Below are 72,089 nucleotides of genomic sequence, written 5' to 3' on the forward strand. Positions count from 1 at the left end.
ACCTGCTACCCCTTAGGTTCCCTGTCTATGCCTTTCTTCATATACCCTCCAGCAAGGTTTGTTTACTGAAAGCTGTAAATAAGTAAGCTATAGATTGCCAGGGGGCCGTTACAAACCAGTGGCTAGCTCCTCATGGCAGGGACTTGCAGGGAGCATGATGCAATATAATTGCTGGCTGGGATCAAAGGGGAAGGGAAATCGTTTGAACAGAACTTTGGTTCCGGCTCCAGGAAGTGTAAGACTCCTTGCTTTTTTTCCCCCACTGTGTGCTTCCTTGTGCTAAAGGGGGAAAATCTGAGAAATGGAAATAGTTGCCTCTGTGGCAGTACACTAGGTCTCTAAGTTCAGGAAATACTTGCTAAAATATTGGGTTGGCCAAAAAGTTCATTTGGATTTTTCCATACGATGTTCTGGAAAAACCTCAAAAAACTTTTTGGTCAACCCAATAGCAATCCTCACCCTTCTGTCAATCAACAACCACTTAATGAGCACGTGTGTTTCATTCAATTCAGTTATTTGTGTAAAGCGATGACAGGGGCTATAGAGATATAAACTTGAAGCAAATAGAGTCCTGACCTCAGAACTTTCATAAAGAAAGAAGGAAAGATCAACATACAGGTAACTAATGCAAGACATATTGTGATGAGTATCTTAATCCAGTTCAATTTTATTAAAGAAATACTCATTAGATATTGGAAAGACAATGATAATGAAAAGACAGTAAAAATAAAAACAATAAAACTATGGCAAATTTATTTGCATGGGACTTTGGCTGAAGGATGGGTCTTTGGCTGATCCAGATGGGCATTCCAAGGTGGAAAGGGGGGATGAGGCTGCTAAGTTGAACACAGACTACTGAAGGAGTGATGAGATGAGGAGGGTGGAACCTAGGACACAGGTGGTAAGGAGGGTGGTGAGGAATGATACCATGTATGGGGCACATGTTGGAGGCGATTTCCAAGAGTGACAAACAGAGATCTCTGCTCTGAAACTATAGCCTTCAGCTTATAGGATTTGAGGTACTTTTTCTAAGAAAAAGATATAGAAAATTATGAATGCAAAATTCCATATGTAAAATGAAAGATTATTTTACAATAAGAAAAAACTCCATCAAATTATTGGAATCTTGACGATGAGGTCTCTACTCTCTGAGATCTTTTTAAGCATTTTATCAGAACTGCCTACATGGAAATGTTCATGACTGCAATCTGGCTTCACTCCCCCCTCACTTGGATGCTCCATGCCTCCTAGCATGTTCACCACTCCCAGGAGCCTGTTCTAATAAAGGGCCCTGGAGATTAAACCTCTTTAGTGTCACAGTAACTCTACCTATGCTGATCTCCAAATTTTGCTGATTCCTCAGTAAAAAGGTTGAGTGTGAACCCTGACCGTGGTATGGGAATTTGGTACCATGATTAGTCCCCTCTAAGTCAGGTGCTTCCTCTGAGTTGAGCATCTTTCCCTCATCCCGAAACACATGGTTAGAATAGGAAAGCAACAACTCCTTAAAAGAATGGAAATAAATAGAAGTTTGTGCTATGCAAAAAACAACTATGGTAAAGTTGTAAAAAAGATACTGGAGAAGGGAGAGGCTCTATGTGGGAGGCCCAGCTGGGAGACTGTAGGTCTGAAGAACTAAAGTCTTGGATAAAGCTGATGACTTTGGGAATATAAGTGAAGGACCAGCTGTGATTACTGTTACAAAGAAGGATTTAAGAAAACTTGGACCTTACAACATTCACCAGCATTATTATATCTATTATAACTTAGCACATTGCCAAATACCAGTCCCTATGCCGTTCACTATTTAAGTACAGATCCTGCAGTTTTGAGTTTTATTTCTTATCCATTTCGTGACCTCCAAGTGAGCCATGAATATATCTGTGACCTGTTCCAAGCGCATTCACATATGTCTGCCCACCAATTTTCAGGCTAAAGGTGTTTTCCTTTCTTTTTTTCAATGAGGTCACCACACATACCATCCTTGTACATCAAGGTGGCAGAAAACTGTGGCTTGATTACTCAAAATGATCTCCTAGTACAATCTTGGTCTCTCTTTGCAATGGCAATATTATTATTTCTTGAATACTAGTCTCTGGCCTCCTTATAAGTAACAGCCAGGTTAGCTTCTATATGTAATGGCTCCCTCTCAGGCTATAAAGCTTTGATATACCTAAACTAGTCTTTCACCAAAAGTTAGCAGTAAACAACTGGTCTATAAAGCTTTCCAAGAAGCAAGAGAACACCCACCTGGTTGCTATAATTATGACTTCTCTTCATGACGACCTTTGAGGAATATAGTTAAAAAGCAGAGATGCCACTTTTCTGTTTTTCTCCACTGTTTATTTTGCACAGTAAATTGCCAGCTCTGTGTTTGACACAAGAGTAAAACACTGCTGGACTTCTTGTCTCTAATTCTTGAGAGAGCAGCAAAGCATATACCCTTTAATTCCAACATAATCAAGAATTTATTTTCTACAAACTACATTTTACCTTTTTCCCTTTCACGTGGCTATTGGTGTTTGGAGTATTTTCAAGTTGTTTGAGAATGTGCTTACTTCAAAATGGGTAATATATTTCTGCACACAGTGTGAAGACAGAGAAATGGATACTCCAGGGAGGTTAAGGAAAAACCTACATGTGGCTGGCTTGTTCTCCTGGCCTGTGACACTATTAGTCAAAGAATGCTTAATTAGTCAATATATTTGTAAAAATAAATGCCACAATCCTAACTTTGGCAAGCCAAGTATCACTAATATAATTTTGTGCATCTCAAAAACTTCACGATCGAAGGGAATGAAACTTTTCTCACTACTTGAGGTCTGTTTTGGCAATACCAGTTTAGCAACTGTGACTCTGAAAGGCGTTGAGTGTGGAGGGCTTGTTCCTCAGGGGAATTTAAGAAACGGAATAATGGATTGTGCTCTGAGTAGTTATGCACTCAGAGATTGTTGAGATACTAATTAATTTATACATCTGCAAATCTCAGTTCAAATATTTCGTTTTTTTGTTAATTAAAAAAAATTTAAATCAGTTGATTTACAACGTTGTATTAGTTTCAGGTGTATAGCAAAGTGATTCACTTATATGTAAATATTTTTCTTTTTGCCCTCTATACTACTAATAGATACCATGTTATGGGCTGAGAAACTGAAGCTGAATAAAATATGGTCTTTTTAATTTATTTATGCTTATTTATGCTCTCTTTTGGTGCATGTTCTGATAGAGGAAGAAGCATTGTTCATGGATTATCACAAGTAGCCTGGAAAACTCAGTGGTAGCAATGTATATCATACAAGGTCACATGGGATAAGGGGTACTTGGCCCAGTCTTCAGGGAGTGGAGGAGGACAGGAAGGTTAAAGGAGGGGCAGCTGGAACTGAATATTTGAAATAGAGTAGGACCTAGGGGAACAATGAAGGCAAAGGCTGGGAGGCATGAAGCAGCATGGAGTGAGTGGGTAACACAAGCAGCTTGAATTTCTAGTGACTAAAGAAACAAGATAATGAGTAGAGGAGATAAGAGCAGAAAAGTAGAATGAGATAAATTCTGGAGATGCTTGAATATCATCCTGAATAGGTGAAACTTGATCCTATAGGTAGTGGTTGGGGAATGGAGTAGTAAAAGTCAAGAAGTGAGGGACCAGCATGCTTTAATTTGGGTTTAGCAGCCGGAGTGGAATTGATTTGAGAATGACCTCAAAATTCCCCAAGCCAGGCTTCAATAATACATGAACCGTGAACTTCCAGATGTTCAAGCTGGTCTTAGAAAAGGCAGAGGAACCAGAGGAACCAGAAATCAAATTGCCAACATCCGTTGAATCATCAAAAAAGCAAGAGAGTTCCAGAAAAACATCTATTTCTGCTTTATTGACTATGCCAAAGACTTTGACTGTGTGGATCACAACAAAATGTGGAAAATTCTGAAAGAGATGGGAATATCAGACCACCTGACCTGCCTCTTGAGAAATCTATATGCACGTCAGGAAGCAACAGTTAGAACTGGACATGGAACAACAGACTGGTTCCAAATAGGGAAAGGAGTACATCAAGTCTGTATATTGTCACTCTGCTTATTTAACTTATATGCAGAGTACATCATGAGAAACACTGGGCTGGGTGAAGCAGAAGCTGGAATCAAGATTGCCAGGATAAATATCAATAACCTCAGATATGCAGATGACACCACACATATGGCAGAAAGTGAAGAACAACTAAAGAGCCTCTTGATGAAAGTGAAAGAGGAGAGTGAAAAAGTTGGCTTAAAGCTCAACATTCAGAAAACCAAGATCATGGCATCTGGTCCCATCATTTCATGGCAAATAGATGAGGAAACAACAGTAACAGTGACAGACTTTATTTTCTTGGGCTCCAAAATCACTGCAGATGGTGACTGCATCCATGAAATTAAAAGATGCTTACTCCTTGGAAGAAAAGTTATGACCAACCTAGACAGGATATTAAAAAGCAGAGACATTGCTTTGTCAACAAAGGGCCATGTAGTGAAAGCTATGTTTTTTCCGGTAGTCATGTATGGATGTGAGAGTTGGACAACAAAGAAAGCTGAGCGCCAAAGAATCGATGCTTTCAAACTGTGGTGTTGGAGAAGATTCTTGAGTCCATTGGACTGCAAGGAGATCCAACCAATCCATTGTAGAGGAAATCAGTCTTGAACATTCATTGATGGACTGATGCTGAAGCTGAAACTCCAACACTTTGGCCAACTGACTCATTTGAAAAGACTTTAATGCTGGGAACGATGGAAGGCAGGAGGAGAAGGGGACGACAGAGGATGAGATGGTTGGATGGCATCACAAACAATGGACATGAGTTTGAGTAAACTCTCGGAGTTGGTGATGGACAGAGAGGCCTGGCATGCTGCAGTCTATGGGGTCACAAAGAGTTGGACACAACTGAGTGACTGAACTGAGGCTGGAGGTCAAGGGACATTGCATTAATCTTGGAGGGAATGGATGAGGATGTGGGAGAGGACAGTAGGAGAGAAGACAGAGGGAATGGGTGGGCATAGGAAATCTTCTGGTGTTGAAGCTCAGGGGAAGTTTGAGGTTGGGGATGGGATGTGGGAATCACCATGGTGTAGGCTGAGATTCAGGGCAGATTAATTGTGATTAGTATGTTCACATGGAGGGTGCTCAGTAAGAAGAACAAGAGGCTAAGCTCAGTCTTCTGAGGAATATGATCTCTTTGAGTGGACAGAGAAAGAGAATGTCAGTGAAGGAGACTGGTACAGAGGAAAAGTGACAATCAGCAGAGTGTGCTGTGACAAAAACCAGGTGAGCAGAGCTGGAGACATTTTAACAACGATGCTGAGTCCTCACATCTGGCACAGTGCTACTTAAGCTGGCATTAATTAATCCATCCAACAAATATTTACTGGGTTTCAACTATGGATCATGTATGTGAATGTTCCTAGTATTCTAACGTAATTTTCCGGAAGTAGCAGTAGTGTTAGTTGTTCAGTTGTGTCTGACTGTTTGCAACCCCATGGATTGTAGTCCAGCAGGCTCCTCTGTCCATGGGATTTCCCAGGCAAGAACATGAGTGGGTTGCCATTAACTACTCCGGGGGATCTTCCCAAGCCAGAAATCAAACTTGGGTCTCTTGCATTGCAGCCAGATTCTTCACCATCTGAGCCACCAGAGAAGCCCATAAATTTTTTTCTGAAATCGACTTGCAGATAACTAATCTAATGCAAGCTACGAGACAAGTTTATTTGATTTCACTCTGGCATGTGCTTCTCTAGTGTTTTGTTTTGGCCCCATCATTGTTTTCAGTTTATTTCTATTTCTAACTTTAAGATTTTTTAAATACAGTACAAGAAGGCAGAGACTTCCATCTGAGCCTGACATGCAGAAGGGCAATGGCAGAGATGATGACTTGGTGAAATAAATGCTGTAAAGTAAGGAAAGCATTTTTCTCTCCGTTCTTGGAGTCAGCAGGCTGGACTTTGTTGGGAGAGACTAGGGGTTCCTCAGTGTTGAATGAGAAAGATTGGTATTCATTACAAAGTTTTCCTCTCTCTCCCTATGCTTCTTGTTCCTATAATAGTCAGTGTAAACGTGTCATATTTTTTCCACACTGTTATGTGCAAACAAAGCTTAACACCTGCTTGGTTCCTGATGTGTGATGCTGAAACCCAACTGAGGTTATTATTCATGTCAGATTAGCAGTGGATTTGGCTTCTTTTTATCATTTTCCCATGTAACAGAAGAGAACTGGGTCCATTATAGGTAGTCAGGGGTGTATTATTATTCACTTAGTTGCTTTTTACTCGTTGGCATGTTGAAGTCCCAGGGTTTCCCAGGTGGCCCAGGTAAAGAATCACCTGCCAATGCAGGAGATGCAAGAGACATGGGGTTCAACCCCTGGGTCAGGAAGATCCCCTGGAGTAACCTGCTCCAGGATTTTTGCCTGGAGAATCCCATGGACAGAGGCGCCTGGTAGGTTACAGTCCACAGGATTGCAAAGAGTCTGATGTGACTGAGCGAGCACGCACTGGGAGAAGCAAGGGGGATGAAGCATGTTTCAATATAAACATAAACATCAGTAATCATACATCAAATCCCAATATAATTAGTGTATTTGAGCACTTGTAATTTCATGACCAATGTCTTATTAATTAGTGAAAAACATGGTCAATGTAATAGTCTCAGCAATATGCCCCATTCTCCTAGCTAAGAGTTTATGTACACAGATTTGTTCTTATGGTTAAAAATCTTATCATCACATTCTCTTCTTACTCTCAAAATACCATTAGGCTTAAAGAACTGATGTTTTTTTTTTTTGGTAACTTCCACATGGCATCTGCTTGAACTACCCTTCACACTACTGCATTAATTGGCTGAATGTTTATCTCTTTGCACTTGCCTTTTGGAAACTGATCTTTTATTGGTTCTCTTTCTCCTAAATCTACAACCACAGCCTGCTTCATCTGGCAATATCATTGTTTTTCACTTGTCAACATGGTGTAGTGGTAAGAGCATGGGACTTAGAGTCCATCAGGCCTGGGCTTGAGTTCCAGCTCTAGAACTTTCTAGACATGTGATCTTGAACAATTTACTTCAACTATGTGAGAGGCTTTCCAACTGTAAAATGGGTTAATTAATGTTAGCCATCTTATAGGGTTATAGCAAAGTGAGTAGCATTGTGGTACAAATGCTACCAAAGTCTTCTTTTTTATCATAATTTTCTTACTATAGTAGGAAGCACACAGCCATTAAAATCAGATGCATTTGTTTGAACTACATCACTGTAAGCCAGCTGCCTTTCTGAATCTCAGTTTCCTCATCTGTTAGATGGAAATATTAGTGTCTTAGAGTGCTGACATGCTACTTCAAAGATGGAGATAAAATATGTAAAAAATGTCATGATGATGCCTAATAAAGTGATAAAAACCTGCATATGTGCATGTATGCTCATTCGTGTCCTATTCTTTGCAACCCCATGGACTGTAGTCCATTAGTCTCTTTTGTCCATGAGCTTCCTATGTAAGAATACTGGAGTGGATTGCCATTTTCTCCTCTAGGGATTATTCCTGACCCATGGATTGAACTCGAATCTCCTGAGTCTCCTACATTACAGGCAGATTCTTCACCTGCTGAGCCATCAGGGAAGGCCAAAGTGATAAATATTGTTTATCAAATCTTGTCAAGGATTTCTACAGTGACTCAATCCCCACACCTAAAGCATCCCTCCTTAAAATCAATCTCTTGCCCAGTCTACAAGTATATTCAGTATCATGGAAGGCTTTAGCACATGTAAAACATCTGGTCTCCTGGACATGTGTTATACACAGTTTACTAATCATGGAATCCTTTCCTATTATTTCTTCTTAGGTACAGGTATAAATGTTTTAATAGAAAATATTTTATCTCTAAATGCACTTGAAATTGCCTGTAGTTCATGCCATATTGTTCGCCTATATTGAAGCACTGCTGGGAGAGAGCCATGCATGCCTACACTCATTCACTCATTCGACAATACTTGTTGTCCTTCAACTATGTCCTCGGCAATGCTATAGGTGTTTGAGATGATCAATAAACGAGACAGAGAAATGTGCATTTCTTTGTGAAACTTATATGCCAGTGGAGGTAGGGAGAGAAACAATGAAAGTGGTTACCAGTTTATTGATAAATTTTATGGAAAAAGGAAATACTAAGGAAGATTAAGGGGATCAGGAGTCTGTGGTGGAATCCCAATTTTCCATAGGGTGGTTAGAAGCAACCTATTGTGAAGCTGACATTTAGTCAAAAATTTTAGAAAAGTTACTCAGAAACAACTTGAAAGATATACTACCTTTTTTCTAACTTAATAAGATCCCAATATTTCTGACTTGATTACTACATCCTGCCTTGCCTTTGTCTTACATGGACGTCATGGTATTACCCTGTTCCTGTTATGTTCTCCTATTCCCAACCCTGGTTCTCTGTAGTTGACAATCCCACATTGCCATAAAATGATATTCCAAAACTATAGATTCAATTGTGTGACTCTCCTCTTCAAAGGATCCAGTGGTTCTCTAGTGCTTTCAGAATCAAGTTGATGCCCCTTGACAGGACCTAATGTCTCTGGAACGTTGCTCCAACTGCTCTTATGCCATCTCCATCATTAGGGCAATAATTCAACCACTCTGGATTTTCTATGTTTTGCGTTTGCCATCATTCCCATCAGAAATACTCTTTCCCACATTTTATGCCTATTAGAAGTTGTACTCATCTTTCAAGTCCCAGCTCTAATCACATCTGCTTTGTGGAGCCATTCTGTGCCTCCAAGTGAAGTTAATTGCTCCAGGCCTTTCTCTATTTCCTTGGCCCTGAACACTGTATTGTTAGTGGATTAAATAGTCATCGTCTCTTGAAGTTGTCAATTTTTTCTCTACAGACAATCGTTCTCACTTATTATGAAATTTTTTAGAGTTTAGCACACTTTCTGACCCACGGTAGGCAACCCTGCTTACATGAATTATTCGAAATGGACAAGCCACATCTCAAATTTAAGTTCCAGTTTCCTCATCGTAAAATCGGCCAATGACACAGGTTCATGTGAAATAGATAGGGGTTAAATGAAATTACACGAGACAATGTCTCATTAGTTGAATGCTTCTTGGGTGGCATCTAACTTGCCTTCAGTAAATATTCTACGCATCTAACTTTGTTTTCTAAATTGCCTTTTAATGGTGATGAAATTCCATCACCCATCTTTTTTAGTTCTTTTTATAGCATCATGGCTTCGTAATAGTCACTATTTTTTCTTTCTGGATTTCTGAAAGCACTTCTTCAGTTTTCTGTTTCTAAATGACTTTCATATAGTCTCTTTGGCTTAATTAATATTTTGTTTTTTTAGAGTAGGTTTTGGTTTACAGAAAAATTGACTGGAAAGTACAGAGAGCTCTCATATACCCCACACAGGGACCCACTCCCTCACTATCTACATCCCCCACTGCAGTGGGTAACTTGTCTCAAGTAATAGATGAACCTACATTGGCACATAACTTATCACCCAAAGTCCATAGTTTATATTAGGTCCACTCTTGGTGTGTATATTCTATGGGTTTGGACAAATGTATAATGATGTGTATACACCATCATAGTGTCATACAGAATAGTTTCCCTCCTGAAAAATTCCAAATCTTGTGTGTCATCCTTCTAATCTAAAAGACTTTTAGGGAAACTGAGGAAACTTGAATGTGATCTGTTGGTTAGATGGTAGCAAAGTATAAGTGTTAATTTTCTAACTTTGAGAAATAATTGTAGACAGACATTGCGGGTATTTAAAACAATATAGGAGAGTTACTTTTGCTTATAGGACATATAAATAAAGTATTTGCCTTTTCATACTGTTCATGGGGTTCTCAAGGCAAGAATACCGAAGTGACATTCAAAAAACTAAGCTCATGGCATCCAGTCCCATCACTTCATGGCAAATACATGGGGAACAATGGAAACAGTGACAGACTTTATTTTCTTGGGCTCCAAAATCACTGCAGATGGTGACTGCATCCATGAAATTAAAAGACACTTGCTCCTTGAAAGAAAAGCTATGACCAACCTAGTTCAGTTCAGTTCAGTTCAGTTGCTCAGTCGTGTCTGACTCTTTGCGACACCATGAACTGCTGCAGCATGCCAGGCCTCCCTGTCCATCACAAACTCCCAGAGTCCACCCAAACCCATGTCCATTGAGTCGGTGATGCCATCTAACCATCTTATCCTCTGTCATCCCCTTCTCCTCCTGCCTGCAATCTTTCCCAGCATCAGGGTCTTTTCCAATGAGTCAGCTCTTCACATGAGGTGGCCAAAGTATTGGAGTTTCAGCTTCAGCATCAGTCCTTCCAATGAGCACCCAGGACTGATCTCCTTTAGGATGGACTGGTTGGATCTCCTTGCAGTCAAGGGACTCTCAAGAGTCTTCTCCAACACCACAGTTCAAAAGCATCAATTCTTTGGCTCTCAGCTTTCTTTATAGTCCAACTTTCACATCCATACATGACTACCAGAAAAACCATAGCCTTGACTAGACAGACCTTTGTTGACAAAATAATGTCTTTGCTTTTTAATATGCTGTCTAGGTTGGCCATAGCTTTCCTTCCAAGGAGTAAGCGTCTTTTAATTTCATGACTGCAATCACCATCTGCAGTGATTTTGGAGCCCAAAAAAATAAAGTCAGTCACTGTTTCCACTGTTTCCCCATCTATTTGCCATGAATTGATGGGACTGGATGCCATGATCTTAGTTTTCTGAATGTTGAGCTTTAAGCCAACTTTTTCACTCTCCTCTTTTACTTTCATCAAGAGACTCTTTAGTTCTTCTTCACTTTCTGCCATATGTGTGGTGTCATCTGCATATCTGAGGTTATTGATATTTCTCCAGCTTGTGCTTCATCCAGCCCAGCGTTTCTCATGATGTACTCTGCATATAAGTTAAATAAGCAGGGTGACAATATACAGCCTTGATGTACTCCTTTTCCTATTTGGAACCAATCTGTTGTTCCATGTCCAGTTCTAATTGTTGCTTCCTGACCTGCATAGAGATTCTTCAAGAGGCAGGTCAGGTGGTCTGGTATTCCCATCTCTTTCAGAATTTTCCAAGTTTATTGTGATCCAGCCTAGACAGCATATTATAAAGCAGAGACATTACTTTGCCAACAAAGGTCCATCTAGTCAAAGCTATGGTTTTTCCAGTAGTCATATATGGATATGACAGTTGGACTATAAATAAAGTTGAGTGCTGAAGAATTGACGGTTTTGAACTATGGTGTTGGAGAAGACTCTTGAGAATCATTTGCACTGCAAGGAGATTAAGCCAGTCAATCCCAAAGGAAACCAATCCTGAATATTCATCGGAAGGACTGATGCTGAAGCTGAAACTCCAATACTTTGGCCACTTGATGGGAGGAACTGACTCACTAAAAAAGACCCTGATGTGGGAAAGACTGAAAGCAGGAGGAGAAGGGGATGGCAGAGGATGAGATGGTTGGATGGCATCACTGACTTGATGGACATGAGTTTGAGCAAGATCCGGGAGATGGTAAAGGACAGGGAAGCCTGGAGTGATGCAGTCCATGGGATCACAAAGAGTCAGACCCAACTGAGTGACTGAACTGAACTGAAATAAAGTATTTAGGATTCAGGATATCATGTTAGCAACTTACTCTCAAAAGGTTTAGGGAAAATAGTTCTTCATACTGTGTGCACAATTTTCTCCAAGTCTGAGATTATTTTTTAAAAGTTTGGAGAGGGGAAAAGAAGTTTATATGGAGAAGTCTGGACGTGTGAGCAGCAAACACATTAGTGGGGGCTTGTTTAATAGTTATGGGAAATGCAGCTCTAGAAACGTGACAGGGGAATTTGCCTATGATGGTGCCAATGCATAGCCAAAGCTGGGATTCTAGGAGTGGGGAGCTCAGACCTGACTTTGCATTTTCACAGTGGAATGTTTTCAGAGCGAGTACCTACTTTCCCTGGCTGGCTCCTTCCTCTTCTGTAAAATGAGGGGCTGGTGTAGCTCCCTTCCATTCTAAAATGCAATGCTGTGATTTCACCTCCTACTATATGGCAGCTCACCAGCAGCTAGCTCTGCGGCAGCCTTTGAGGCCAAGTTCTCAGTCCCCTGTGTCTTGCTGCCCCGAGGAAGTCTCTGACTGATGTGGTGCTGCTTCATTTGACAGTTTGGTCACCTTGGCTTGATTTAATTCTCCTCAGGCAGGAGAATTAGTGTCTCTGACATGCAGAACTCCAGGAAGGGAGTGCAACCGGGTCTAATAGTACAGTGACGGCTTCAAGAAAAATCCAGTCTCTCTTCTGGCCTGGATAATTCCAGCAGCGTGACTTGAGACTCAATTGCACACTGGCCACAGAGAACGTTTCCTTGGAGGGTCTCCAAACGTGAATTCTGGACATGATGGCAGAGCCAGAAGGTGACAAGCCAGATGGGCAGTGCTGGTGCATGATGAGAGCCCATCTCCCCACACCCCGGCCTGTCAGGGTTGGAGAACACACGAGGAAATGTTAGCAACCTCCACATGTATACATGCCAACCACACATAAAAATCAGTCATTCCAGTTGACATTTTGCCAATGGAAATTAATATGTCATAGTGTGTTGGGAATGCTCTCTACTTAATAATAACCAGACTTAAGAGAATGAGAACAATATGCAAGACTACTGAAAAATTAAGGGCAATAATCTGTATGTCATATTTTTCATATAGTGTAAATTTCCAAGTTCCAAAGGCTGCAGACTTTATATGTAATTTAACTGAGGATCTTTCCATCACGTGTTTGTTATTAAGAATCAGTGTTGTATCAGGAGGACTTAGACACTTGAGAAAGAACACCAGCAGGATTTAGGAATTTCTTTACCAAATTAACCGAGTGTCTGGCACATAATTGGTGCTCAATAAACACTCAGTGAATAGATATATAAAAGAATATATTTACCTGTAGTGGTGACATTCATGGAGGTGGACTCAAGTAGCTAACAATATATTTAAAACATTTCACAATTCAGGTTCTCACAAATTAGGTAGAATTCCAAACCAGACAGAGAGTTAATAAAAATTGATTGAAACTAATGATAATTATTTCCTGAATGAAATAGAGAGCTCAACCTGAGATCTTTTTCTGTTTTCTTGAACTCAGTTTCTCTCTTTGTCTTTTTAGCTCCAGGTAAGATAGTTTTGGGAACTTCCCTGGTAGCTCAGTGGTAAAGAATTGCCTGATAATGCAGGAGACCTGGGTTTGATCCCTGGGTCAGGAAGATCACTTGGAGAAGGGAATGGCAACCCACTCCTCTATTCTTGCCTGGGAAATCCCATGAACAGAGGAGCCTGGAGGGCTACAGTCCAGGGGGTCACACAAGAGTCAGAGGTGACTGAGAGATTAAACAACAAAAACAGGACAATTTTGGAGATATTGCCTCTTCTACACCCCCGCCCTCCAACCTGGCAGGTAGGGTCACCATAGTATAGACTGATTTTTCCCTATGTTTGCACTGAAATGTCTCTAATGCTGCTCAGCCTTGCTGCAGGGATGATGGCTTGCTTATAAAGCTTGGGTAATGAATAGCTCAAGATTTATTTTCACATTTATTCAGGACAATCTTCTCACTGTCACTGTGCCAACACCATCAGTACAACTGAATGTTGTATTGAAAAAAAAAAAAAAGCATAGCTTTGGAGAAAAAGAAAAAAGTTTGAGCATGAATGTCTGCTCTGTCATCATCAATTGCATGCATGACCTTGAACTGGTTACTGAACATATTTGAGCCGCATTTTCCTCTCAATTGTTGTTCCAGTTAAACAAGAACACATCTGTACAGAGCCTGGTACCTCCTAGGCCTGCAGTGTTAATTTCCTCCTAGTTAATTTCTAGGGGCCCACCTAGGCTTTCTTGTTTTGTGCCTGCCTTTCTCTGTTCTCCCTTCTCTTCTGTTTCTAACCTGAAGCAAATAAATAAATCACTAGTTCACCCTATCTTGGATTTGCCTGGTGGTTCAGTGGTAAAGAATCTGCCTGCCAGTGCAGGAGATTTGCATTCCATTCCTGAGTTGGGAAGATCCCCAGGGAAGGAAATGGCAACCCATTCCAGTATTCTTGCCTGGGAAATCCCATGGACAAAGGATCCTGGCAGACTATAGTTCATGGTGTCACAGAGTTGGACATAACTTAACAACTGAACAAAGCTTACCCTACAGTTGGACCATTCCTGTGATGTTGTAACTTGGTCAGCATCTCCTTGTTGATCTCATAGGGAAGGTGGGAGTTTGTGACTCTTGGAGGTGCCCCAGGTTCTCTTCAGCCAAAACAGAAGTCAGAAGTCTGTTATTTGAAACCCTGATGGTTTCAGTAGAAACTTGTATGATTTTTAAGTTCACGTTCATGCTTTAAATTCATACTCTTGCTCAATTTATATAGCTTCACATGAAAACTTTTCCCTCAGGGTAGACTCAAATTGCCTTGCCTCTTTCTGTGGGAAGTGAGACACCAGCCATTGCCACAGCTGATGCTCAGCATCATGGCTACCTCCAGACCCCTAGTACTGTTAGGTGTTATGGCCTATTTTCAAAATACGGGCTAGAGTGATTGTTTCAAACATGTCAGATAAAGAACACAGTGAGGGCTATATTATTTTAAAGAATAAATGTGTTCATCACCTCACTCCATGTGTAAATTTCTATTTAAATACATGTATATATTAAAAATGTTTCAGAGTACTACTTTCATGTGAATGTGAAAACAATATTTCAGTGAATGCTTATAGCCATCCACTTGTTTGCATTTAAATCACTATTATAGACATTATTGAAAATTAAAAAAAAAAGTAAAGAACACTCCACTCTCAGGGCTGTCCAGTGTCTTCACATCTTACCTAGAATAAGATCAGGGTCTTGATCCCCAGAGCCCAGGTGAGCCCAAGGGACCTGGCCTTGACTCCTCTGCAACCTCACTTTATTCTTGCCCTTGTTCACTGTGCTCCAGCCCCACGGGCCTCCTTTCTGTCTCCTCACACAGAGGTCAAGGTCCCACCCCAGGGTGTTCACGCCTGTGGTACCTATGCCTGGATGCTCCTCCCTCCATGGAGGTAGCTGTGTCATTCTACCTTCTACTCCAGTGTGACCGCTGCAGGGGAGTCTGACTACTCTGTCTAAATTAGTACTGGGGACCACCACTCTCTGCTCCTCAATCTGCTTTATTTTCTGGAACACATAAGCACACATTGGTCATTTGTTTATAGCCTGTCTCTCCCTCTAGAACATGGAATCTCTAGAATTCAGGGACATGGTTTTCTTCACCACGGTATCCCTTTTGCTGTGTTATCTCCAGAGCCTGGAAGAATGCCTGGCCTAGAGAAGGCACTTGGTAGATGTTTGGTGATTAAATGAAGAGAGAGTTTAGTTTAGAACAGTACTGAGGCTGTTCAGTGATTTGGTAAGAAAAGGGCAGTGAAACTACTTTTGTTCTAAAAAGACATCTAGATGCCACATCTCCATAATAAGGACAAGAACAACAGCAATGTAATAGCTTCAATTTATTGAACATTATGATGCCTTGCTCAGTGGGAATCTTCAAGTTGTTTGTGATCATTCATGAGCTTATAATTTTATCACTTTGGTCTATGTAAAAATGTGCAGTAGTTTATTAGAAGGTTATTACAAAGAAAATGTGCAGTTTTTATGCTACTAGACTAAGCGCATCATGAAAATTATACTCCCATCTATTGATGTACACAAAATGTTATGTCAGGTCCTCCTACAACTTCAGTCCTTTCCCCTGACACACCCCCAACACCCTACCACTTCCCCATCTCCTGGCAAACAAATCCAGACAAAGCATACTTGATCACAAGATTGGGATTCTGAAACCTGAGCACTAGAATGAGACAGATCTGATTCAAATGGATGTGCCCTTGGACAACTTATCTAAAGTCTCCATGCCTCAGTTTCCTCATTTTTTAAATGGGGAGAATTATAGTATCTAATCATGGGTACGTCTTATTTGATATATATAAACAAAATAATACATAATGTGATTAACATAAAGCTAACACTCAAAAATTGTTAACATTAGAAAAGAAGGGGTGGAAGGATTGGAGGTTTAAGAAAGGCAGTTCTTTTCTAACGTGAGATAAAGAAATATATTTAGAATATATTATCACAATTACACCAGAAATTCAGAGGAAGTTGACAATATGCTAATTTAAAATGGTGGCAGATCTCTGCTCTGCCGAATGCCTTATGAATCTCAAACGCAATCGTCCTGAGAGCCCTCGCTAGGGTCAGATACATGACTGGGGTTCTTTCAGGTCTCAGCCCCAGTGAGGGAGTCTTCAGAGTTTGTTTCAAGCCATTTTCTTTGATTTTTTTTCCTTTTTTTTCAGCACAATTTTCATCAATTGCTTTACAGGAAACCTTTTTGCTCCCCCCGGAACGGTGTGGGAGGAGTAGTTCCAGAATGACTAAGGCCTGACGGGCTTGCCTGTACATGGGTCAGATGTGAGAGAGCTGCCCCACGGGCGAGGGCAGACCAGGACCCTTTGTGTTCCTCAGAGGGAGACATTAAGGGTTCGTGGCCTTCTTTTAAAACACAGCCACTTCTCTTAAACTGCATGCAAAAGTAGGCATTACTGACCTCATGTGGGTATTAGGGCAATTTCTTTAGTATTCCTTTTATTTAGCATCAGCTTTTACTTGGAGGAAGAATATATATTATTTCAAATGGTTACATACACACACACACACACACACACACACACACACACACACACACACACACACCCCAGATACCTGTATATCTGAGGCTGAGGAAGATCCAGAGAGACCAAAATAAAGTAAAATAATCCAAGGACATATCCTTGAAATGATCTTGAGTCAACTCAATAACAAAACTTCATCTCTCTAAGGTAAATTTTATAGCCCGAGAGGAGGTGTTAGTGCAGACGTCTGCCATGTATATGTATGCGTGGTTGGAAGTGGGGGCAGGGCCACCACGATAAAGAAGGATAGAAACAGACACTAGTCCAACAGAAATAATTTTCTCTTTCTTGCATATCCTCCCACTCATAATAAAATATACTTTTCCAAATTACACATCAGCTGTTTGCAATGTCTGAGACCGAGTGCCTGGGCTGCGATTTTTTTTTTTCCCCCAGCAGGAAGCTAGGAAATGAGTCATAAAACATTAATACTGCCTTAAAATAACTTAGGGTAGGGTGATCCCAAGATGAACTCAAGTTGAGCACCAGAGGGAAGGAAGCTGCACCTCCAGAGGAGAAATTTCATTAAAGAGGACTTGGCCTTTCCCACGGAGAGCTCCGGGTCTGACTTCTTGAGGCTGGGAGGGTTGTATCATGCTGAGTGGGAACTCTGGCTGCTTCACACATGTGGGGAACACTCGACTTCTCAGAAACAGAAATAACTGAAGAAGTGAGGCAAACTTGATTCTAAACAAATGGATTCTAACCAATCTATTTTTAAGTTTCCACAATCTCAACTGAATTCAGGACTTCACTAATTTGGACATGTAATAAGTAGACTGGAATATTCAATAATGGTTAAGGGCATAAATTTAGGAGTCACACAGTCACACAGGTTAGAATCCTGACTTTGCCTTTAATTAGCTGTGACCTTGAATAATTTTTTTTTTTTACTCTCTCTCACTTCTGTTTTCTCTCCTGCAGATCTGGGACAATAGTAATTATAAAGTAATTTTGAGAATTAAATGAGATAATGAATGCAAAATCATCTGTGATTTAAAAGTAAAGCCATAATCCCTTTCATAAATTGCCATAATCTTTCACTCTACTTATTATAAAAAGTCCAATTTTCCATTGTATCTCCTTTCCCCGAGTTATTTCTGGGAATACTAAAGAAAACACTTCTAGTTCTACAAAACACCCTTGGAGATTATTCTTCCTATGAAAGAGCTCTGTTCCAGACTTCTCCTGTAACCTCATACCATTGTAGAACTCACCTCTCTGGGCTTGAATCAGTTAAAATGAAGTCAGCTAGGCCACATAGTGCCTTTGTGTGAATCAACAAAAATTGCCCTTTCCAGATAGGGTGAGGGTTTCAGGAGCAGACAGATAAGACCTTTGGATGAATTAGAAAATAGAGTCCTTTTTATCCAAATGGACTCAGCTCTACATCAGATTCATGGTTTGTTGAGGGGAGTACAGGGTGACTTCAGCCCCCATTCCTTTTACCAGTCAGATGCTTTTGTGCAATAAAAAATCAACAGAAGCATAAGTAACTCTGGGTAGTCCCTGGCTGCATGCAACAGAAAATCCCAAAGCAATACTGTCTTAAGCAAATTAACGGTTTATTTCCTGCTCATATAAAAGGAAGAAGAGCTTCTAGGGTGGATCTGACCACTTCATAGTGTCATTAGATTCCATAGTTCCTGTTTTTCTGTTCCACTATCCTAAATAAATAGCTTTCATTGTCAAGGTCATCTAATAATCTACAATAAACACAGAGCTTGAACTATCTTATCCAAGTTTGAAATAGAAGGATGGAGGAAGGGATGAAGATGAGCATCACAAAGATACTTTGGCATAAATCTTATTGATCAAAAATTGATCATATGAGAGATTTTAGGTAACTTATCCAGGGCCATATATGGTGATTCTGTTATTGAGTACAAGAAGAAAATGGAATGTTGCAGGTAGGCAATTGGAAATTTCTCAAAAGGCTTTTCTTGCTCCCAGTTCCACTTTGCTTGAAAACACTAACAGTCTGACTTGATCGATTTTAATTGAATGCAGAGAATAAGAAAACCATACTGCAGAAAGCTGAAGGCAGTTAAGCATGTGGGTTCTAGAGTCAGATTAGCTGGGTCCAAACATTGACAGTATGATAATTTCTTGGCTGTGAGACCTGGGCAGCTTTTGTCCTAACCTTTCAGGATATTTAGTTCCCAATCTTCAAAATAATAGGGTTGTTAGGAATATTGAGTGAGATAGTATACATGTAGCCCATTTAGTGCAGAATGGATGTATTCTCAGAAATTTGCACTCTCAAGGGTGTGAGAACAGATAGACTATGATAAACCTCTGGCCATGGTTTCTTGACGATACCATTTATAAGAATGTTGGTCTATCCTTCCATTCTGCAGCGATGTTTATGAAGTCCTTCTTATTATCAAAAGACTCACTAATCCCTACTTCCCTCTCTCTGTGTTGAAGGCCATGCTGTTTCCTTCCTGATAGTAGAAACTTTCACTTCCTTTGGGGATGCTCCTAATCCTACCCAGAGGCATAGTCTGAATTCCATTGTCCTGACAAGATGATCACAAAGATAGAAAGTATATCACTCCAAAAGTAATTTTTTTTCCAACTTGAGTAATACCATGAGTGAGTTCTAAAATCTAGTCTAAGTCCACATTTTGGAAACACATTTCTCTACATAGGCAAAGACAACATAGAGCTTGATTTCATTTGTAACACAGCAATAAACAAATACTTCATATCTTATTCTAAAAGCATCACAGGGTGACATCACAGTTTTTCTTTTCCTAAAAATCTATGAATGGAACTTGCTTTGTATCAGTAATATCAAGTTTTTTTTTTTTTTTTCTGATCATAATCCCAACCTTCCACTCCCTAAAGGTCCCAGAGGTCTCTATATGGAGAAACTGAAAACTGTCAACCACTTCCAAATTGAACTTCTGTTGCTTAAAGCAAAGAAGGGTCTCTTTCACTGGAGACCTCACTACAATATATATATAGTTCTTGCCAGTGATTAACATATGATAAGCACTAAAACGGTAGTTATTGTTCCTACCTGCATCTTTCCAACCACAAAAATTACTTTTCATAGCTTTGAATAAAGGGCTGATGTAAAATAAAGTTGCAGTATTGTAAAAATCATGATCATGTAAAAGTAAAGGTCCAGTGTTAATTGCAAAAGATAGTACATTCCTGTGAGTTTCCTTGTAGCCAGGACAAAGAAAGGAAACATGCCAAGCTTTATAACTAAGTATTCTCATTGTTCAAGTGAGCAATTTTTTTCACAGCAGTACACTCTAAAAGATATTTCCCCAATGGTCTGCTATAGAAAGCACTGAGAGACATACTAATACAGTGTCCTTGAAAACAGATTTACAAAATCTTTACTAATAGTTTTCATATGTGTATTTCTTATGAAAACTAAGAAAAGCTAAAGGTACAGGGTTATAGTGCAACTTAAGGCAATTCTAAAGGCAGCTAAGCTGAAGTGGAGGTCTGCCTGGACGGATGGGTAGATGTGAGAATGCAAGGGAGCAGGTGTAAGGCTAGTGTGTTAGGCCAGCTACCCCAAATATTCCTCCTTCTCCATCGTATGGCAAACATATGACAGTGAACTGTTCAGTGGCTATTTTCAGAGGATGTGGCAAAGACCAGAGGAGTTGTTGAGAGAGTTGAGGTATCTTTAAAACACCTCAACTTTATCTTTAAAATAAAAGGTGGGGGTATCTTTAAAAAAATAAACAAATAAAGTTTGCTGAGTGATTTAAATACACTTAACTACAATTTCCCTTTTAAAGTTTTTCTTATTGTAAAAATAAAATACATACAATATACAAATGAAATTGGTTAATAAAGAAACAAACGACTTACGCTCCTGCAATTATATGTTTGCATGCGAAATCACTTCAGTCGTGTCTGACTCCTTGTGACCCTATGGACTGTAGCCCACCAGGCTTCTTTGTCCATGGGATTGTCCAGGCAAGAATACTGGAGTGGGTTGCCATGCCCTTCTTCAGGGGATCTTCCCGACGGAGATCAAACCTGTATCTCTTGTGTCTCCTGCATTGGCAGGTGGGTTCCCTACTGCTAGGACCACCTGGGAAGCCTCATAATATGATTATGTGGTGATTTTAAAATATATCCATAAGTTCTTTGATAATCCTCTTCTCAAAAGGGGGAAGCTGATCCTCTCTCTTTAAATGAGGGTTGGATTTAGCAGCTTAATTCTAACAAGTAGAATGTAGTGACAGTGAAAACACATGAGACTTCCAAGCCTATGTCATGGAAAACCTGTGGTTTCCTCCTTGCTCTTGGATCCCTTGCTCTGGAGGAAGACACATGCCATTATTTAAGGATACTCGGAAATCTTAGAGAGGCCCACGTGGTGAGGAATTGATGCTTCCTACTAATAGACAACTAGAAACTGAGACCTCCTGCTCAGCCATATGAGTGAGCCCTCTTGGAAGCATAACTCTTAGCCTTAAACTTTCAGATGCCTGCGGCACTAGCCCTAGATGGCAGCTTGACAATGACTTAATGAGAGACCCTGAGTCAGAACTACACAGTGAAGTCATTCCCAAATTCCTAACCTGCAGAAGAATCTGAGATCATAAGTGCTTGTTGTTCCAAGCTGCTAAGTGTGAGGAGTAATTTCGTTATAAAGCAACAGGAATTTATATAATCACCATTAATACTCTCAGTATATTTTTTCAATTCTCTATTTCATTTGTCTCTGCTCTAATCTTTATTATTTCCTTACTTGCGCTATTTTTGGGTTTAGCTTGTTCTTCTTTTTCTAGTTTCTTAAGTTGTAACGGTAGGCTGTTGATTTCAGATCGTTCTGATCTGTTTCTGTGTCTCTTCTTGAATCTTTGAAGTAGCTGGTTGGCCTGTATTGTGAGTGCAGACTGCTCCAAGTGGGGTCTTGAAGAGCTCAGACACTAATTTCAGTTGAGTTCTGCTGCATCATTACTTACAAGTGCACCAAAATCCAGACAGCAGGGACCATGGTCCAAAACACTAGGAAGCAAGACGTGAGCTTACGAGCTGTATGATCATAAATAGGGTCAAGGCTCACTTTTGTCAGTTATAAATTTATGGGCTAATAATTCTTACCTTATAAGGAGGGTAGTGAGGATATAATCAAATAGCTTTAGTAAAAGTACAAAGTAAAAATATAAAGATAGTATCTCTTCCTAGAGCATGAGCATCATGGAGGCAGGGAACTATGCCTTTTTCTCCTTTCAGTGAATGAATTCTGTAGCAGCTTTGACTGGGCTTGAATTCTATATAGAAGCCATGGATCTCCAGCATCTAGCAAATGATGGGCACTTAGCAAATGTCAATTTCATGAAAGAACCAATTACTCTTACCTTGAGTGATGACATGTGTGACCTTTGATAAGAGTTCACCATCATATCCCTCTGCTATTCTTCCCACTAGTGCGGTTCCTTTATCAATAAGAACTCCTCCGGGTCAGTTCTTTCACAGACAGAGCCAGTACCAACACAGATGTTTGCCGTTATCTTGGGAGATGCTGTCCTACTGAGGTGACTGAGAAGATGCGGGAGAAAAATCAGGAAGAGGAGTAGCATTCACTTGTCAGTGTTTCTTCATCTGCTTCTTGTCATCTTTCTTGCCTCCCTAACTCTCTCTCTCTCTCTGTCTCACACACACACACATACTTGCGTGTCTGCTCTCTTTCACTCAGAAAGACACACACACACCTCCCGAGTATCACTTTTGGGCTGAAATCCAAAGTCTTCTCTTATCTGAAATTCACTGTGCATTTGCCTCTTGGCAGAGCCTACAAACAGCTCAGTGGGTGTTTTTATAGTCAGCACTAAAAAAAATTGCTACACTACTAATATAGTTTTCCTTATTGTTGTAACTGTTGGCAAGGGCAAATGTCTGGGGAGATTGACTGCATGAAAGGCTTCATTATGCTCCAAGAATATTTTTGATAGAATTGCAACAGCTCCTGAATGACTGTCAACTTCACCATGTGACTTACACCCCCTCTGCCCCTCCCTAATTGGTCCTCAAACTCACAAAAACATTCAGGTCAGTTGTTGAGCATCTGAATCTTTTCAAGTAATTAGTAGGTAGAATTACCAGATAGCAGGCAGTGTTTGCTTGTGATCTGTCAATCAGGGCTGCTTTAGGGGTAATTGTCACCTGGAATGGTCTTGTAACCACGTTCAGTTTAAAGTGTTGGGACTTCCCTGGCAGTCCAGAGGTTAAGATTCCACAGGTTTGATCCAAGGTCAGGGAGCTAAGATCCCATATGCTCTGCAGGAAGGCCAAAAAGTTAAAAAAAAAAAAAGTATCAGTAGAAAGTTTATTTCTGTCTTTTGTTTCCACTACCAGGTTGTGAGTTTTCCCTTTAAAATCCAGGCTCAAAGTAAGACAGATATTTGGAACATAAAAATTTCAAGGGAAAAATTTCCCCAGCAACCTCAAATATAAAAAAGCATTCAGGCATCCTTCCTCAAAGACTTGATAGGGTTATATCAACTCATATATTCAAGGGAGATACGTAGTATCTGATGAATGTAAGATGGACATTAAGCCTTTTACCAAGCAAAGTTTCACTTTGCCAGCTAGGTTGAGGACAGGCAGTGGTGCACATAAAGGTCTTCTAATGCTAACACTTGACTACTAATATTGGTGGCTGCTACCACCATTAGACTTCCTTCTTTTTGGCAACCCATGGACCTGTTTTTCTTAATTCTTCACTGAACTGATTTTTAGCTCAAGATAGATAGATGTGCCAAAACGACAAAGTGTATATTGAATAGACAACGTGCCTGGATTTACAGAGCACTAGCTCAGGAACACATTTTTCCATTAGCAGAGCCCGGGTCTTGGCTGCAAAGTTTTGTGACGGCTCTTGGGATCAGTCCTGGGTCAAGGTGCTGTGAGGTCCAGCTGACTGCTTCATTCTCAGAAATACCTTCACTTTTTGAAGTCCCCTTGTTGGAAAAAATCCCTCCTTGTTTTATATTTAAAGGCAGTGTCCCCTTTTCTTCCTTCTTATCTTTTCCTTTTTTTTTTTCTGACTCACATATAGAACCAAGATGTTGGGTTCCAGAAGCCCATATGCTAATTCACAGATGGTTTTTAGTGATAATTTTTTCCTTGCCATTTGAATCATTTAGGTAATGTGTTTTATTTTTCAATACAGAATAAAAAAAATTCTAAATAGACATCAGTGTCATATGGTACCTTACAATGTCTTCAGGTACTACAATCAATGTGGTTTGGATACAGATTTTACTATGAAGTTTTTCTTGGACTTGGTTTCTTGAAGAGTTCACTTAAGGATGAATTCTAAAATGCTGCTGATACAACAGCTCATATTTAACATTTTTTTCAAATTTATATCTAATCAAGATAAATATTGCAATAGATTCTCTTTATAGGTAAAAGAACAAGTGGTACTGGAAAAAAGAGTAACTTGCTTATAATCTTATAACCAATACATTCCATTAATATATTTTAAGAAAGCATAATCAATTTTTATTGGGGGAGAAACATAATAGCAAGGAGAGAAATGTGTTTTCACATGGACTTGTCATGGGCACTCAACATTTACTTGTCTTTAGTATAGTATCATAGAAATGAAGACTGAAACTTGAGAAAATAAACCCACTGGAAACTTACCTCCATAATGTGCAGATGATTAAAAGTCTCCCCCCGCCACCGCCCCCGCTCCCCGGCCGCATCTCTTTTATTAAATGGCCATCAGCCAATACACAAGTGATCTCTGTAACTTTGCATATAAAGAACAGCCAATTCATGGTATAACTAAGCTTCATTGCATAAGTCCTACTCTGTTGAGGATTTCTGATACATTCTAAGGCAACCTGACAGATGTGTCATAATGTCTAATCCCTTTAAACACCCAGAACACTCGGAAAGCGGATGTTTTAAAAGAGCAAATTGGAGAGCAAGCTGTTTTTGTATTGAGCTTTCTTCTCCACTGTCCACACTGCCCCTGAATCCATTCTTCTGCAAAGTATTTGGGGATAGGCAAACCCAGGCATTTACACAGTGATAGGGAAATGGGAGCTAGCTGGTGTGTCTTTGCAGCTGAAACCATAAAGATACAAAGACAGGAACCTAAATGAGCTTGCCTTTCCCCCAACAAACCCCTGCAGGCCTACAGTTTTATTAAGGAGGTCTCCTTTGGCCCAGCTACTCAGGCGCAGCATGCTTTCATAACTGAGTTAAAGAAATGCATCCTGGATAGGAGTCTGGGAGGGCCAGAGAAAAAAGTGGGGATATTCTCATAATGAAAGAAATAAGAGCTGCCCTCCAAAGATCCTTTCAAACCTGCTCCGTGTTTTGGAGCTCTGTACCAGATTTCTGGATTGCATAAATCCATGCTCAGCGATGGCACGCTGCCAGATTCCATGGAGGCCGGGAGTTGCTTTCACGGAGAGAAGTGACACCCTCGGAATTGCACACAGTTGTGAGGTCTGCTTCTCAGACATTTGGATTACTGCCACGAGGAAGGGAGGGAGGAAATTGGGCCAGTATGCATTCTGTTACAGACCAGCCTTTTGGATGACAGAATTCTTTCCAATCAAAATGCCATGGATTACTCCCTGCTGTGAGCTAATAGGGTGCTAATTAGCATATTTCATTTATTTACTTAACTGGGATAGAAACCATTGGGCACGTGGCCCACTTAGAATGGTTTCCTGGGGAAGACATGAACTGCTCTAAGCATTACCTCCATGCGTTAAGAAAACCAGTTCACAGAAGCAGAGCATGGGGCCCTCTCCTGCTGCCCTCCCCCTCTTCTTTCCTTCACCCCTCCCTTGACTCCAAACGTAAGCACAGAGCACAGACCAGGGCTTGAGTCTGACCTGGTCTCACTTCAGTGAGAACCTGAAATGAGGAATGAAATTTGCACAGCCATTTCCATCTCCATGGATGATTTTTGGCAACCTTGAGGACCACTCTTGACTTGCTGATTCACCTGTGATAATGACTCTTGGGCATCAGGGGATGCAAAGGCCTCTCCTGATCTCTTCATCACTCCCTCTTTCAGACAGTGAGCCAAACTCACACAGTGAGTGAAGATGGTTGCTGGGTTCCAGAACCCTCTCTGGACTGTTACTTGGGGAATCTTAAAACACCTGTTTGCCATGATTTCCTCCTTACTTAGGGAAGAACACATTTTACAATATGTTTCCTGAAAGTACTTTCAGATACTTAGGCATTCCATGTCTGCTCATCTTTCTAATGGCATATTTTCTTTGTTTGAGGGCAGACCATGAGCAACACACAATGAAAACAAAGCAGCCAAAACTCACTAAGCAAAGAGAGTTGGACGGGCATTTCAAACGGCTTTCCCTTGGCGTGGAGGCCCGTTGCACGGAGCAGTAATACTGAGAGGCGGGTGTGCAGGCGGCCAGGGCTCTACAGAGAATTCTTGACTGGGCCAAGGCTCAAAAAGCAGACTCACTCAGTTAAAATACTTCTTGATAACTTGGTAGAAATACATAGGTGTAAAGGGTCTTGTGGTGTTTCTGCAGAAGACTATTTTCCAAGGACTCAGTTAACAACACCAAAATCCACTCTGTTGTCCAAGCCTGACAATCTCGGGGTCACCCTGAATGTTCCTTCTTACCCTAATCAGTCACTGAGTCATGTCAATTTTACTTCCTGGCTGCTTCTCAGCCTTTCTAGTCTCTCCCCCCCCCCCGCCTTTTTTTGTCTTTGATCACTGCCTACGTCAGTGTTAGGTCACCTGTCACCTCAAAATATGTCCTATGGACTGGAGCATCAGCTTCATTGGGGAGTTTGTTAGAAATTCAGGATTCAGTGACTTTCACTCCCACCCAGGACAAATCAGAAAGTGCATTTTAACAAGTCCCCCAGGTGACCTGAAAAGTAAAAGTGTTAGTCACTCAGTCGTGTCATACTCTTTGTGACCCCATGGACTATAGCCTGCCAGGGACCGCTCTCCATGGAATTCTCCAGGCAAGAATACTGGAGTGGGTTGCCATTCTTTTCTCCAGGGGATCTTCCTGACCCAGGAATGAAACCTAGGTCTCCTGCATTGCAAGCAGGGTCTTTACCATCTGAGCCACCCACAGGTTAAATTTGAGGATTACCTGAGTCAGCCATCTAGTATCCTTCCACCATCCATTTCCTCTCTGTTACACCTTCCTCACACCTTTTTTATAGCCCAAAGATCTGATTGTGTTATATTCTGCTTGAAAGGTTCCATACTTCTCCATTAAACACAGAATGACATCTTGGAGCAGAAATGATATTGTAGCCCCTGATATAAGGTAGCCCCAAGATATAACTATAGTTTTTTGTACAGAACATAGTTTCTATGTCAGGGTTTTTTCATGTGGTCTGATGGCGGAAAATGTTTCTAGTCAATTCTAGGAGAACTTGATGATTTTCTCTGTCACTTCACATTTAAACTCAGTTAGTCACGATTTGCCACTTTTTACATTTCACCTCACCATGGCATCAAAATTTCAAAGGACTTAGAGTTTTGTCATATCATCTGGAATGAAATTAACCATTTGTGGTGCCTTTCCCTGGAGCCTGGCCATTGCTCCATGCTGGTGTCTGCTAAGCAGCCATACTCCCATGGTTCCATCCTCTCCCCGCTTTCATAGTCTCTGCTGCTTTCTCTTGTGGCACTTTGTGAAAACCAGGGAATCCCCTTTGGGCCAGCTGGCTTTCTCTCTTTTTCAGTTAATTTGTGAACTCGTCTTGGGGGGCAGAAAGACTTCTCTGTGTTTTGTAGCTGAGAGAGCTGTAGTGGGGCTGCCTGGATCCTCTGGAACCCAGACTCCCCGCAGCCATCTCTCTTCTCTAGCATTGGTGCCGGCATACCTGAGGTTTCTAAATCTACTTTTGAGCCCTTCTTCTCACTTTTGCCACTCAAAATTTTGCACTATGCCTACTGGAACCATTATCATCTGAAATGACACTTATCTCGGTATTTTCAGGCTCTTTTCAGAACACGCTCTTCACCTTTCACCTAAATAGTGTCTAGGTTCCCAAGAAATAAATGAATAATAATAAGATTCTAACATATACGTATAAAATGCTTTGTGCATTACACAGCTCTTTAAAATTCTCCTCCTCCCTCAACCCATTCAATTTACACAGGTAGGTAAGCTAGATGGCTCAGGCAATTATTCCCAGATGGAGAAACCTTATTTTAGAGATGTTAAGTAACTTTCCTAGCATTACCTGATGCCTAAAAACTGGAGGGAAAAATAACCTTGAGGCCTTCTGACTCTGGATCTACCAATATTCCTTGCAATATATCTTACAGAAAACTAATTTCTGGTTCTTCCCCTCAACTCACATGGTTTTTATGCAGATCACTTACACTCCCTGCACCCATGCCAATCACATTGTAAAATGCTTATGAGAATGATACTCTCTGCTAGGTAATTATGATATGCTTTGAGCCCCCTGGGAGACAGAAAAACTCTAGGTAGCATTTGCATTTCTCAATTTTGTCCAGAAATTTTCTCCCCCTTTATTTCTACATTTCTTATTTTCTTTCTTAGGTATTATGCAACCTGGCAGGCAAGGATTCTTTCCTCACCATCTTTTATTTCTTCATAATAATTAGTGCTATATGGGGTAGACAGTTGGTAACTAGTGATTGCATACCAGCTTAATAAATACATAGAATCTTATTTGTGTATTTGCTGAACCATGTGAAAGGCTCTATATCTCTGTGAAGTTTGCGATATGTCTTGTTGCTTTATTCCAAAATATCATAATTTTAATATAACAAGCTGTTTCTTAATTTAAACCACTGGTACTCAGCTTCAGAGCTGCAGCTGTATCTTGCCAGAGGTAACATCAAGTGTTCTTGTTGAGGGCAACATCCTTCCAAATACAGCTGAAAATTTCACATATTCAGCAGCAATTTATTATTCTCTCATTCATGAATATCTTACTTCAGTCGTTCATACATAAATAACTTTACTAATGAATGAATTTACTTATTCCCTCACTGATTTGTTTCAACTTTTCTCAGAATGCTCCTTTTGGAAATCCTACCTAATTTCTCAAGTCCTGATTTCATAAAGCCTAAAGCTTTTTCTCTTCATCTCAAATTGATGCAATCTTCTCTTTATAAAAATTCATCATATTCTAGCATTTATATGCCTTTACTGTTTTCCTGATCAGGATTGAAGTCCCTGTAAGAGTAGAAACAGTATGTTGCTCTCTCTTGACCCACAAAATGCCACACGTAACTGCCCAGTGACTCTCTGAGTTTGGTTAACTGAAATAACAAGACATTCTAATTTTATTTTTGAACATGAGAATGGGATTATTTCTTGCTGGAAATATTATGGCAGCTACTAATTAACATTTTAGTGTTACAGCTTACTTCTCCTCCTAAGATTTCAACCTAACAACTGAACCTTCCAGAAATGCCAGTGAGTATGCTATTTGCAAGAAAATTACAATAAGAAGGGAAAGAGAGAATCTCTGATCTCTTTTTTTTTTTTTTTTAGTGCCAGGTTGCTCTGGGCTTAAGTGATAGAGAGAATTTATGAGTCACTCTAAGTTGTTGGTCATATACTAATACAATTATTTATATGCTTTCATTGCTAAGGTTTTAAATTGTAAATGTATCCACGTCTGGTATCCGTTCTGCTCCCCTGAGCATCCACCTACTATCTACTGGAAAATAGCCATGAATCTTAAGAACTAGTAAAAGGCAGTCTCATTGAAGGCCCCAATCAAGAAAATATTATTTACTTATAGAAGGAAAGCTACCTTTTAAACTGGACACCATGAGTTATAAAATACATTACTCTAGTGAATACACTTCAAAATGAGATTGGGACTACATTTTATTTCCTTTTTTATTTAGATATGATTTACAGTACCCTGTTAGTTTCAGGTATATGGTGCAGTGATTTGGTTGCTTTTTTTTTTACAGATTATATTTCATTATGTATTGTTATAAGATATTGGGTGTAATTCCCCATGCTATAGAGTAAATCTTTGCTACTTATCTACTTTTTGCATAGTAGTTTGTATCTATTAATCCCATACCTTTCCCGCTCTCTTGCCCTTTTGTACTCACACATTTTTTTTTTTTTTTTAATCTCTGTTGGGACTACATCTGCAATGTTAGGAAACACACTGAAAAACAGTTGTGACTATCTTCCATATATTATATAAATGAGAGAGGGCATATTTCGGGCAACTAGTACACAAAATAGTATAGTTGTCAAGGCTGCTGACCTAGTGCAGAGGTATAAATTGGCTGCGGTATCCTTATTTACTCAGAGTAAGACCTGATAAGAAATTATGTGAAAGTAGGAGTCAAACTCTTAGGTTTATCTCTCTTTCCAAAGGACCAAGCTGGTCACAACATCTCTGAATCTCACTGTTATGGACTGAATGTTTATCTCCTAGAATTTGTATATTGAAACCCTATCCTCCAATGTGATAGTATTAGGGGGTGGGGCCTTTGGGAAGTATCAATATTAAGATTAGACAAAGTCATGATGGTGGAGCCCTCATGATTGTGATTATTGTTCTTGTAACAGTAATTGTCTGTAATTGTCTCTTGTTCATGAGACAACTTGCTTCCCCACTCTGCTCCCTGATGTATGAGGATACAATGAGAGGTTGATGGTCTACAGCCCAGAGGAAGGATGTAATCAGAACTTGTCTAGGCTGGCATCCTGCTTTCAGATATCTAGGCTCCAGGACTGTTAGAAATAAATTTCTATGGTTTATAAACCCCTCAGTCTATAGTACTTTATTAGAGCAACCTGAATAGACTAAGACTCTAGTGCTTCTTATTTGACAATATAAGGGAAAAAAAGAAACTGTATTTGGAAAACCAAAAGCATGCATCAAACCACATATATCTCCTCCCACCTTCTTTCTGGGGCTTAGTGGTATGTGTGGTTTTAGAAGAAAGCCAGATCATTTCTCATGAAACGTCCAGTGTGGGAACTTCTTTTAAATGATGCTCTCATTCCTCAGCTTATCCAAGGATTTCCTAAAGGTCATTCTGGGGATGTGTCATTTCCTACTGAATGTGATACAGGAGGAAAGGGAGGAGATGATAGGGCTATAAGCTACAGTTGCTGTTAAAGGGAGTATTGTATTTTGAGAAGTGCAGTGAGTTATATGAGCCAAGGATGTGGCCAGGTTTGCTGGCTGCAGGAGTTGGGCAGTGAAGTTATTCTTCAAGAATATAATTATAAAAATTGTTATTCTGAGGATGGTGAGCAGTACATGGAAAATAAAATCTTGGAAAATTTTAAACAGTTCCTTTATGAGCTTAAAAACCTTCTAGGAGCTGCAGTTTTATGTTCTATAGCACAACAATCCAAGGAAGCAGGAAACTTCGTTAATCAAGGATGGGAGTGGCAGATTGGTGGACGTAAATTCTCCCTCATATTCTGATTTCCAAAATGTGGCTCTTATCCAGTATTTTGAGGGTCTTTGAACTTATGAAATTAAAAAGGAAAAGTGCTCAGAGACTGACAATCCTCCTCGCCTCCTGCCCAGGATTCCAGGATGATCTTGCCTTCTACAGTCTAATAACCTTCAATGAGATGAGCTGAAAGGCAATATGATATTTTCAAGAATCAGAACCCAGAAGAACACCAACTCAATTGGAAATAGATGTTGTCAGAATTGAGCTTCTCTATGCCCACTTCAGCATATTGGAGAGGACATGACATTTGGAGTGAAAAAAATAAGATGCAGGATTGGCCTATGAGTTCAACCAGCTAACATAAAATTATTGGAGAAGAATGTGCAAAACAGCAGAGAGTAAGGGGATAGAGGACAGAGACCAATGAGCTGTGAAGTGAGTGGGTGGTTTGGGTTGCCTCAAAGTCACTTATTGTTGTTGTTTAATCAATATGTTGTGGCTGATTCTTTGAGACTCCGTGCACTACAGTCAGGCTCCTCTGTCCATGGAATTCTTCAGGCAAGAATCCTGGAGTGGGTTACCATTTCCTCCTCCAGGGGATCTTCCCTATCCAGGGATTGAACCCATGTCTCCTGTGTTGGCAGGCAGATTCTTTACCACTGAGCTACCAGTAAGCCCCAAAGTTACTTACTCCAGATCTTAAGACAATATAGGTCAAACTCCTTCCCCAGAACTTTCCGTGAAAAAATTATATGCCAGTGTTTTCAAATACACATGTCTTGGAGTTGACCTAAAGGTGATGGTATCAGGTAGTTGATAAAGGCTCTGTCTCATGGGATATCAGCTAGACATGACACATTCACATATCATCAAATAGGCCATGTCTTCTTGGTTTGAGTGACCATTTGGGATGTTCAGTGAGAACTGAATGACTGTAACTTGAATGGTCACCCTTTACTCATCATCAGATATAGGTGAGGCAGCAGGTGTCCTGACTGTCTTATTTTGTAAAGACTATATCCCTTTGAAGCTACCAGATCATTGGGAGCTGGTAATGTTCACATTGATAACTGTGATTTTCTTGGAAGAAGTAGAACTCTGAGTTTTTTTTTTAAAGATCTGGGATTCACGTAGTATGAATGAAAAGCATGATGGCCTCCTTCTCTGAGCTAATGTCCATATACTTATTGAGCATCTTGTTCCTGGCTTTGGAGAGACACAAAGCTTTGGAAAGACTCAAGTGCAACACAAATTTTGTATTATTTGTATAATTATATTGCCATATTGGGCCAAATCCTCAGGAGTTTTTGCTAAACAAACCTTCTCAAGAGGCTTCTGAGACTTGCCATTTAGAGCAGAGGAAATTCAGTTCTCAACAGATGCAAACAGTACCGTCATCAGGAAGCTGAGAATAAAAGAAAGCCTGGGTTTTCCAGAACCTCGGTCAGGACACCCTGATTAATAAAAGCCTAGAACAAAGGGACATGTGTGCAGCAAGTAATGGAAAGCCCTAGTTTCTTGCTATCTCAGCTGGAGGACGCTGGTTTCTTGGATTACTGATATCTCAGGAAAAGAGCAAGGGCCTTAGGACAGGGTAGGAATCTGGTAAAATAGCCTAGAATTTGGTCTTTATATGTGCCATTTGATGCTTTTAAACTGTGGTGTTGGAGAAGACTCTTGAGAGTCTCTTGGACTGCAAGGAGATCAAACCAGTCAATCCTAAAGGAAATCAGTACTGAATATTCATTGGAAGAACTGATGTTGAAGCTAAAGCTCATACTTTGGCCACCTGATGCAAAGAACAGACTCATTTGAAAAGACCCTGTTGCTAGGAAAGATTGTAGGCAGGAGGAGAAGGGGATGACAGAGGATGAGATGATTGGATGTCATCACCAACTCAATGGACATGAGTTTGAACAAGCTCCGGGAGTAGGTGATGGGCAGGAAAGCCTGGTGTGCTGCAGTCCATGGTGTTGCGAAGAGTCAGACACGACTGAGCAATTGAACTGACTTACCTGCCATTAGCTCTGAGACTGGCTATTCATCTGTGATGTAGGCCCAGGCAGCTGGTTAGTCTGAGCATTACCCTTCTACTTCTGGTAGATAGGGACTGGAAGTCATTTCCTCTTGTCTCATTGGCCAAACTGGGTTACGTGCTTATCTTTGAACTAATCATTGTAGTTTCACTAAGGAAGATGAGTTTCACTAATGGGATTAAGTTAATCAGAGCCCTTTACAGATATTTAAGCCACTAATTACTTTTGCTAATTTGAAATAAAATGTATATTGATACTTAAACATACTCATAATTTTTAGTATAGCTGAATTAAAATACAGAAGAAATCCTAGTTGCCTATTATTTCCATGAAGCACTGAGTAAAGCATAAAAGACTTGCCAACTTGGTTAAATTATTTTATATAAAATACATTGATGGCTGAAAAACACTTATTTTCAAATAGATGCCTGGTCATCAAGATGTGACCTATGTGAAACCCTGCTTTGAAACAAGAGGATAGAATAGATAAAGGTTAAAAGATCCTTTTGTCTCTACAATACTAGGGGAAAAAAATAAGAAATATTTTACATTCTTCCTAGCACAAAACAAATAGTAAAGCCACACAGTTGTAACATAATGTCTTAGTCCATACAAGCTGTTATAACAAAATTCTGTAGACCAGATAGTTTACAAATGACAGAAATTTTATCTCTCCCAGTTCTGGAAAGTTCTGAAGAGAGTCCTCTTCCTGGTTCACGGCCAGTGCCTTCTCACTGTGTCCTCACATGGTGGAAGGGGTGAGGGAGCTCTCTAGAGCCTCTTTTATAAGGGCACCAATCTCATTCATGATGGTGCCACTCTCATGGCCTAAGCACTTCCTGAAAGCTTCACTTCCTAATACCATCAACTCTGAGGGTTAGGATTTCAACATATGTATTTTGAGAGGACACATGCAGACCATAGCACATAGTTTTTCTCCTAGTAGATGATCTGATGCTATAATCTATTAATGCATGCATGCTCAGCTGATCACTTGTGTCCTACTCTGTGTGACCCCATGAACTACAGCCTGCAAGGTTCCTCTGTACCTGGAATTTTCTAGGCTAGAATACTTAAGTAGGTTGCCATTTCCTCCTCCAAGGGATCTTCCCAACCCAGAGACTGAACCCACGTCTCTTGCATCTCCTGCATTGGCAGGCAGATTCCTTACCACTGTGCCACCTGGGAAGCCTATTATCTTAGCAGGGAATGGGAATCCAGAGGGAACTGGGTTTTGGTATCTCCTTACAAACTGGGTTATTTTGGTTAAATCATTTCAGATCTTTGAACCTGTTTCCTTACCTATAATATGTAGATAAAATGGTTACCCTCCAGTTACCTCTGCCATGAAGATCAAATAGGGAGGTAATAAGTCTAAAAGTATAAGATAATATGTCTAAACTATAAAACTGTCTAAACTGTAAAAGACTTTCTGAATGTATTCTTATTACTAATACTATTACTTGACTACTAAATTTATTCAAAGTGAATTTGCAGCCTTGACTAAGTTATTTAACATATTTCACTCTTATTTTCTGTTCTTAGACTACGAGGGTTTAAATCATATGAGCTCTAATATGTCTTTCAGCTCAGCTTTGGGGTCTTTTAATTATATTTTTTCTGATAACTATTGAAAGCTGTTTCCTCGCTGGACAGAGAGGTAGGGAGGCATGGGTTTACAGTGGCCAGCTTGGACAGTGATGCTGAGGGTCAACTACACTATATTTCTGATACATTTCTTTGGAATTTTAATGACAGTAATTGCAATCAATGTAGAGTTTTCTTTGATGTCCTGAGTTGTTTTAATTTTTAAATGCAGCATTGGGTATATAAAAATTTGCAAGTTAGTTTCTGGGCATAATTTTTGAGAAAGAATGTACACAACTCAGAGAACAGATGAATTAGACAAAGACATTCAATTTAGAGGCAATTTCAGGAACAGAATTCACATATCTTGATCTCCATGAAGCAGGATTTGCAATTATTATGTTCTTAGATTTAAAGGAATAACTGAATTAGTGAGACCATCGAAACTAGTGAGAGAGGGTTGCCTTTGATAGGTTTTGAACTATCTAGACAGAAAAAAGAAAGAACAGCTCAGAGAATTAGGACTTTGAAACAGTGAACTATTAGGTTTATGAACTAATAAAGGAGTGCTATATGAGAATCTTGTCTATGTTTTCATTCTAGACAGAGCTTTCAATTGTTCATATTTCCAGACCACAAATACAAATCTCTTTGGCAGAGATGATGATGACTACTGCATAATGACAATAATAGCTAACATGCATCACTTGCTTATTCTTTGCAAAGCCCTAGGCTAAGTCCTTTATATGTATTCTCTCATTTAATCCTGAATAAAAGTTCATGTTCTTTACCATCTGAGCCACAGGGAAGCCCATGGGTACGATTCTTTTCTCTTCGTTCAGTTCAGTTTAGTTGATCAGTCGTGTCCGACTCTTTGCAACCCCGTGAACTACAGCATGCCAGGCCTCCCTGTCTATCACCAACTCCTGGAGTTTACACAAACTCATCTCCATTGAGTTGGTGATGCCATCCAACCATCTCATCCATTGTCGTCCCCTTCTCCTGCTGCCTTCAATCTTTCCCAGCATCAGGGTCTTTTCAAATGAGTCAGTTCTTCGCATCAGGGGGCCAAAGTACTGAAGTTTCAGCTTCAACATCAGTCCTTCCAATGAATATTCAGGACTGATTTTGTTTAGGATGGACTGTTTGGGTCTCCTTGCAGTCCAAGGGACTCTCAAGAGTCCAACACCACAGTTCAAAAGCATCAATTCTTTGGCTCTCAGCTTTCTTTATAGTCCAACTCTCACATCCATACATGACTACTGGAAAAACCATAGCCTTGACTAGACAGACCTTTGTTGGCAAAGTAATGTCTCTGCTTTTTAATATGCCATCTGGGTTGGTCATAACTTTCCTTCCAAGGAGTAAGCGCCTTTTAATTTCATGGCTGCAGTCACCATCTGCCGTGATTATGGAGCCCAAAAAAATAAACTCTGCCATTGTTTCCCCATCTATTTGCCATGAAGTGATGGGACCAGATGCCACGATCTTGGTTTCTGAATGTTGAGCTTTAAGCCAACTTTTTCACTCTCCTCTTTCACTTTCATCAAGAGGCTCTTTAGTTGTTCTTCACTTTCTGCCATAAGGGTGGTGTCATTTGCATATCTGAGGTTATTGATATTTCTCCCAGCAATCTTGATTCCAGCTGGTGCTTCTTCCAGCCCAGTGTTTCTCATGATGTACTCTGCATAGAAGTTAAATAAGCAGGGTCACAATATATAGCCTTGACGTATTTCTTTTTCTATTTGGAACCAGTCTATTTTTCCATGTCCAGTTCTAACTGTTGCTTCCTGACCTGCATACAAGTTTCTCAAGACACAGGTCAGGTGGTCTGATATTCCCCTCCCTTTTAGAATTTTCCACAGTTTGTGGTGATCCACATAGTCAAAGACTTGGCATAGTCAATAAAGCAGAAATAGATGTTTTTCTGGAACCCGCTTGCTTTTTTGATGATCCAGTGGATGTTGGAAATTTGATCTCTGGTTCCTCTGCCTTTTCTAAATCCAGCTTGAACATCTGGAAGTTTACGGTTCACATATTGCTGAAGCCTGGCTTGGAGAATTTTGAGCATTTTTTACTAGCGTGTGAGATGAGTGCAATTGTGCAGTAGTTTGAGCATTCTTTGGCATTGCCTTTCTTTGGGATTGGAATGAAAACTGACCTTTTCCAGTCCTGTGGCCACTGATGGGTTTTCCAAATTTGCTGGCGTATTGAGTGCAGCACTTTCACAGCATCATCTTTTAGGATTTGAAATAGCTCAACTGGAATTCCATCACCTCCACTAGTTTTGTTCGTAGTGATGCTTCCTAAGGCCCGCTCTTTGTAGATGAGGAAAATGAGGCACAAAAGTGTTAATCACCTTACTCAAGAATACGCAATAAATCATGGGCAGAGCTGGAATACAAACCCGTATGACACTGAAAGCACACTTATCCAGCTGGCTCTAGCACTTAATGCTACCACCAACAGTATGTAAAACGACTCCTGCTTGTATTTCTACTATTCTAGACATGTCACCCATTAACTTACTTTATCTTCGTTACAACCCTATGTAGTAGGTACTATCATCATTACCTGTAATCTCATAGATATGAAAACTAAAGAACAGAAGATGAACTCTAGAGTTTGTCCTCTTAGCTATTGTACTATTCCAAGAATATTTTTAAAAGCAGTAATGGAAAACTTAAAAGTAATAGATAGAAGTACTTGAGAGATTTTTACAAGCCAGCTACAAAATGCTTTTTGAACATTGTCTTTATTATAATCATACTAGGTGTGAATGGTTTTTATTCACATTTTATAAAGGATAAAATTGAGACTTAGAAAAATTAAGAAATTTTCCTATTACCTCATTAATCTATACTGTTAGAACCCAAGATTTAAGACTTTGGGGACTAGCCCCAAAGCCAAACTACCACACTAAATTAGTGTTTATGATTCTAACACTTGTTCACTCTTTCTTTCAACAAATATTTATTAAGCACCTATGTATTGTGAGGAGTTTCCCAGGTGGCTCAGTAGTAAAGAATCTGTCTGGCAATACAGGGGACACAGGCAGCATGCAGGAGACATGGGTTCTATCCCTGGGTTGGAAGGATCCCCTGACGTAGGAAATGGCAACCCATTTCAGTATCCTTGCCTGGAAAATTCCCTGGACAGAGGAGCCCCAGTCCATGAGGTCAAAAAGAGTCAGATACTACTGAGCACATTGAGCTTGCGCCCACACATGTTTTCTGTACCAAGAGATACTTCCCTATGTTTTCCCAGATGGGTTGTAAAATAGAACATAGCATTTTCTCAACCACAGAAAGCCTCTGGAAGAATGGATAAATGGTGGCAAAGATGTTCAAACAAAATGCAATGGTAGTTTGACAATGATCATTCTAGGCTTGATCTCAGAAAATATTTAAATTAACTGTTTTCATTTTTAAAATGAAATATTTAAGTTCACAAGTAGCAGCAAAAAAAAAAAAAAAAAAATCCCAGAAATGCATATAAAAACTGAAATCACAAATCTTCCCACAAAGAGACCTCCCCCCATTTCAATAACTATGTCTGTGAAAATCAAATGAGATTACCTACTGCAGTGTTTCCAAAGTATGTTGAATAGCTTCTCCCACTATTTTACTTGCAAAGTGAATGCTAATTGGATAAAGCCAAGGTCTTTGGGATGGGAAATCTTGCTGGGAGCAAGGAGTTACAACAATTATAAATCCAGTTACTTTAAGGCTGGCAGATGTCACAGGCTGCCCTAACTGAAGAGCCTTTGTGTGATCAACTGTAACCTTTCTCTTCTGTTGACCTTTTATTTACTTTTGATATTTTCTACCTGCTTGAATGCACTGGACTTTTCATTTCAAGGAAACTAGTATCATGGCAAATATTTACATTATTTTGTAGAGATAAAACTAGTTGTTTTTCTTTTGAGTTTTAAGACCAAAAGTATTTCCTAATTGTGCATTAGTTGTGAATATACAAGTTTGTTGAAACTTCTGTAACTAACCAAAGATGGCAGAAATATGGCTCCCTGGCTAAGGGTGTGTATCTATCTTCCTCTCAATTTAAAAAATGTGGCATTTTTACAGTATAACATAGTACCTTCAAATAGTAGGTTTTCAATTTATGCTTGTTGAATTGGAATTAAAAATTTTAATTAACACAATTAACATACAATGAAATGCATGCGTCTTAGTTATTCATCTGGTAAATTTTGACAATTCTTTCCAACTCTGTAAGTGCTATCCCCACCAAAAAAAAAAAAAAAAACCCACAAGAATCATTTTCATCATTCTGAAAGTTTTCATGCCCCTTAGTCAATCCCTAGCCTATACATGAGTTCAACCATTTCCTACATAGATCTCCATAGATTAGTTTGCCGGTAATTAGAATTTGTATGAATGAAAACATGCAGTGTATTTATACATCAAGATTCTTTTCTCATCTTAATGCTTTTGAAATTAATTTTTGAAATTAATTCAAGTTGTCACTTGAATTTGTACATCATTATTTTATTACTGAGTAGTGTTCCATTTTATGAATGTAATACAATTTGTTTATCCATTGTTTCACTGATAGACATTTTAATTGTTTCCAAGTTTCAGCCTATCGACTGCCTAGAACAAGCGTTTTTGTGGATAATTTTTATTTCCCCTTGGTAAATACCCAGGATGGAATTCCAGGTTATAGGATGAATGTGTATTTAACTTTATGAAAAACTGCCCAAAGTTCTTGAAAATGATTGTGCCATTTTGCACACCAACCAGTATGAAAGTTTTAGTTGCTCCTCATCCTCATCAACATTTGGCATTTTCGGTCTTTCAGATTTTATCCATTATAGTGGGTATGAAGTAGAATCATACTGTGGATTTAATTAGCATTTTCCTGATATTGAGCACTGATGGGTGCTTATTGACCATTTGTTTATCTTTTTTTTGTTGTTAAAGCATCCCAGCCTTTTGCCTTAAAAAAAAAAAAAAAAAAGAGTATAGCTGCTTTACAATGCTGTGTCAGTTTCTATTGTACAGCAAAGTGAATCAGCTATATGTACATATATAGCCCCTGTTTTTTAATTTCCTTCCCATTTAGGTCATCGCGGAATATTGAGTAGAATTCCCTGTGCTGTAACAGTGAAAGTGAAAGTGAAGTCGCTCAGTCGTGTCCGACTCCTGCGACCCCATGGACTGTAGTCCACCAGGCTCCTCCGTCCATGGGATTCTCCAGGCAAGAATACTGGAGTGGGTTGCCATTTCCTTCTCCAGGGGATCTTCCCGACCTAGGGATCGAACCCAGGTCTCCCACATTGCAGGCAGACGCTTTACCCTCTGAGCCAGGAGGGAAGCCCCGTGCTGTAACAGTAGGTTCTCATTATATAAACCATGTACTTTATACATAGTTCCAATTGTCAATATGTCAGTCCCAATCTCCCAGTTTGTCCTACCTTTCCTGTCCCTCTTGCATTACATCTGTATCTTTATTTCTGCTTTGTAAATAAGATTGTCCGTACCATTTTTTTTCAGGTTCCACAAATATACCCTTTTTAAATTTGTCTTTTCATCCTTGATTCACAGGAGTTCTTTATATAATTTTTACGTGTCTCCATGCCTTTTTCAAATGCATATTCCAAATATTTTTTTCCCAGTTTGTGGTTTGCCTCTTCATTTTCTTAATGGTATCTTTTGATAAGCAGAACATTTTCATTTTGATGAGTCTAACTTTACAGTTTTTTCTTTGAATATTGTTGCTTTTTGTGTCTGTCCAAAATCTTTGCCTAACTCAAGATTGCAAAGACATTCTCTTATGTGTATATTTTCTTTTTAGAAGCTTTATGGTTCTGGGTTTTTTGTCTAGGTCTATCATCCATTTAGAATTAATTTTTGTGTATGAAGTGAAATAGAGAACAAGGATTCATGTTTATTATTTTTCATAGTTATCTAGTTGTTCCAGAAACATTTGTTAAAAAGATGTTTTGTCTCCATTAATTTGATATTGAGGTAAAAAAAATCTACTGACCTTAATTATGAGCGTTTATTTCTTAACTTATTTTTTTCACTGATTTGATAGTCTATGTTATTAGGTTATCTAGGTTATTATGATTTGTAATAAGTCCTGAAATCAGGTAATTTAAGCTTTCCAACTTCTTCTTTTCAAGATATATTATTCTAGATCTATTATATTATATATATATATATATATTCTAGATCTATATCTAGATTCCATATAAAAGTTTAGAATTAACTTGTCAATTGCTTCAAAAAACTCTACTGAAATTTTGAAAGGGGTTGCATTGAGAATCTAGATAAATTTTGGAAGAATGGGCATAGAACACTATTGAGTCCTACAATCCATGATGTGATGTATCTCTCTTATCTATTTATATCTGTATTTTCCCAGCTGTGTTTTGTAGTAGTTGGTACAGAGCTCTTGCACGTTATTATTAATTTTCCCCTGGGTATTTTATATGTTTTGGAAATTGTATTTCTAAAATTGCATGCTCCAATTATTCACTACTTGAATATAGAGATGAAATTGATTTTTAAATATTGACCACCGTGTATTCTATATGAAATTCACTTATCAACTATTGTCATTTGTCATTTTTTTTGTAGCTTCCATAGGGTTCTTTAAGTACACAATTATATTACTTGTGAATTTTTCCAATTGTACTATTTCTCAATATTTATCACTTCTTGGCATTTATCTTCCTTTATTACACTAGTTAGAACATCCAATATTATGTTGAAAAGAAGTGACAAGGGCAGTCACATTTGCCTTGCTTCCAGTCTTAACCTATAACCATTAATTATGAAGTTAGCTATAGGTTTTTATTAGACCCATTTAGCAGGATGAGGAAATTCCCTTTTATTCTTAGCTGACTGAGATTTTTTTAATCATAGAGAGCATTGTTAAATTTTTTCTGCTTCTATTGTAATGATCTTTTTTCCCCCCTCTACTTATTCTGTTAATGTGGTGTTTTATATTGATTGATTTTTCAAATGTTGAACCTATCTTTCATTCCTGGGAAAAACCCACTTAGTCATGATGTGTATATACACACACACACACACACACACACACACACGCACATATATATTTCTAGATCTGATTTGCTAAATTTTGTTAAGGATTTTTATATCCATTTTTAGGAACAATATTGGTCTATAATTTTCTTCTCTTGTCAAATCTTTGTCAGATCTTGATTTCAAGGTTTTGCTGGCCTCACAAAACCAGTTGGAGAGTATTCCTTCCTCCTCTGTATGCTGAAATAAGTTTCTGCAAGTTTAGGACTATTTCTTTCTTGGTTGTCTGATAGAATTCACAATTGAAGTTTTGTTTGTAAAAACATTATTTATTGCACATACAATTAAAAACAATTTTTAACTATTTATCACAGTGTATCTCACATTTTCTGTAAGTCAGGAATCCAGGCATGGCTTAGCTGTGTTTTCTGCTTCAGAATATCATGGGGGCAACTGAGGTTTTGTTCAGGACTGAGGGCTCATCTGGCTCAGTTGGAGAAAGATCTGCTTCCAAGTTTGCTGCTAAGTCGCTTCAGTTGTGTCCATAGTGACCATAGGGTCACAAGTGACCCTATGGACTGTTGCCTTCCAGGCTCCCCCTTAGGCAGGGGAATCTCCATGGGATTCTCCAGGCAAGAATACTGGAGTGGGTTGCCATACCCTCAGCGAGGGGATCTTCCCAACCCAGGGATCCAACCCATGTCTCTATGTCTCCTGTATTGACAGGTGGGTTCTTTACCACTAGGGCCACATGGGAAGCCCGCTTACAAGTTTATTCTGTTCAGTTCAGTTGCTCAGTCATGTCCGACTCTTTGTGACCCCATGGACTGCAGCACACCAGGCTTCCCTGTCCATCACCAACTCCCAGAGCTTGCTCATGTCCATCCAGTCAGTGATGCCATCCAACCATTTCATCCTCTGTCGTCCCCTTCTCCTCTTGCCTTCAATCTTCCCTAGCACCAGGGTCTTTTCCAATGAGTCAGCTCTTTGCATCAGGTGGCCAAAGTACTGGAGCTTCATTTTCAGCGACAGTCCTTCCAACGAACATTCGGAACTGATTTCCTTTAAGATTGACTGGTTGGATCTCCTCTCTGTCCAAGGGATTCTCAAGAGTCTTCTCCAACATCACAGTTAAAAAGCATCAATTCTTCTGCTCTCAGCTTTCTTTATGGTCTAACGTTCACATCCATATGTGACTACTGGAATAACCATAGTTTTGACTAGATGAACCTTTGTAAGCAAAGTAATGTCTCTGCTTTTCAATACATTACCTAGATTGGTCATAGCTTTTCTTCCAAGGAGTAAGCATCTTTTAATTTCATGCAGTGATTTTGGAGCCCAAGAAAATAAAGTCTGTCACTGTTTCCATTGTTTCCCCAGTCTATTTGCCATGAAGTGATGATCTTAGTTTTTTGAATGTTGAGTTTTAAGCCAGCTTTTTCACTCTCCTCTTTCATTATCATCAAGAGGCTCTTCAGTTCCTCTTCACTTTCTGCCATTTTTACTTGTTTACTTATGCAATTTAGTTGCTTCCAGGTGTCACTAGTGGTAAAGAACCTGCTTGCCAATGCAGGAGATGCAGGTTTGATTCTGGTTCAGGAAGATTCCCTGGAGGAGGAAATGGCAACCTGTTGCGGTATTCTTGCCCGAAAAAGCCCATGGACAGAGGACCCTGGTGGGTTGCAGTCCATAGCATTGAAGAGTTGGATGTGACTCACGCAACTTAGCACACACACACAGAAGCTTCATTTCTTTGCTGGCTGTTGTCTGGAAGTTCTACTCAGTTTCTTGTTGTGTGAGCCTCTCTACCTGGCGACTTCATTAAAGCCAGTAAGAGAGAGTGTCTACAGAGAGAGTGTGCTGGCAAAAGAGGAGTTACAATCTTGTAACATAATCACGGAAGTGACAGCCCATCAGCTTTGCCTTATATTATTATTATAAGCAAGTCACAAATCCCACCCAACTCCAAAGGGAAGGAATTACATAAGATGAATACTAGGAAGTAGACAGGATTGTTAGGTAATTGTTGGAGTCTGTCCATGACATATGGGGCTATTTTAGATTTACTATTTATTCCTACATTAGTTTTGGTAAGCTGTGTTTTTCAAGGAATTTTTTCCATTTCACCTAAGTTGTCAGATTTATTGGCATAAAGTTATTCATGCTATCCTCATTATCTTTTAAAATATTTGTTGAATGATATTCTATTTTTCATTCTTGATGTTAATGATTTGCATTTTCTTTCTTTTTTTCTTTGCCAGTCTTACTGTGGATATGTCAATTTTATAAATATTTTCAAGGAAATGAACATTGACTTTATTTTCTGTGTGATTTTCCATTTTCTAGTTCACTGATTTCCTCTCTTATTTATTCTACTGTTTCTTTTTCTTTTTACTTTTACTATCTTCTTTTCTGATTTTTTAAAATAGTTTTTTAAAGTAGAAGCTGAGATCATTAATTTTAAGTTATTTTTATTTTTCAAATATAAGCCAAATTTTAGAACAATGTCTGTGAACACTTAATGAACACCTTTCACCGAACATCAGAAGAGACTATGCAATTGAAAGTTCCTGAAGCTAAAATTTAATTTGGTTAAAGTAATCCACCTCTTCTACTATTGGATTTAAGATGCATGCACAACCCCCAGCCTCCAAATTTTAGCATCTCTGAAAATGGAATAAATCTTATAAACTATGGCACCTCATAATTGCTATTAGCCAGGCAGAAGTCATGGCATAATCATCATTGTCTGTGTACCCACAGACTTGGCAACGATGTATTACCAGCCTATCAGTTGAGTCATTTGCATGTTTGGTACCTACATTGAGTTTCAGTGTTAAAATACCATAAAATGATTACATTGTGATCAGTACTGAAACCAAAAAATAGTAGATGTTCAGAAAAACAAGAAAAGAAGGGAAAATGTAACATCAGGGAAGCAAACCTTATAAGAAGACTGCTTGTAATTTAAAGTTTACTTGTAAAGAAAAACCAATTTATTTCATTGCAGTTTCCTTTTTACATGTGTATTATAATTATATATTTTAATTACTACACATGTAATACTATATTTACATGTGTATTTACTCCAGTATTATAGTAATACTGAAGAAAAACTGTGTCTAAATCATAGCTAAAATAAAAATTTTAAGTGGTGAGAAAGCATTGAGTCATACTGTAATTGGGAGAATTCTTTTTCCTAATACATATTCTGTTGACAATGTCTCTATTTAATGAAATATAGGTAACCTATTTAGTTCTCACATACATGCCCTTGAAGTTGCTATTATTCATTTTCAGAGATGAGAAGATTGAGGCCCAGGGAATTAAATTCTCCAAGGTAACACAGCTGGTAGGTGGCAGATCTGGGATTAGAACATAGGCTTCTGAGGCTTGAGTCTCTGCTTTGGGCTTCACTGATGGCTCAGATGGTAAAGAATCTGCCTGCAGTGTAGGAGACCTGGGTTTGATCCCTGGGTCGGGAAGATGCCCTGAAGTAGGAAATGGCAACTCACTCCAGTATTCTTGCCTGGAAAATTCAATGGACAGAGGAACTTGGCAGTCTACAGTTCATAGGGTTGCAAAGAGTCGGACACGACTAAGCTACTAACACTATTGCTTTGGCAGATCAGGAAGAGAGGAGAAGTTTCTTGTTCAAGATTCTCATCAACTAAAAATATTAGATTTTCCAGACAGCTCTTGGCCTTGTCTCTCTCCTACTTTACCACCACTATGGATAAAGCCTAACCTTATTAAATTTGAATGTGGTTCCACGATCTAACCTCAGCCAGCTCTTGCCTGACTCCTGCTCTTCAGCAACATGGAACTAGTGTCTCTATATATGTCCATATCCAGGTCATTTCTTGTCCTAGTCTCTTATTTAATTGATCTTTCTTTCTTATTTTTTTTAAGATCTTTTTTTTTTTGATGTGTACCATTTTTTAAAAAAGTCTTTATTGAATTAGTTACAATATTGCCTCTGCTTTATGGGTTTTTTTTCTGGCTATGAAGAGGCATGTGGAATCCTACCTCCTAACCAGGGATCGAACCCTCAGCCAAAGCTTTGGAAGGCAAAGTTCCAACCGCTGGATCACCAGAGAAGTCCCAACTGATCTTCCTTTCATTCCTAAAAACTTCTAGCTATTTTTTCCTTGTCTGAAGTTATTCATGTTAACCCCTTGTATAAAAACTAGTTGACATAGTAAGCCTAATGGCTATCTTTTGAAAGGCCTGATTGCAAGGCTGTCCCTTGGCTGGTGTCTGGAAACTTGGACTTGGGAAGGGTTCCAGTCATTTCTAGGACTGATGAATGTCTAAGCTGTTTATGGAAATGATACAGTTTCTGCTGAACACTTGTTTTCCTTTTGGGATTCTGGAATATTTGTGCATTCTAGGCAAAGGATGCCTAAATGAGTATCCCCCAGGAAAATTCATGGGCTCCAAGTCTCTAACAATCTTTCCTCATTGGCAATAATTTGTATGTGTAGCCACACTCATTGCTGGGAGAATTTAGTTTGTTAGGCTAGGACTCCTGGAAGCTCATTCATGGTTTTCCCTGGATTTCTCTACATGCATGCCTTTTCTTTGCCAATTTCACTTCATATCATTTCACTTTAATAACTCATAGCTATGAATATTTGCTAAGTTTATTATAAGTTCTCCTGCTGCTGCTAAGTCACTTCAGTCATGTCCGACTCTGTGCGACCCCAGAGACGGCAGCCCACCAGGCTCCCCCATCCCTGGGATTCTCCAGGCAAGAACACTGGAGTGGGTTGCCATTTCCTTCTCCAATAAGTTCTCCTAGAGAATCATAAAACCTGAAGGCAGTCTTGGGGGCCCCCAATATACCCCTCTGCTGAGAATCCTTTCCAGGAAGCTAACTCTGAACCTCTCCTAAATCATTTTTCTGCATTTGGTACACTTCCTTAGGACTATTATAAATCCTGGGGCTCTGTATTATTACACTTATCATATCATTTTATTGGGGCTTCCCAGGTGTCACTACTGGTAAAGAGTCTGCCTGCCAATGCAGGAGACACAAGAGACCTGGATTTTATCCCTGGGTTGAGAAGACCTCCCTGGAGTAAGAAATGTCAGCCTACTCCAGTGTTTCATGGAGTGGGAATACTGGGAAATTCTGTGGACAGAGGATCCTGGAAGGCTACAGTCCAAGGGGCTGTAGAGAGTCAGACACGACTGAGTGACTAAGCAGCAGCAGCAGCTGATAGCTTACAGAACATCGTGAAGATCAGAGAACAAGACTTGTGTATCAGAGTAAGGGGAAAATGCCCACCCACCCCATGGGAACTTTTCTAGGAGAAACAGCTGTGAAGTTTTACCCATTTTTAGGGAACTATGGCTGGCCTGAATGCCAATGTTCCACCATGCTGGAATTTTACAATTATAGGGATATTGTCTTTCATCCACTCGTCTGTGATTTTCTGGAGGGCAGAAACTGTGTTATATTCATCTTTATATCTGCATGCCTGTTACACAATGGAGGTCAACTAATATTTATTGAATGAATATCTTGACCAATCTGAGATAGTCTTTTGATTGCTAATAGTATCTATAATTAAAATAATTTACAAAGAAGTTTGGAATGGACTTGGGGAATTAATTTTTAAAACATATACTTAACTACACAGTTCTTAAATTGTTTCAACTTTCAGAAATGACATAAGAAACACATACTGTGTATTACATTTTAGGTGAGAGTTTTGGGTATTAAAAAAAAGCAAAAAGGAGGGCTAATTTGCTGTTAACATTAGGAAATTAAATATAGGCCTCAGCTTTGTCATTCTGCAAAATGGTGCTAAGGATATCTGCTCTTCTAAATCCACAGTCGTGATAAGAAATAAAGTTGCCTAGGGTGATGCTTTGTGAGAAGGTGCTAGGTAATTCCAGGTGTTTATCAGTAACTTGTACTTCATTATTTCCGAAGAAAATGCATCTATCACTTTTGTGGATTAGCTATTGATTGGAAACTTACACTCTTGTTCTGGTGTACCTCCTTTCTTTCTACTTTCATAAAGATGACATTTGGATTTATTTTCTTCCTTCTTTCATTGTTTGCTAATGCCTTACTTTCCCCTCCCCCAGTTATATAATCAACTTTCTATTTTTAATACTGTACTTCTGACAAAACCAAATCTGAGCTTTAACAGATACATTTTCATATCTTGGAAGTTACCTCAATGATTCACTCTGCTATGAACTGAATATATTACGCATCTTTTTGATTGTTCTTACTCTTTAAAAAGGATATTGGGTTTCTTGAGGTGTGATTTTTCAAGTTAAAATTAGAGCTAGGAAAATATACCTTCTTTGAGTGTGTTGGGGGTTGTATGGCAAGGAATGGAAGTTGTTGGGAACAGGATAAAATAGGTCCAGCTTCACTTGGCCAACATTGTAATTATATCTTATATTTTCTAATCATAATGGGGGTGAATATGTGGGAATAGCTGGTAGGGAATTGATCAATGCCTGTGTCGTTCACTTTGTGAGGACTTTAGCTGATCTCCGTCTGCTCAAAACACCCTTCTTAGCTACTCTCCCTGAGTTGTTGACAGCCGTTATCCTGTCAAGGAGAAAACAGTACGTGAGACCCTGCTTTCAGCCTTGGAAGGCTCATGGAATTAAACCCATCGAGATAATTGCTTAACTCTTCTCTTCATTTTAGTTTCTATACCAATTTGCCTGAATCATATACAATTTAAAAAATTATTGTATGTGACACGTGGAAATATTTTGGATTATTGTTTTAACAGTAACAAAAGCATCTGTTTCATAATAGAAAGTCCAAAACTGAGGTTGAAATATTCAGACATAAACTTATAAAGAAACTCCCGAGATAACCTTTTTTAAAGAATAAAAACATTATTTAAATTTTTGTATTGCCCAAGCCTTATTTAATTTACCAAGATAAAAAAGATATGTCTAAATCAAGTTGATCATCTAGACTACAGAAGAAAAAAATCCACAGAGGTTAAATAATAAAATCACAGTTTGGAAAGATTCAGCCCCCTCACTCTCAAATGTTCTTGCTCTTATGCTCTTTTTCTTCTCTCACTGAAATAAACTATGAATCCTTAAATTATCTGTTTTCTAATCATGGGCTTTTAACATTAAAAAAAGAAAAGCCAGCACATTTTTGGTAATGTTCTGATTTTAAATTTTGAGATATTTTAGGGTTTTTGTTCTTTCATCAGATCAATGCACTGTCCCAAATTTTGATTTTATGATCCTATCTAAAGCTTTGAATGATGCCTAAGTTTATAACTTAGTATAACCCTTTTCAGATATATTTATACTGATACAGCTTTCTTGGCTTTCTGTTGTACTCTTTTTATAAGTCCTACCTTTAAGATGTTTCCTTTATAAAAAAAAAAAAAAACTACTTCCTAACATTCTGATATTGCAACAGAAACAAGGACAAGACCTAAATCAGATTTACACTGTGTGGTGAGGAGAATATAGAGTAATAGCTAAATGATGCCATCATTCTGCTTTCTGACTTCTACTGTTTCTTTTCACGTTACTATTGTTCAACTCGGTAAAGAAGCAGGAACAAAGTCCTATTCTGTGAGCTCAGCATTTCTTCTGCAGATAAACAGCTAAATGTTCGACATCTTAGTGTGAAAATAACTATTGGTAGAACAAAAGACTCAAACCAAGAATCTGACTCACACTTGAAGAAATATTTTAGCAACAAAGTTCAAGCTCTATTATTAATAGGAAGCTGAATTCTTGCTAATCATAAACACGTGTCTGTGGACCAGTAAAGGCTATTCTAAGTACTAGTGCCCCCCCGCCAAGATGTCTCATCCCAGCATTTACATTTCTTTATTTTATTTTTTTATTGAAGTATAGTTGAATTAATGTTTGCTGTTCAGCAAAGTGACTCGGTTATACACACACACACACACATACACACACACACACATACCTTCCTTTTCATTTTCTTTTCCATTATGGCTTATCACAGGATATTGAATATAATTCCCAGCGTTATACAGTAGGACCTTATTGTTTAGCCACCCTATATGTACCAGTTTGCATCTCCAGCCTTTACATTTCTGATTTCTGCTCAGAATTCCAGCCCTCTGAGGCAGACTGTGGGTGCTAATAGCTCTAGAAAACTGAGCAGTGTCTGAACACACGGTGATTGATTCTTGCTCTAATTGCGATAGCTTTGAATGAGAAGTTACCGTATGAGAAAGATTATTTATTTTAAAATGGCAACCCAAATAGTCATATTTTCAAGAACACTCTGGCTTGATAACCATTTTTCTATGGTTGTGATATATTTGTACGTGTTGAAAAAAACGACAGCATCAGCAAAAGGCTAATTGAAATGTAAAGATATGCGTTTATTATTAGGTTCTTCAACTGGTTATTTTTCACCACTTGTTTTATTAACACACATCTTATGTTACACATTGCTTTAATCTCCTTTATTAAGACTAGCTGAAAAGTCCTGTCATTATGTATCATTTCAACGCATCAGGATCCATGTTTTGTTGAATTTTCTATGCCAACTTCTTTTGACGTGAAAGTGAAATATTGTTGTTTGGGTAGATGTGCGAATGGGTCTAGGGTGGGTGTTTTATATAAAAACAATCACAGAAAATCAGTTATGTGAGCAAATTCTATCTTCAGGCAAAATAACACTCTTGCTGCAAATGATCTCCCTCTGTAAATGTTCTCTGATCATCACTTTCTCTGGGCTAATGTGGTCCTTTCTCATTGTTCCCCTCCCTTTCATGCCCCCCAACTCCAATAAAACCAAAAATACTACTGTGTAAATGGAGAAACACACATACTTCTTTCCAGAGGCACTTTTCTCGAAAAGGGAATACACCCCACGCTGTTCTACCACTTTGACGCCGCTTCGGTAAAGAAGAAAGAGTTAAGTTCTCGGTCTGCAGCTGATCCGGTGCTTAAGCAGTTCACTGGGGCATCATGGTTATAAATGTGATAGAGTATCCAGGGAGCCTTGCATGATTTTATACTATTTTTCATAAATAAGTAAAAATGCATCAGACGGCATTCCTACTTCCCAAGGAATGCACAATTAAGGAAGGCAGAGAAAAAACGAGATCGAGGATGTGGGACTCTGGCTTCAGTGCTGTGGAGGAAAATGCGTTCACTTTCTTCCTTTTTGTTTGGCTTTTGCTTTACTCAGTCCTCCGATTGAGTAATGACAATAGTTCAGTAGGAAACCACACAGGAAGAAAATCATGCCCCAGAGCACATCAGTAGTAAAAGTAATTAGTTCATTGTTAACATCAGGGTGCTGTTAACAAGCACGCGGGCCCTGCTCTCTGGCTAAGCTGCTGCGTATTATGATAGCCGACTCCAAAATAAAAATGACTTTGTGCAGCGGGAAGAAGAGCGGGGATTATAAGCTTGGAGAAGACGAAATTTGGGGATCGAGGATATTTTTCAAAAGCATAATCAGAATCTACAAATGCAGCCTCGCCTCCCGGATCTGGTCATTATGCACCACATGTGTATTCAAAGCATGCATGCTTATGAGAGGCGCAGAGACAGGGGAGAGAGGGAGAGAGAGAAAGAGAAGAGAGAGCGCGCGCCAGAGCGAGCTGGTGAGTGCGGGAGACTGAGCAAAACCATTATTATACACAGCACCCAGGGAACACAAGATCTAATTGGAGAATCAATAACTGAAATCCCATTTTAAATATTCTGCTCTATTAATTCTTCAGGTTAATAAAAACTGTCCGCGTGATGATATTTGGGGATATAGATATTCAGAGTTGGATTACTTTTGACAAGAGCGTAAGGAATCTATTCAAAGCTGATTTTCCCCCCTTTTGTTCACTGAGGACCTGCAGAATCTAAGATAAAAATGGCAGTTGTCCTGAGGGCACCCTGAGGCATGTCATTAAAATCGAAATTTGATCCTCTTTTCATGGTTACTTGGGACAATCAAGCACAGGAAACCTGAAAACTCATCAGTTTTCCAAAATATGACATGCCCTTGACTTTGTCAGTTTGGCTGCCATCGAGCAGCCCCAGCTATTTCATAATCCCTTTAGATGTCACTCTGTCTTCAGAAATGCATGCTGCAGATCTTCCGTGAAAGATGAGAGACTGGAACTTCCTCCTGGCGCCTTTGCCCAGTTGAAGCACTTGCTTCTCTGTTTCCCATCAAAGAGAAATTCCATCACAGTCTTCCAGTAAAAGGCCAGTAAAAGGCTTGTGTTTTAAAAGAAACGAAGCAATTTACTAATTGTACTTTATGTCAATCTGAGAAGTGTTTTCCATCTACCCGTTCAAGCATCCCAGGTAATGGGTTATTTTGGATTTTAAAGCTGCAGCGTGTGGTAGATTAAGGGACCACAGAGAATCTTAGAGAAAATTCATTGCCATATAAAATTATATGTCTTACTATTGTCCATTTGTTTCTGTTCTTTGCTCTGTTTTTTAGATGTTAATTTCCACTGATAAAAGCTTTCCTCATTTTATTGTTTGAGTCATGCAAAGTTGGAGACTGCACAAAACTAGAAATCTGGTGCCCTGGGGTTGCTAGGAAGATTTAATGTGTATTTCACAAGGCAATGTCCAGGAACCATAGTTTTCTTTTAACTATTAGTTAAATTCTTGAATGAATCTGTGAACCAAGGCTTCTTCCCACATTTTACCCTAATCCTTGTTTGTCCAGGATGAATGATAAGGAGAATCCCCATCTCTGAGCTATATGTATTGCCATGACCTGAGAGGCATTTGAGTATTCCCAGCAGTGAGAAGAGCTTTTCATGAGGAAAGGCCAGAACTCTAACCCCAGGGCAAACAGGAGGCTTTTCCAAGTAGGGAGCGTGTGAGTTAGTTTTTTTCCCACATGCCTTAAAACTAACTCTTCTTTCTATAAAAGTGAAAATAAGAAAAGTGATTTGGCTACTGAACTTTACCTGCCCACTGAAGCTAGCTGCATTTTGATAGATGTTGCCTGTTGCAAATGTTGTCAGGTCAAGACAGTACAGAGGCAGCCACGTGACCAGCCAATGTGTAGAAGGATAGGAATTCAGCATGACTGGCAGGGCTAGGAAATTCTGGCTGTGCTTGGGTCTTTTACTTAGGACATTCCTCTGCCTATGCAGAATTTTACATAATGGAACTTCAGCTGGTTAAAGGTATTGTAAGTACACAAAATTTCTATACAAGTTTAACTCCCTTGTTGCTATCAATTTACTACCCATCATGTGATAAAATTCACCTTTGGCAGAGGTGCTTAAAAAGATCTATTTCTACAAATCATCTCATTCCACAGGGCTAGCTTTTTAGAACTTTTTGTTAGACTGTAGATCCAATACTCAAGTTAAATAATGTGTACAAAATGGAGTAACTTTGAGTAAGCAAGATCTTGTGCAAATTTTTTAATATTGTTTCTTGTTATCAGCCAACTATTTCATGTAACCTAATCAGCTTGTCTTTTACTTTGCTTTGTTCTAAGGCTTTACATATGTTTCCCCTCCCACCTGGGATGCTTTCTCCTCCTCTACTTAGCCTGCTCTCAAAAACCAGCTCTGAAATCAGCTCCTGATAACGGCTTTTCCTGATGTGTTCAACTTTCACTTTGTGTGCATTTGTGTGATGTTATAGCTCATCGCTCATTATTGCAGAAACTTGAATATCTTGTAAATTAATAACTGTGCCCCCAAACCTTGGAGAAACACCCTGTTATGATACCTTTTGCCTGGTGTTAGTGCTATGAAGGGACTCCAGTGGCCAAGTTAGCCCTCCTGGGAGTATTTCTTGATAGTATTTCTTCATGTGGGTGGGTTATTGAACATAAGCAATTAAGGCCACTATCTTCTCTTCCTTTATGTTCTGTAGGATGCCCAAGACTATGTCTAGTGCAGCTCAAAAAGTTCTTATAGCTCAGTAAAGTAGAACTGAGTATTAACCATATGCAAAGCACTAGAGGTAACATGGGGCTTCCCCAGTGGCTCAGCTGGTAAAGAATCTACCTGTAATTCAGGAGACATAGGAGACACGGGTTCCATCCCTGGACCTGGATCCAGGATTGGAGGAGGGCATGGCAACACACTCCAATAGTCTTGCCTGGAGAATCCCATGGACTGAGGAGCCTGACAGGCAAAAATCCAAAGGGTCTCAAAGAGTCCGATATGACTGAGTGACTAAGCATGCATGCAGAGGGAACATGAAAATGGCAACATGCCACTCTCTGATGGTCACTGAGACTCTAGATCAGGGATTGGCAAAGCATATAGCCCATTTGCCAATCTGGTCCACCGTCTATTTTTTTGTTTTAAATAAATAAAGTTTTATAGGTATGCGGCTAAGCTCACTCACTAATATGTAACCTGGCGGATCTGGGGCTACAATGACTACAATGACTGAGTTGAGTGGTTTGGACAGAGACCACATGGCTCACAAGACTAAAATATTTATTATTTGGCCCTTTACAGAAAAAGTTTGCTGATCCTTAACCCAAATCTTTGCAATGACTTTAGGAAGAAGACAACTATCAGCTGAAAGTGAAAGTGAAGTTTCGCAGTGGTGTCCAACTCTTTGTGACCCCATGGACTGTAGCCTACCAGGAACCTCAGTCCGTGAGATTTTCCAGGCAAGAAAACTGGAGTGGGTTGCCATTTCCTTCTCCAGGGGATCTTCCCGACCCAGGGATCGAACCCAGGTCTCCCGAATTGTAGGCAGACGCTTTACCGTCTGAGCTTTAAGACTAGTGTAAAAATCAACCCAAATGAACTATTAACAGATAAATTATAAAAGTACAGTGTTGAGCAACTAAAAAGGCAGCTTCTTTCCATGAGTAAATATTTAGGAACTTGTATTTTCAATGGAGGAAAAAAAAAAAAGAACAAAAATCCAAAGTCTTGAGAATTAGGGTTAGCATTTCTTAAATCTACTTAGAACAAGTACTGTTTATATGTGACAGAATCATTTCATTTATTTACTCAACAAAATTTGTCGAGAGATTGCTTTGTTCTAGGCACTGATGCCAGGGATTCAGTGACAAGCCAAACTAGAAATGGATACTTTTCTTCCCATTTCTTCCATAAGAAAACAGAGTCTCTGTAATAAGAGACGTAGTCAAGACTGGAACCCAATATTCTGACTTTGCTTTCAGAATCCTCAACTCAGTAGTCATTACCATGAGAGACACAGATTGAAAAAAAATATTTAATTTACTATAAACATCATCTTTCTCTCCAATGGTAAATTTATTGGTTTGTGATACCCTGTCTATTGATCCCCATAAATTTTCAAATATGAGATAATCTCAGTGTGACCCTGGTACTGATATTTATTAGCTGCATGAACACTGTTTCTCTGAATCTCACTTTCCTCATCCTTGCACCATGGTTGTTTGTGCTTAGTTGCCCAGTCATGTGTGACCCTTTGCGATCCTGTGGACTGTAGCCCACCAGGCTCCTCTGTCCACAGAAGTTTTCAGGCAAGAATACTAGAGTGGGTTGCTATTTCCTACTCCAGGGAATCCTTCCAACTCAGGGATTGAACCCGTATCTCTCGTGTCTCCTGCATTAGCAGGCAGACTCTTTACTGCCTCATCCTTAGAATGGGGGTAGAAAATATCTAATTTGTAGTTTATAGAAGGTAACCCGATAGGGCACTCTACTCTGAAACTAAAGTGCAAAATCCTGAGCAGTTTAAAGTTAAACATCTGAATTTTTAAACCTTATATTTAGAGAATCTTTGCCTAGCATGTGGTAAAGCATATTTAGATGTGGATTCATAAGTTTACTAACAAATATTTACTGAAAACCCACCATATGTAATCCAGCCTGGCACTCCATTTTCTAGCTTGTGACCTACTGGCTTAACGCTGAGTCACACTGTCCTTATTGTAAAAATGGGGAGAAATGATACTGGCCTAACAAAGATGTTGTGAGAATTGACACAAGACATGTGAGGGCATCTAGCAAGGACTCTACTTTGTTTGAGGGGCTCCAGAATTGTTACTCTCCTTCCTTCTATCTGTAGCCACTTAAATATTAAAATCCAATCAGGATACTATGACTATGATTAGGAAGCAAATCAAGTTGTAAAAAAATGAGAGGGAAGAAAATGCCTAAATTTTTTAACCTATCCAGGCACACTGTGAAATGGTCATACTTTCCAAGGTGATGCCATTGATGAAATTGCAGGATACTCTATCTGATAAAAATCTGTTAGCACTTCCCACCAAAAAATTCTGTTTCTTTGCCTTGGTTTGAAATTTGAAGACAGAAGAGCACCCATTTTATTGCTGTAGTTGCCAGGAGCAATCAGATAAATTACACGTAAAAATAATATTTAAGGGTCAGGTAATTATTCTAGTGACTTGGGGGAATTATCTTGGTAATAAAAGAAATACTCTCTTATCTCTTCTTAATCCTGAAATCTAAACTTCGTTAGTGCCAGTCTGCTTTAAAATCTGATGACAGTGCTGCTGGCTGTCGTTCCATGATGCTAGAGGAAGTGTTGAGCACTTAATGAATTCAAGGGTGTGTTTTTAGTGATGAGAAGTGCTGTCTTCTGTTAACGCGTCAGTATGAGAGAGACTTGAAGGCACCAAAGACTCTGTTTATATAGGTACTCTTTCATGTCGGGTGCTACACTTATTGCTTTTGATTAAGATGTATGATTGAGTTACTGGATATGACATTTGTTGAGAGAAGGAAGATTACCATGGGTGAAGTGCAAGAGAGTAAAGAATGAGGTGGTGGATGAAGTGTGAATGAAAGGTTACATGCACTGATGTCTTGTTTATTTGATTTAGGGGTTTGAGATAGAATCAATCTATTTCACTTTTTAGCATGTTAGGAAAACTGTTTTAAAAATGTACCTTCCAATACATAATCAAAATATATCAAAATAGACCTTGGAAGTTAGCTTTAAGTCAGCTTAAGTTGTAGAAAACTGTGTGTTGGGGGCAGGTGGAGATAACACTTGGAGACACCCCCCCCCCCACCCCTTAGGAAAGTTTAGACTGCTCTCACATGTATTATTCAATTTATATTCACCATATTCCACTGCAATAGGTAAAGCCAGATCTTTTTCATGAAGCTTAAATGCTTCAAATGAAAACCCATTTTATCTGCTATTTTCCTGGAACACTGTGAATGCAAACCAAACTCATCAGCTCTGAACACAGAAATTAAAGAATGAAATGGACTATAAACTGAAGCTGAACAATCTAATTTCACTGTTGCAGTTAATATGGTGAAAAAAACCTCAAAAACCATGGACATTTAAAGGGCAGAAAATAAATGCACTGTTTGGGGTTGAATTCTCTAAATAGCACCTGGATTTTGGCAGCCGAAAATGATGCTAGAATCCACAATGAAGAACTAAAAATTCTCGCAGAGCTAATCTTGCTCTGAATCTACACACTCACTGTCTCCGACTGTTTGCTAATTCTGCTTTGCTAAGAGTAAGCTGGGCGTATTATCACTTCCACTTTACAAATGGGAAAAAGGAAAGAATGGGGTTCTAAACTGTTTATAAAGTGATTCAGTGGCAGGGTCAGAAATAGAAAACTAGATCTCCTTACTCTCAGACCAGAGCTCTATTCGCTAAACCAAATTCCCGCTCTCTGGTCCATTCTAAACCCATTTGTTTATTTTCATCCTCAGATAAGCCCCAGCATTGGGGTTATTAGTGCTCTTCAAGTGGTCTGGGCTGGCTTCCCCCACCCAAAGCACTGACAGCCCCCAGGGACTTATGCTTCCTTCTGTTTTCTAATCAGGCCCATCCACTGCAAAGCAGTCTCTTCCTGCTCTGAAGACTGTCTGCCTCATTTTGTTTTAGAATGTATTATAAATTGACTAAATATTTCTCTCTAAATTAAAATAAAACCCAAAACGTTAAAGAGTGATATCTAATTTTTTAACTCTGTGGATCTTCCTTTTAGAACAAAATTTTATAGTTTACTAGGAAATGTTAACTCCTGTTATGAATGAAATAAAACAAATATTATCTTCATTTTAAACTAATTCAGATGGTTTTCCTCATTAGTTTAAAGTAGAAACTTTTACTGTATGTTTGCATGTCCCTGGGTATGTGCGTTTACACCTGTATCTAAACATACAGATATATACACCGAATCAAAGGAAATATTACTCTTTCCTCCTTTCTATTATTATTCCTTCTGCTCTGTTTTTCTATCCATTCCTTGTTAAGAGAATGACGTTTGTTGCTAGCAACGTGGGAGACATGATGGTAAATCAGTTAGTGAACTTTCCTGTCGAATCCCAGAACACAAAAACAAGTCTTAACAAAAACTTCATTTTTCCTTCTCACCTACACAAGATCATTTAAAATTGCATTCATTTTAGGATTTCTTTTGAAACACATAGAACCAAAGGTCTGAAACTGTCTATCAGAACGGCCTGGAATTTAGCAATGCCAGTCTCACTCAAATGACTGCCTGACTCCCTGGGACCCCAGATCAAGTGATCTGCCAGAGGGCATGGATGGAATCTGATATGAAGGCAGTCTATTGATTCTTTAGATTACCTCCTTGGGAAACTAATTATTGTTTAATCTTTATATGGGTGGATTTTTGTATTTGAAAATCTACTCTTTTTTGTCAACAAGAGAAATATTAGTTTTGATCCTCAAAGTTCTTGCCTCTGATTTTAAAGGGATATCACTTTAGTGCTCCATCCTTTATGGTATCAATAAGCTACTGGAAAAGGTGGCAAATAAATCCCATAGAAAGTAGTTAAAGAAGATCAAACATAACCTTCACTGCAGAAGTAGAGGTGTCTATTTTTCTTTACCAGAAAAAAAGATCCTGACTTGGAGATGCCCTCTTCTTTTAGAGAGCCTGACATGTTCTTTTATTCTTCCACTAATATTTACATGAAAATCAACTTTTATTGTTTGCTGCAATTGATTGTGAACTTTGATAAATAGGGGGCAGATTTCAATTACAAACCAAATGCTTGCTTAGTAGATTCTTTACCACTTATCACTTTAAAAGCGCAAATAATACAATATACTTGGTCACTGGAGAAGGAATGTTAATAAATTATGAACTTTTAAGAAACAGGGTTGCTAAGAATTTTAAGATAATTTAATCTTGCTGCAGTGCATTCATTTGAAACATGTTTTAAAATTACTATCCATCTTTGCTATTTGGGGGTTATTTCATTTTTCAGTAACATGGGCAGAGATTTAAAGATACTCAAGAAAGATTATCCTTTGAAGTATATGTCATTTATCTTTCTTTTAAACATATGAAAAGTAAAATTTAAATTTAACTTGTTTGGGTCTTTGAAATTTCTGAATGCTTACATTTATGTGCAATATCATATTATTCCAGTTAGAGTTTTCACAACAGAAATAAGTTAGTACCTTGGGTACAAAGCTTATCGTGAAGAACTTTGTGCTAACGTGGCAATTGGGTAATGAGGGGTTTGTAAACCGAGTCAGAGCATGTAATTCTCCTCATAGGTTGCTCTCTATCCAGATTTTATGACTTTAAGTACTTCATGATCAGTAAATAATAAATTCAATTTACCGGATAGAAGTTTTGTCACTTAGAAATACTCACTTGGAATATATATTTCTTAATTGGCATCAATGGCACATTTCCCAGGAAGCATAACAAAATGGATCATTTAATAGATGCCCAATCTCTCCATCCATCTATCTATCAGTGCGGCACATGATGTTTTGACTTTAATATGGTAATTATCTCAGGCTGACTTCAGAGCAGGAAGCTGCCTCCCACACAGCAGTGCTTAATTACTTTAGACTTCAGCTTGCCAAGTGAAAAATTGACTGTTTTTTTGCACATTGCATGGAATTGAAATGATTTCATTGTCATTTCATTTGAAATACAGCCTGACATCAGCATAGAATCATGGGAAAGATAATGCAAAATTTCTCTGAAATTCTAAAATGGTCTGAAAGCTGCCTTATTTTTTTATGAAGCTGCATTTCATTTTCAGAATGTTAATGAAGATCCACTTCATCATGAGAGAAGCAAACTTTCAGGAATTCATTTCTGTGAAACCATTGCAATGGCAATTCAGTGAAGGGCAACATTGTTAGGTAGCTACGATTGCGGGGGCCTAAGTCAAGAGTCCGACAGGACTGAGTGACTGAACTGAACTGAAGCCATTGAAATGGGTATTGACATAGTTAGTAGTAAAAATTGTTAGCTTGAGCGTACAGCTAATGAAATCAAAGGAATAATACATTCAGAAAATTTAAGAAAACTTGCCTTTATGCGATTATGTGATATAAATAAAGTCACAAATAAAGTAATTTGTACAATAAAGTGGCAAAAATAAATCCAGCCTATTTTGTGTTGAACTTTATCAATGAAATTTTTTTTTCAGATTTCAGCTGTTAGTAACATGCTACTTGTGTCTTGAATTCAAGTATCTTGAATAATTTCCAAGATACTAAAGACAGATTTCATGAATAAAATGTCCACAAAAATGTGCTCTTGGATAGAGGCAGAAAGTAAAATTATGAGAGAAAGCATTGGTATTATGGAGCAAATCAAACCCAAGCTTTCACTTTGGCCAGAAGCGCTCGGCAAGTAGCAGTGACACCTTTACCATGTAAACCGCAGGGGAAAGTAATTAAATTTAACAGAAGCTGCCCTTGATTTAAAGCCACAGGGGAAGTAATTAAATTTAATACAAGCCACTACTTCTAAACAAAGATATATGGTATTTCTATCACCAAATGTTACCTTATTTTTCTCAAATGTGCCTATAACTTCTAGTAGCCTGCTTGCGGAAACTAGTTCCAGAACATCTAATGGACGATATGATGGAATATTGTGAGCCATACTGGGCAGTAATGTAATGTGAGCACATTTGAGTTGCAATCTGAGAAATGTCAAGGTGCTCCCCTCTATGGCAGTCTGCTCAAAACCAATACCAGGCCTTAAGATGAAGACAAGAAATTTTGGGGAAAAAAGTAGACATGTTATTTTTTTTTGGGGGGGGGTCAACTTTGATGCATTTTGTACATGTTTAAACTGTCCCCCAACCTTAGCCCCCAGGCTGCTATTCTCTTATTGAGTTGATTCAATATCCTGGTTTTGGAAGAAACAAAGTTCTCCTTCCCTATTAATAAAAATTAATAAAAAAAAATTGTCATCAGGGTTCTCCATGCCAGACCACAAGGCCCTACATGCTTTCTTGCCCATTGGGCCAGCCCAGTTGAAGCTGGTCCCAGGGCCACCATGGATATCTATGCAGAATGCTCATTTCAAATGGTGGTCTTTCCATCAAGCCTTTTCCCCTGGCTCTGATGTCTTGAAAGAAAGTTTGCTTTTTAAAATTTTGTTTCAGGATCCCTTTCTTGTCAACTTATGCATCTTATGAGCTTTGTCCTAAGCCTCACAAAGCCCGTAAAACCAGCATGTCTTGATTTGCTCCTGTTTTATTTCAATAACTGTTAAAAACTGTTGGTTAAGAATACCAACAGTGAACATTTTTTAACACTTTTTACATAATCAGTTTGGAAGGAGCGATAGTGATTGAGGGTGAGAAGACTCACCTTCCTTCCTGAATTGAAAATTAAGAAGACCAGAGATATCTGGCTTACTTAGGGCATAAGTGGCAACGAAGTAGTGGAACAGGTGTTATCCAGAGAAGTGGTATCAGAGAAAACCAACTAAGATGGTTTCAGTGGTCATACAACATTGTTTACAGAGGCAGAGGGATGAAGAGTTGGACTCTATAGACTTCTTGTTTGAATCTTGAGCAGACTCTCAAGCTGCGTGACATTGGCAAGTTCCTTTCTTGGTTTTATTATCTGTGAAGTGAGGGCAGAGCCCTCTGTATCAGCCACACAGAGATGAGGCAAGGATTGAATAGGTTCATGCATGTCAGGTGGCTAGGACAGTACCTGACACGCAGTAAACGCTGCCTAACTGTTGACTCTCATTACATGAAATCTATGTGACAGTTCACTGCCTATTGATGGCAACAGTTCCACATCGTATCCAGTGTTATAGAAACTATGCCCCATGGTTTTATTTGAACTCCATATCCAAACTGCATTGTAGACATGGATCCTTATATATTATGTTTTAAGTGGAAGCTATGCAGCCATAGCCCCTATTGCTCCAATTGAAGAGGAATGGTGGTCTAGTTGGGAGGTGGGGTGGGGATTTGGGGCTGAAGGTATAGAGGGATGGACTAGAAGATAAACCTAGCAAGGAGGCATAGTGGTGAAAGATGTAGCTCAGTATATCTTGCTACATTTCTAACAAAAGCCCAAATAATGCCTCTCTAGCAGTTATGGATTATACCAGCTTTCTTGGTTAGCCCAGAACTGGTACCCAGAATAAGTGAAATCAGTTACGCTTTCTTCCAGGACTGAACACATAGATGCAATGCATTTGTCAGCCATATCTTTTCCTGTCGAGTAGTCATTGGGTGGAAAATCATCGAAAAGAATTTTTCTTTGTCAGATAAACTTTTCACAATGGAGGAATGTAGTGAAGGTTTCTGAAATAAATCTAGTGGCACTGGGGAGTTTACAAATACTAGCATATTAATATACAGCTAAAATAATAATAAAAAACACCATGCTGCTAAAGATGTTTAGTATTATCAGCTCACTGCAGGAGTTTATTAGAAACTCCTGCTTTCTTTTATTAAAATTTCAATTGGCTTGGTGAATGAGATCCTATGTTAGTGTCATAAAGTGAGAAGCCAGAAGGAGAGGATATTGGCATTTAAGTGCAGATTTCATTTTAAAAACACTTTACATTATAAAAGAAGATTGCATATTGTAAATATCACATATAATGCTAGTAGTGTTACAAGGAGTGTTAGTAATTTTTTAAAATTTGTCAAATTGTCTTTGTTTATAATGATATCTGGCAGATTTTATGTTTCTGTAGTAAAGCAAAGTTTTAAATTTATCCCAAGATGTTTTTAGTTATAAGCAGCAAACATATTTTTCAGAAAGTTTCATAAAATAATGCATAAGTATAATTGAATGGGAATCTTTTTTGGCAACAGCACATGACAATTGCTTAATTCTATAATTAGCTGATTATTTTCCTTCTGCATTTTGGAAGCTTTTGCTAAACTCACTTGGTTTAGCTGGGAAGCTGGAAAGATTGCAAACCTCAATCTATGGTTGAATGTTTGGGTTGGCAATGCTGTAGTAAATTATATGGAGCACCTTCTGAAGGAAGCCAGGATTTTCTTTCCTGGTTTTAAGTGATCACAGCTTCTTTACCTGGTGAAAAATCGTTTAAAAGATGGTGGCAGGCAATGCTCTAAGGTACAGCAGCTGGGGAGCCATGATGAAAATCTTGCTTCCCTGTCCGGGCATCTGGGGTCTTCGTGGAAGTGAGAAGTTTGTAGGTTTACAGCTGCAGCCCTTTCATGACAAGTTCAGTAAATTTTACACATGGTTGCTTGCTTAGAAAATATTTTCCAGATTTAACATGTTTACAGCATTGACATTTGAAGCTGAAGCCCCTTCCTTCTTGATTAGAGCAGAGAGTACTCACAGACTGCTTTCTAACTTTATGGGGCTGGAAATCTGGGAATGGGTCATTTACAATTTTCAAACAAATCAAAATGCACTTTGATCTCTGGTCCAAGTTTCTTTAAATGCAATGAGTAGTAATAATAAATTAGCCCAACTTAGCTATTTTCCCCTTAAATATGGTCATTTTTAATGTAATCATTTTATTGCATTCTAAAATCCAACCAACCATATTTAATTCATCTTATTCAAAGTATATATTTTTTGAGAAGGAACATTAACTCAACAAATTAGGTAGAGACTATGTGTGTGTATGTGTTTGCATGTGTATATTTTTACATTTTAAACCACAACACAGTTTGTGAAAATACATATTAATAATAAAGGCAACATTTTTTTTTCTTTACACACATTTTCTAACTGAAATCTCATTTGATTTATGTATTTTGGGTGCACGGAATATTGTCAAAGCAATATATGGAAGGGTTCAGCAATAACACAGATTCAAAAGAAAGAGAATGTGATTTTGAATTTTCCAGTGTTAACTAAGATCTCTAATTTAAAACTTATTTTAGCAGATTAATTTTACATTAATAATATCAGTTCTGTTGAACATCTGGACCATACCTTTGAAATGAAATAAGAGATAATTTATATTGGTACTGTTTTTAGAACCATAAAAATTTAGTTGACTGTCACCTTGCTGACTCTTAAGTTGCTAGCAGGCATGCAAAAGACATTCATATAATGTGATACATTTCAGCATCCTCATCTCCACAAATGTAAACCTTGTTGCTTTAAACTGAATTTACTAGAGTCCAGATGCAAAATGCTAAGAATTTTCATTAAGATTTGTCACATTGAATACAGTGTATCTCCTTCATGATTTAAGACAAATGATAGCACATATCATATGAAAAAGTCTTTCCTAGAATAGTCTTTAGGTTATAATATTTCATATTCAAAACAAAAGCACCTCTATCCCTCCAACAAAACAAAGCAGCTTACAATTGTGAAACAATGCATTAGGCGTGTAATGATACCGTATATGTGATACTGTATATTATAAAATGATAATCAGGTACCAATATATCACTCCCCTAATTTGGAAAGGGTAAAAGCAGTTGTGTGTGTGTGTGTGTGTGTGTGTGTGTGTGTGTACTAAGTTTACTTAATTCCTCGTCCCTAAATAAATGATAACTATTTGCTTTGAGTAATGTTTAATTCAGCCCAAGGGTGACTTATATGAGCAGCCAAATGGTTTGTATTGATTTTGATCTTTATTGTTTGTTGAAAGATATTTTAGCAAGTTTTTGAAAGAGAAAAGCATTTCAAAATCACATCCTTTTGGGATTAATTGCAGAGTCGAACATTTTAATTTTAACTGGGAGAAAGAGAAGAACAAATGAAAAAATATGAAGATCTGTAATGAAAAGCCATAAAATAATCTAAGTGAATCATTTTATTAAAATGGTAGTTTCACTATAAATAAGGAACCATAAAAAATACAATTTGTATATTCTATTACAAAAAAACGCACTCTAGGCAGCCAACTACTAAAATTTTATATGAAAAAAAAAATGCTCCCCTAAGGAAAATGTGCATATCTGCTGTTTCTTTTTAACAAAGATTGAGATGCTTATAAAGAACTTAGAAAAGAATTCTAAAAATAAAACCTCTTTGCCGTCCCTCACCCCCTCTACTGCACCGGCTGTGGATGTGAGGGTTTTTTTTCCCCCTATTCACGCTGAATTGTCTGATTCCAATTTAAATTGCTAGTCTGTATTTCACAGCTTTGCACAACACTTTCTAACCTTTTCCTCTTGGGCATCTCTATTTGAAATGAAGCTTTACTGTCTCTCATATATCTGAAACAAACAAGTGTACCTACTTGATGGTTTAATCGTAACTGGCTAAGCTCAAAAAAAATGAGCAGCAAGTTCAGGAAAACTGCATGGGACACAAGGAGTCGACAGAACCAAAACCCTCAGCAGAGATGCAAATGATATTTTATTATTTGAAACAGCTGCCTCGCAGTCTCAGACACTTATTTTTTCCTTACAGATTTTTCCTGAATACCTTTGTGCTGGTGTGGTATATTCTTTCATGCTTTCCCTGGTGACCACAGCTCTCATGCCATTTACCTTGCTCCAGGTAATTTGGAGAAATACCACGGACACATATCATTACAGAGTCTGTATAGTTGTTTAGCTGCTAATTGATTCTCAAAGGAAGCCGACAGATACTGTCACTATTATGTCATATTTTAAATTCTTCGAGATAAGCGTGCTTATTTTAGTGAAATTGAAACTGCTGGATTTTCTGGATATTCAACTATGAAAAGCTTTTACAGAAGAGGTTATAATCAATATTGCCTTTACTAGCAAAAGAAAAAAAAAAGGAAATCTATGCACATTTTTAAGATTGAGTTGTTTTTTTAATTTTCAGTTTTTAAATTATTATAGTTTTAATTTATAGAAGTACTTGATGTCTATCATGTGAAAAAATCAGTCTAGAAGCTCTTAACCCATGATTCAGAAGGACTCATAGCCTAGGATCAGAATCTCAGAAGACAGTACAATGAATACTTGTTCTAAAATGGTTTCATTTTTCTTCATTTTACCAGGTCACCCTGTTGTTAGTGTCTGTGTTGTAACAAATGCTGTGATATCACAGAAACTTGCACGAAGTGTCCTGACTTAAAAACAGAGTGTGGTGTCAATTTTTTAAAGGTACATTACTTCTATGAATGGGTTTATTAGCAGTACAACCACATTACAAGACAAGCTAAGCCATAAAAAGGATTAAGTGGCTCTGTGTAATACTGATTAAGTAACAGAGCAACACAGGCAAGTCGCGAGAGTAACTCGTGCTGCCAAGCTTTCTGAAACAACACAGTAATAAAAGTTTACTTTCCTTGCAGGCCCAACTCTTTCCTCTGGGATCTTCTCTAACAATATTCAAACATTAGCTCTTCTACAGTCACTAAATTCTGCCCACATTAAAAACAGTCATCAACAACAAAACCCTTGATACAAATGAACTCATGTACAAAACAGAAAGAGACTCACAGACATAGAACACAAGTTTATGGTTAATAAAGAGAAAAGATCTAGAGGGTGGGAAGGATAAATTTGGAGATTGGGATTAACATATACACACTACTATATATAAAATAGATAACCAACAAGGACCTACTGTATAGCACAGGGAACTTGACTCGGTATTTTATAGTAACCTATTAAAAAGCAGAGACATTACTTTGCTAACATAGGTGTGTCTAGTCAAAGCTATGGTTTTTCCAGTAGTCATGTATGGATGTGAGAGTTGGACTATAAAGAAAGTTGAGCACTGAAGAATTGATGCTTTTGAACTGTGGTGTTGGAGAAGACTCTTGAGAGTCCCTTGGACTGCAAGGAGATCCAACCAGTCCATCCTAAAGGAAATCAGTCCTGAATATTCATTGGAAGGACTGATGCTAAAGCTGAAACTCCAATACTTTGGCCACCTGATGTGAAGAACTGACTCATTTGAAAAGACCCTGATGCTGGGAAAGATTGCAGGCAGGAGAAGGGGACGACAGAGGATGAGATGGTTGGATGGCATCACCAACTCAATGGGCATGAGTTTGAGTAAACTCTGGGAGTTGGCGATGGACAGGGTGGCCTGGCGTGCTGCAGTCCATGGGGTCGCAAAGAGTCGGACACGACTGAGCAACTAAACTGAACTGAACAAGGGAAAAGGATCTAAATATGTATATGTGTGTGTGTGTAACTGAATTACTTTGCTGTATACTTGAAACTAATAAGACGTTGTAAATCAACTATACTTCAATAAAAAATAAAAGTAAAAGTAAAAAATGGCTAAAACAACCCTCCCCCCGCAAAATCCCTTTTTGTGTCTTCTTGCTCTCATAACTTCTGTGATGTGAAAAAAGATGGGGTTCCATTTGGATTCTACCACATACCCTTGAGCGTGAGCCTTCACCTCTTGTTTCCTTATCTGTAAAAAGAAGGTGATAAGACTCCCTTAAAAAGTTGCTTTGACGGTCAGTCAATGCCTGTAAAGTGCTCGATGCAGTACTCAGGACATTTTCAGCATTAAAAATATTGATAACTCTTATTAGGGGAAATAATTAAGTCCTTTTTCCCCAATGATAAATACATTTTGAGCAAGAAACCAGCTTTTGGTTTTGAAATCTACAAAGTTCTTACTGTTTTGCTCTTATTAGAACACTAAATGGTGGCAGGTACCCAAGAATATAATACTGTGCCTTGAAATTTAAGATAGGTGCAAAAGAAGATTTCAGAGACATGCACCTTTAAAATGCCTTTTCCAAATGAGTTAGTTGGGCTATTTGCTCCAGTAGTCTATTTAATATAAAGAATATTCCAAAACTGAAGTTACACTGAATATTCTTTACCTGTTAGCTGCTTATGAGAAGGGTTCACTCAGTTCAGTTTTATGTGAGAAATTAGTTTCAGGAGATAATTTCATTCATATCACTTGAAATGTTTTCCATATGGGCTATTGAGAATTATAAATTCTAACAATAAAAAGGCAAAGCAAAAAAAGAAAAATGTCTGTTGGATTTCACACACTAAATCCATCCCACATTGTTTTTGCTAGTTTTTCCAAGATCCAGAGGGAATTCAACAACAATAGGTTATATTGAGTGCAATTAACATCATTAATGTAGAAGCCAGTAAATTAGGGCAGATGTTGAGATTTCACAACTAGCCTGCTTTCCTTATATTCGGACATAATTCACTAGATGTGTTAGGAAGTAACAATGTCTCCTCTTCAGTGCATCAAAATTATTTTCAGAAAATAGGGAAACAACACCCATTAGCACATTGCCAAAACCTGGCCCCAAACAATGCTATATAACATGGGAATGTTGATTATGTAGTTGCACAGAAATTTGGAGCCCTAGATTTCAAGTGTTTAAACCTAATTCTATGGAATTACCTTCCTGGGATATGCCACAACCCAAAAAGCTGGGGTGTGAGCTGGAGTGGGGTGCAGTGGGCCTAGGGCTGGGCCCAACCTGGGCAATAGGATAAAGGGCACCGAGCAACGCTTTGTATTAGAAATCAATCTGCTGTTAACGGCTTGGCGAAGCTGCTTTTGATTCGAGAGGGCTTCTCTGCTTGAGCTGGAGAGAAGTAAAGAGGAAGGAGCTACAACGGAGTCAGATGTGGGGTGGGAGGGGGTGGGGAGGGTCCGCGATGATTGGCAGAGAAAGCAGCTTGATCGCGATGATCGGCAGACAAGGAGGAAGTCGGTGGATGGCAGGCAGGTCGGCTTGGGAGGGGAGCTCAGAGGCCGTGTCCTGGAGCAGCTTCCTGGAAAACTGCCCTCCGGGTCTCTGTGAAAACAGAATAACAGTAGAGACAGCCAACCCCAGAGGACCTCTTCAGCCAAAGAAACTCTCAGTTTGGAGGGTATCTTTAATTTTTATTTATGATCACAACACAAACTATAAATTTAAGACCTATTTGGGTACTTTCCCCGAGGAAGAAGGCTGACCCCATCCCTCCCTCCTCTAAAAGTGCTAAGAGTGTCACATGCATTCGGAATGCTTTCTTAAAAGTTCCAGATCATTCGACCACTCCCACTGTTGTGTCAGTGCTTCTGCTTCGGTGCAGGGGCTGGCAGCGGCGGGCGGGGCTGGCAGCAGCTGGGAGGCCGCACCCCGGGAATTGGTGGCAGGTGGAGGTGGAGCGGGAGATAATGACCACTCGGAGACAACCTATTTAAGCAACTGTTTGCTCTACAATAAAAATTACTCAGTGGCTCTGAGCTTGAACTCTCAAAGGGAGGGTGCTGCGGGCGGCAGTTGGAGACTTTGTTTTAACCAAATGAGCAAACAGGAGCCTGGGGCTTTGTTGAGAGGAGGGCCTTCCTCACTTCCTCAGGCTTCATTTGCTTGTGAGGCGACGGGGCTGCCCCCAGGGACGAGGTGGATGAGGCAGCTGGGTTTCCGGAGGATTCTCAAGACCTGGGAAGGGGGAGGCCTCAGTCAGAAACTACAGGGAGGGGCTGGGCGGAACACAGCTTGGTGCCCACCTTTCAAAGCACACAAGTCCAGAACACTTTGTCTTTTTTGTATCATGCACATTTTCACAAAAATGGGAGCAACTGAGCCACACCACAGCCTACAGGACAAAGTCTGAACTATGGCAACTGAGGGAAGCAGTGATTTTCAGAGCCTGGGACCCAGGGGAGCGGAATCTCAGTGGCCTCTGGAGGAGAGAAAGGGGTGAACAGGACTAGAGGGTACCCAGCCCAATCAGACCCCGGGAGCACCCCCCACCCCTCAACGGCTGCATCTTCTCTGAGATTCCACCAGCACCCAGATGTCTGGATGCTGTAGGGGAATAGTGGCATCAGAAACACGGATCCTTGTCTCCACATTCCCGTTGTAATCAAAATGTTTTTGAATGTATGCTGTCTGCTTACTTCAGGGAAAAGGGTCAGCTGAAGAGCAAGAGGAGGGCAAAGAGAGTCTGGAGCATTCTGGTAATGAAAATGAGGTCAGACAACACAGTAGCATTGCAAGGCTTGCCCACAGGCAGGGTTTTCCGGATTGGTTTTTTATACCAAACAAAAGGCCAAAGGCCAGTCAACCTGTGGCCACAGGAATTGGCGGAGGACAGCTCTGGGGCCGAGTTGGCCTCTGGAGGAGTTATGTTCTCCATTGCATCTGGGGCTGCTATTTGAGGCTGCCCACCAGCGTGTCAATCCCAGAGCACATAAAGCTAGTGATTAAAGACTCTGTCTCTGTAGTTTTCATCTCTTTGAACCAGTTCCTGGCTCAGAGAATCTCCCTGCTGGAAGGGCTGGGAGTCTTCTGTGGTCTGTGGTCTCTCCTGCAAACTGTCTACTCACTTTGTACTATCTCCTGGAGTTTGTTCTGTGCTCTGCTTGCATCTAATGTATATTTATTCTCAAAGATCGGGAGCCTCGGCAGGCAACTGAAGTTTCAGTAAGTGAAGGGCTCTTCAGTCCTGGGGAAGATTCATTATCAGTACATTTCTAGGCTGTTTGACATGGGAGATTTTAAGCAGTTGATGTGGTGAGAAGGCAGAATGACAATATGGAAACCTCTTGGGATATGCAAAAAAGTGCAGCCCACACAAGACTGCCATTCATTAGATAATAAATGTGATGTCAGATTTTGCCAAACAGTAATATAGAAAATAAATACTCAAGACATAGACCAAAGTCCAGGGAGAGGCATTGAGTCCTGTTCATGGCTTATCACCACCTCCTAGGGACACCAATTCTCTAGATGAGATTTAGCTTTTAGCAGCTACGTTATGAGGCAGGGTTACTAATATGGCTCCTTTGAATATGAAAAATAGAAAGAAACCCCTTTTTAATCTTTGTTTTTATGGCTGTAAACATGATTACATAGAGGAAAATCAATCCCAATGGAGCACAATGGATAATACAAAATAATTGATTGGCCTTTATCATTTTCTGTTACGGTATTAAAATAACATCATAACATCAAGCAGCAGCCACTGATACATAAAGGAAAACAGGAGTTGATTATGTCTAAGGGTAATCAGGTCAGGGAAGTGTGAAGGTAAGATAAATAAGGTAAATACAAAACCAGAAAAAGTCTTCAAAGAAGCAAAAGGGAGTTGGTGGCAGAGAGTCGACACAATAGAAGGGAGGTCTGCTGTTGGCAACATCATTAAGCAATAAGCCACGAGAGACCGTCTATTGCAGCTGTGTGATTGCAGTATGTCTCGGTTGGTGTCCCAAGCCATGGGGGCAAACGCTGAGCGACTTCAACTTCTCAGAAAGTGCAATAATCCTTTCAGAATACAATGCCTGCAGCCTGACTGCTATCAGGCTATGAAATTCAGAAAATGAAGGAGAGGAAGCATTTAGCTCTTGGTATTTCCCAGGCACTGACGCCACCAGCGAGGTTTCGTGAGCAGCCACTTAGAAAACCTCCATTTGCAGCCAACTTTGCAAACTGCCAGAGACCAGTGAGGCTTCGTCAACTCCCCAAATGCCATGGTCTGTGTCCTAGTGGCAAGTAGCTGAAGCAGAGCCCTGGAGAAAAATTCCATCAGTAGAATGCCTAGATATATTAGGCTTCATTCTTGCCTGTTTTATCTCTCCATATATATTTATTCTCTCAACAAATATCACAAGAATACTGGAGTGGGTAGCCATTCCCTTCTCCAATATATTTATTCTCTCAACAAATATCCACACTTACTAATGCTTGCATAAATGTTACTAATTACATCATTTGCTATTAAACTATGGCCAAATTTTAATTCTTACCAACATTTTTATTCTTTGAAAATATTTTTTGGGTCAAAACATATATGCACATTGTGTCTGATCAATAAACAAATACACTAAGGGACTAGTTTATTCAAATATACAAGATATTAGTTTTGATCTCTTTGTCCCTATGTAACATTCTTCTAATTTAAAGTTAACATAATGAAATTTATGTTAACTATCCCGAAAAGCCTTGTTGTTGCTGGAAGTCAGTTTTTCACATTCACACTTAAAATACCATATAAAAATGTCATGTCCACCAGGGTGACCCAGTCCTTTGGATAAGCAGTAATGAGAAACATAGCTTAAGGTGATAGAATAAGTCATCATATGGGTTGGGAGCATAAGACAGCTGCTTAGCTGTAATACCCTCAAGAGATGTGAGAAGTAGTTTCTTACTCAGAAGGACTCTTGATAATATTGAATTTGTTTCTAACTTTTCTAAATCCTGGGGGGGGGGGGTGTTGAACTCCTTTGTTCATTCAT

At 39.0% G+C, this 72,089-nt stretch overlaps 1 long non-coding RNA gene across 1 annotated transcript; it reads right to left on the reverse strand.

Annotated features, from left to right (window-relative positions):
- Nucleotides 1-11,526: 11,526 nt before the first annotated feature.
- Nucleotides 11,527-22,552, reverse strand: LOC122436778. Its single transcript, XR_006268117.1, has 3 exons — nucleotides 22,113-22,552; nucleotides 14,203-14,307; nucleotides 11,527-12,491 (listed from the first exon to the last, which is right to left on the reverse strand). It is a non-coding gene; the product is annotated as an uncharacterized LOC122436778 (long non-coding RNA).
- Nucleotides 22,553-72,089: the final 49,537 nt, after the last annotated feature.

Source organism: Cervus canadensis, chromosome 2 (assembly GCF_019320065.1).
Source record: "Cervus canadensis isolate Bull #8, Minnesota chromosome 2, ASM1932006v1, whole genome shotgun sequence".
NCBI classification, from domain to species: domain Eukaryota; kingdom Metazoa; phylum Chordata; class Mammalia; order Artiodactyla; family Cervidae; genus Cervus; species Cervus canadensis.